The sequence below is a fragment of the Vidua chalybeata genome, chromosome 1, assembly GCF_026979565.1.
Source record: "Vidua chalybeata isolate OUT-0048 chromosome 1, bVidCha1 merged haplotype, whole genome shotgun sequence".
Taxonomy (NCBI): domain Eukaryota; kingdom Metazoa; phylum Chordata; class Aves; order Passeriformes; family Viduidae; genus Vidua; species Vidua chalybeata.
This window is the reverse complement of record NC_071530.1, coordinates 46,733,987-46,806,075: the sequence shown is the minus strand read 5'-3', so window position 1 is coordinate 46,806,075 and position 72,089 is coordinate 46,733,987. Positions and strand designations below refer to the sequence as shown.

Below are 72,089 nucleotides of genomic sequence, written 5' to 3'. Positions count from 1 at the left end.
CTTCTGTGGCAATAAGTCCCAGAATTTAACTATTTAAATCAAAAAGTACTGCCTTTCCTTTAGGATTGCTGCAGGGTAATTTCATCAGCTATACCTTCAAGTGCTTTGTGAGAGGCAAATATCATCACCTCTCTAGTTTTTGGTGTGACATCCACCATTTTTAGGAACAGTTACTCTTAAATATTGTTTAAAATTCCTACTTTACTAAAGAAAACATTTCTTGATGCCTCTCTGATGAGTTATTTTGTAGGACTTAGTTTTATCTATCTTGATATGTGCTGAAAGTCAAATTGTAGCTACACTCTTCTTCCATTACATTCTGTCTAGATTGTCCTCAGTAATGTTGCCTTTATTTTAGTCCTTTTTTCAGTTGATGTTGTGTTCTTCTTCCTAACACATCCTTTGAAATGTATCTTTGTATTAATGTTTCACACTTGTGAAAAATTGTGTCAGGGAGACGGTGTCATTTACCTTAGGACACTACTTTATAACCGTGAGAGGTCTGATTCAATTAGGATGGAGGCTAAACTTTTGTAGATCACAGGAGCAAATAAACAATCACCCAGAACTTCATTTTTGGGTGAGGAGGCGGGGGCAAGAACTAATGAAATTTAGTTTTTGTGCTTACAAAGGTGAAATATCTTAGCTACCTCAAAGTAAATTATTCTACTTTTCCCTTATTTGGGCCCCAACATGAACAACATTGAATGAATACCTCTTTTTCTGTGAGGCAGTGACACATTCAGGGGGTATGTAGTGAGTTGTAGCTGAAATGAAGTTTTTTCAATAGCTCATTTGGACCAGTTGTCATGTGGTACAGAGATTGAATAACCCAGTGGTGTTGGGTTTTAAGGTGAACAGTGACCTAAGCTCTGCCTGTCTGAACTCTCTCCAGCTGCTCCATCGCTATCTCCAAAACTGGGCATGGCCCAAGTTAACCCACAGCTGTTAGTTAGCACAGATCATGTTAAACCCCCTCCATCAGCTCTTTCCAGCGTGTGTGCCCCAGGGTGGACGTGGGGATGTGAGGCATGGCTTAGTGGTGGCCTTGGTTGTGCTAGGCTAATAGTTGGACGTGAGCACTTCAGAGGTCTTTTCTAACCTAAATTGTTCTTGGATCCTATGGAATAAGTGGTTTTGTACTTCAATGAGCTACTTCATCTTTTCTTACATGGAGATGTTCAGGAGGTCTTAAGGGCCTTAAGCATATCATAACAGGACTGGGAGACTGGCTTTTCCAATGTCACGGTAGTTTGTGTTAGTGAAAGGTGGGGACCAAAAGAAACAAAGAGAAAACTAAATAAGACCCCTAAAGTACTCAAAAAATAAATTATTTTAATGGTACTCAGCACCATGTTCAGGATTAATTCATTGCTCCTTGATATGAAATTTTATCAATTTTTATTTTAAAAAAATGTCAAAAATGGTAAAGATTCATATGAAAAGAGTCTATTCACTGCTTTTACAACATTTTGAAAGGATTTAAACATAAGAGACTACTCACAACCCAGATTTCCGTTTGCAGTTATCAGGAGTGAGGGGTGTTTGTTGTGAACATCATGACTTTGGTTTTCTTGGAGTATTAGTTAAGGGGATGTTATTTGTTTTGGATTCTTTGGCAAACTGTTTGGCTACAACTGGAACAAATGCATCCTCTCACTAATGATGTGTTAGAATTTCTTGCCTATTGGAAAGAAGCTTTTTTAGAAGGCAGAGCACAACACAAAAGATATCCAAAACTCCTTAGAAAATTCTGACAGACCTACCCTATGGCCAAGAGAGGCTGGAAAGGCTAGGACACTTCCAGCTTGTTAGAAAGGGAGCATCCTGATAATCCAGTGCAAGAAAAAAAATTAGGTGGAGTTCTCTGTGTCCTAGACTCCTAATGAGTCTGCTTATCTCTAGCTAAAGATAATCCCATCTTCTTCTGATTTAGCATGAGAGGCTGGGTGATGGGAACATAATCTTCTACTTCTCAGTCCTCCTGTCCTAGAGTTCAAGTACCCCAGCGCTTCCAAGTTCTTTGACACTCTTCCAGCATATTGCTCCCATTCTTCAAGCTCCTTCCCCATTCCCAAACTGTTCCCACACAGAGTTTTCTGTTCTTTCTCCCACAGACTATGACATTTCACCACCATCTATCCCAAAGTCCCCCCCTTTCCTCACCTTATCCATTTCATATTGTGGCAACCTTTGAATAAAACTGTTGGTAGCACAGTGTTTGGTGAGCTCTCCTAGGCTCTCCCTCTGTCTCCTACAGCAATTATAGCAGATGAACTATGAGCAGGTTTTCAAATATTCACTCCCAGCTGTCTACAATGGGAGCTGTTAGATGTTGAAATATTCATATAAACCTAGTCCAAATAGGACCCTATTATAATGAACAAAGGAAAATGGTGTGAATTTCCTCCTAAGAGACAAGAGATTGTGAGTTTGGGTGTGCATACTTGTGAACATCTGGTAAAATGTTATTTGGTGATGAAAGCTTCCTTCATATGCTCAAGTCCTGACAATATCACATGCTGTTTAGTCTAAACTTTTATTTCAGCAAGTGCTACAGTTTTGCTGTCAGTGACCTTGTACATCAGTCAGAGGGCATGCCACACGCACTGTGATTTCCACTCTGAATGGGGAGGCTGACGTTGAAAACTGCAGGTTGGAAACTCTACCACCCCAATACTCGGTCCCCATTGTTGCTGCTAAGCTTGTTATTGTGGAATAATTATTGTTATGTCGACAAACCAAGTGCTGGGCTGATGACCTCTGCCATATCAAGGGTGCTGTTTTCATGAGACTCATTTCAATAGACATTTACTTGTGACCTTGAACTGCAGCAAAGATACCCCGCTGTTCTTTTGTGATTTGGATGGCCTACATGGTACAGGCATGATGCTGAAATAGATTCCTTCCACAACAATCTCTAAAAATCCTTGACTGTTGGTTGTGTTCTGATGTAGCCCTAATGATGGGACCTAAACTGTTATCAGAGCTGTGTTACCATTTTGCTTTATACCCCTTTGCCTTATTTCTATACGTGAAAGAGAAGAGAATGGCAGGGGGGAAATACTGTGCCATCCATACTCTGGTGTTCTTGTTATAACCGTTATCTGGAACTCCGGTATGTGGAGAGTTTTCCTTACAGATGTAGGAACTCTAGCATAAGAAGACAGCATCTCTGTCTTTTTGCATTTGTGTTTCTGATTACTTGATGCAACAGGAGATTTTAGAACTGTGGCTCTACCCAAGTTATCTTTATTACTCAATCCATCTTGTTGGAACATTATCAAAACATGCAGGAATAGGATGCAAGTAACCAGTTCTTTCAGAGATGGGAAGATTGCTGCTAACTTGTCTGACTGCATCAGAAGCCTAAGAGAAACCATTATTTTTTATCTGAAAGGAAAAGTTGAAGGGTCAAAACATAACACCTGATCCAATGCTTTGTAATGGCTCCCCATGACAGGATTTTGAATAAAGGCTTTGATCTGAATGCAAACTTAATGTAGGATAGTGCCTTCTAGCATTCTTCAGATCCCCTCTTTTCTTAGCAGTTAATGAGGACATGTAGGGACAGACATCATGGCTGAACAGGGGAGCCCATTACTTAGGTTTTCGAAGACTTTGTGCTCAGAGGGAATAGGTACACCAGGTATGACACTTTGTGACTTCTCTTTTGCATGCTTTCTTTTTTAAAAAAGCATGCAAGGGTGCAACAGAAACAACAGAAACAACAACAGAAAGCTGTTTTCTGACATGTATTGCTAATACACCTATAGATAAAGTTCTGCAGGAAAGTTTCCTGCAAGTCTGTGCTGATGTGAAGGTGGAGAAAGGTGTTGAGGAGATAATCTTCCCCTATATAGAATGAAATTAGGGCCTACTGCAGATGCACTCAGTGACAGGGAAGCTGTTTTGCTGCTGAAGGGCTAAAATAGAGAACCTGTGCTTTAAAAGTGTGAACCAAGGATGTTTTGTTATTTCCCATGTCATGAGTAAAAGATACCTGAGGTGAATTTTTGCCTGCTCCATCCCTTTTATTTCAGAAAATGTAGCAGGAGAAAGATTGTATAGTCTGTTATATGGCAGCTCTTGACACACATATGCTTGTAGAAAGCTTGAAAAAGTCTGCTTTCACCTTGAACCCCAGAAGTTGAAAGATTGAGGTGAATTTTTTCTCTTGAGGTATTATAAGAAAGCAGTACTGGAGTAGTCTTATTCAGACTGGTAGGCTACTAAAACAGCAGTGCAAAACTCTTTTCAACCGATCTAAATACATATTACAAAAGGTGTGTGTGTGGGGGGGTGTATTCATTGATTTTTGTGAGTTTTTTAAGTATACATTAGCTCCTACCTATGTCAGAGATTTAAGATTGTTTGGCTCTATGACAGTGCTTTGCTTCTCTGGACTCTCCTTTTGCTGGTTTCTCCCACGTGTTATGGAGTGCTGTCTCTCACTTGCTTGGACAATCTCACTGAAAAGGGAATCATATCCTAAGCAGAATTTTTTTTTAAATGTCAGGTCTTGAAAGAAAATTTGAAAATCACATTACAAGTGCTGGGTAAAGCCCTTGTAATTTAGTAGTGACTTTTAAGAGAAAGCTGGTGTTTTGCATTCTGTACTGATTAATACATGGTCTTAGCATATCTCAAAGACATTTCAAAGGCTGGAATTTCATAGATCTTCAATAATTGCATAGTTCTTGTCCAGCCAGTTGAACTTCTGAAAAATTAATTTATTGAGGTTGAAACATTCTATCTTTATCCCTCCCACTAGCTTATGCTTCCATGCACTAAGGTGGACAGGAATATATCTGCACTTTGTCTAAAAATAGGCTTTCTGGTTGTCCAAATTCTACTGAGCAGATGATTAAGAACTGGAAGGTATATAGGCATGTGCATATGTACCTGTGTAGAACTCATTTAGTTGAAGGATGTTGGATGAAAGGAGCAGAGCAGTTGATGATCATTACTTCATCCAATAGAGTTCAAACAGAGATTTCTGGTAGATGTCATTGCTTGGGCTTTCTTCTCTTCTTGCTGTTGATTGTCACCCTTGCTCCAAGTATGACACAAGAACAGACGAGAGACCAAATTGCAAGAGATAAAAAGAAGCTTTAATACAAAGGATTCTCCAGCTTATATAGACCGATACGAAACATTTTACTTGATTGGCTAGTTAATAAAAACATCTTTCTCACACACCATCCTTGAGAAGAACAGAAAAACAAGGTGGAACAACACTGCCTTCAGATTGTTTCTGCTAACAAGTTATCACATTCCCACAACTCCCTAAAAATTCTCACAAGGCACTGTGAGAAACGATTGCCGTTTCTCTCTCCCTGGCTCTCCCAGGCTGGCATCCACAGTTAATGTCACAGAATCGGGTCTTGTTCACTCTTTACCTCCAAGGTATGTTGAAGTCTTCCTGAGACCGTCATGTCTGAAATCAACCCAAGACAGTTCTCAATTGGCTGAAAACTTCTGTTTCCCTTGGATTTCTATGCTCAGTGGGGTAGAAAGTCTGTTAAAGATGCACAACGCATCTTTAAAGATGCACAAGTCAGGCTCTGAGGAGGCTCATAGACATACAGTGATTTCCAAGCACTCTTCCCTCAAAATCAGAAAGCTGTGCCTTTCCACTCCTGAACCATTTTACTAAAATTAAAAGCATCAAAAAGAATAGAGGAAAAACCCAACCAACAAGATTGAAATCTTTCTTCCCTCTTTTGCAGAATTGTCATGCCTTGGTTGTAAATTAGAATTTTAGGACTTTAATGGGGAGCAGAGCATTTGGCTGCCTCATTTCATCCTAAATCAGAAATAGCATAATAGACTAGTTATTTCACAAAGAAAAGGACAGGAATTACTGCCCAGAAAACTGCCAGTTTTCTCCTGTCTTTGCAGCCAAGCCCTTCGGCCCCTTTCATCTCAGCCCCTGCTATAATTGTAACACCTGCTCTGGAGTTACACGGAGAGCTGAGCCGATAAAGGTGGTTGTTTGCAGACCTGAGCGCACTAGAGTGCCTGAGCTTTTTGGAAGGCCCTGCTTTCCCTGGCCCAAATCCAATACACCACTTAGACATCTGCTTAACTTTAAGCATGTGAGTATCCCCTTTGAAGTCCTATGTATATTGTTTTGCTGGACTGAGGTCAATGAGCTCAGTACCTTGCAGGATTGAGCTCCTGAATGTCAGATTTGATTAAATGCTCCCCTTTTCTTCCCCCCTCCTCCTCTCCTTCCATGAAAGCCTGACCAGAGCTAAAACAGCCTCAGCAAAAATTAAAAAAGAAAAGAAAAGAAAAGAAAAGAAAAGAAAAGAAAAGAAAAGAAAAGAAAAGAAAAGAAAAGAAAAGAAAAGAAAAGAAAAGAAAAGAAAAGAAAAGAAAAGAAAAGAAAAGAAAAGAAAAGAAAAGAAAAGAAAAGAAAAGAAAAGAAAAGAAAAGAAAAGAAAAGAAAAGAAAAGGCAGCTGTTGGGAAGTGAGCCTGCCTCAGCTGTGGTAGCTTGGTTTTAAACTGTTGCAGATCTAACCAGAATAAAAGCGGAGCCAAAAATCCGATTTGAGATCTGGTTAAAAATTAAACCATCTACACTTTCCAAAGGGAGCTGGAGAATCCCAGCTAGAAGTGACAGTGATCATGATTGTGCTGCCTTTTTCTCCTTAAAATCTTGGTGCTCTTGCTTCACAGGTACGACTGTCTGTTTTATCTAAGTGCCCCCTGTTAATTGTCATCCTGTTTCTGTTTTTTTTCCATGTGGCTCCAAAATGCGCTCTCCACAAGTGGAAAGGACCGTGCTCTCTCTCTCCCAGTCTGTTCCTTGTCAATTCGCATCAGTTTAAGGTCAGGAAAGCTAACGGGGAACAAGGCACTGCAGCATTTGAACTCAACCTTGCCTTCCCAAGGAACAAACTGACAATTAGTACAGAGATCAGCATCAAAAAAGAGCAACCCAGCGTGAAGCCTGTCTAATTAGTCATATGAACGGAGGGCTTCCCCTCCACTTCCTCAGGAACACATGCCTGTCAGATCTGATACAAAGAGACTTCTCTCCCTAACATAATACTGAAATTAGGTTGAGAACAGGTAGCCCTGCTTGTTTAAGCAACAGGAGGCTTAGCCGCGGGATCGATTTGCACACCCGTATCCCCAGTTTCAACGTGCTTACAACCATGTGCTTTGCAAGTGATTGCAGGATGTTTCCTTCCTTGCAAAACTCAGGGAAATAAAGAAAGAGTTGATCATGTTGCTAATCTTCTCGATTTAATAACACTTCTTGTTTAGATGGAAAAATGAGCAAGGGGAAAAATTAGAGATGAAAGCTGAATGACAGTCTCCTAATCTCAGAGAATTGTGCTGGTTGAGAGACTCCATGTGTCTGATTTTTTTTTCTTTATGAACCAAGCATGCCTTGATCCCCTACAATATGAAATAAGTATAACTTAAAACTTTGATTACTGCTAATTTTGCTGTAGGATTTGGATAGTGGATAAAAGCTTGAAACTAAGATCCTGTTGCATTCAGTCTCTGATGAAGGTGGTAACCAAAGCTCAGGCAGACTAACAGCTTGTCTAGACAGAGACACAAAGAAAAGGAATAAGGCAAATTAACTAAAAGTGTATTTTCTATGATTAGTTGTTTAAATTCCCAAGTCAAACTCCTAACTCAGAGTCGAAAAGTCCTTCATCTTATTCTGTGATTCTGCTGAATTTACTTTGTAAATGAGGCAAATTAGATTAAATAAAACTGCTTTTACCATGTCCTGAAGCTTTTCTGATGTGGGCTGTAGAATGTATGTGGCATGCTAGCAATTCTGAATTTTCATTTTGTTCTTGAACATAAGGTATGTTTTATAGTGCTTTGGCTTATTTCTGAAAAGAAAAAGGAATAAGCTACTTCGACATCAACTTAAAGAAACTTCTGCATAGCTGCTACATGCACAGAATAAGGAAAGGAGAAACACACCTCCACCACTGCCACACTTTGTCAGTGCATCTGCTGTTTTTATGATGGTGACTTGTTGCAACAAGTCCCTCAGCAGTGGTTTCCATACAGACCATAGCCTAGACTGAGCTTGTTTCTCTCTCTCTCTTTCTCTATCTCTTTCCTTTCTCCAAAGTGCTTTATGCCTCAGTTTCACTGATACATCTGTCCTTTCAGACAAACTCTCTGCTCCTTCTATAGAGACTGCTAAACAGCCATCAGAGAAGCTTTGCTCCGACAGGGTACATAAGGCTGCCTGTTTCTGACAGGAGGCTGACAGCTGCATGTCCAGGTTTGGATTCCTGGCATGGCAGGAGAACACCAGTACCAGTTCAGGCATCTTTATTCAGGTTGCTCCTTTGTTTATATACCAAAAAAGGAACACAGATGTTTTCTATTTCATATAACACTGGGCTGAGTCTTGGGAGACATGCATACACTTCCTACCATGCCATTTACCTTCTGCTGCTTCAGGGGACAAAGCTGGAACAGTTTATGTAGTTCTTCCTGTCCTATCTATCATGATCATACACTTATTTGCAAAGAACTTCAGCTGTCCCACTGAAAAGTGTGAAAGAAGGTCTTTTGATCATTAGTTATTGCTATTCATGCAGAAGCATAGGTACCCCTAGCTTGAGCTAAGTGTGGGCTCATGAGGAGCACCACTGTGCCCAAGCAGAAATGCCCAGGATCTGACTCTGTAATTCAGTTGTTTCCCCATGCACCAGGGTGTGCATGCATGTGTGTCGATTCCTCTGATATACTGCTTCAGAAGCAATGCCACATGCCTGCCAGGGAAGCTGCATCTCTCCAGTATTCAAAAACTGCTCTCTGCTTTGTTCATGCAGATGTTCCATGTATTAATTAACTGAAATCAGATACTTGTTGCTTTTAGGAGCTTGTATTTGAATAGACACTTGGTGGCACACTTTCTCTGAACAGTGCTGTGGAAATACTTAGCTTTTTTGCTAGAGACCCTTTTTGTTATCTTTCCTTGTCCTTGGCATGGTGTATCTGTACAGGCTGCCAGCCTTGTCCTCTGACTTTTGCATCTTACTTGGAGAGGATGAGCAGGTGCTTTTACAGAACAAACAAATAATTTCCCCACAGATTCCTTTCCAGTTCCCCAGAAAGAGAAGGATATTGACAGAGTTTTCTGCAAGTTTTGATGACCACCTGTGTGACTCCAGCTCAGCTGAATTTCACTGTAGTCTGTGAGTGGTGGAAACACAAAGTCCTGCTCTCATGGATTTCCTGGGCATTCCTTCCTGCTCCTGCATTGCTGCTTTCTTGAGGGTACAGTACTCTTCAGTATTTGCATATACTCAACAAAACACCAGCATTTGCTTTAGCTAGTCTTAGTGACACGTATTTCCGTTGCACTCACACATAAGGAAGAATCTCACTGTATTAAAAAAAAAATAGTATTTGTATAGGTAATAAGAGGATAAGTGCTTTTTGATCTTTCCTCATAAAAACATTTGTGGCTCATAAATAGTATTTATCCCGCTGCCCATCTCATATGAATACTTGCCTAATGCTATTGCTCAGCCATAAAGCTGACTTTTGCTTCCAGCAGAGTTCAGTGCTGTGAGCTGGCTAATACAGGTGTCATCTCTGTGAATATGCATTACTGGATCACTAAAAGAGGAACTGTGTGTACATTGCCCTGAAATTTTAGTTTTACATGGTGCTCTGTTGCCTTCCTGTGTGTGGTGAAACATTGGCTGAAATGTGGGAAAAATATAGGCAGTACCCAATGTCTGTTGAACTTACAGCTCTGATCATCTTTCCTTTGGGCTGCTTCTAGCAGCTTCAGGGATGCAATGGACTGCACAGCACTGGGCGTGGGGGTCACTAATGAACCAGTTGTAAAGAACTCTGGCAAAAGCCACTGCCATTAGAGCACAAATGTAGAGAAATGGCCGTACTGTAAAGTATTTCTTATATTTAGCCATGGACAAGAACTGAAGGGGAAGGGAAAGAACAGAGGGACAGTAGTATGTTACATATCAAAGATGCCTGTCATATGATGAACAGGTAACTAGTTGTCTGGTGTTTTATCTGCAGTTCCCCCTGCCTTGCAAGTAGTATTTCAATTAACAGGATAGTTGTCCAAAGCAGTCTTTGCTTATCTGCTCACTCTCGTTACTTGGCATATTACAGCATTTACTGCTCTGCAAAGTTCTGAGGACTTCTGTGAGGAAGAAAAGAAACAGCAGATTTGCTTCCCAAATGCTCTAAAGCTCCATTTAAAACCATAGAGTGAGTAAAGACTTCCCATCACTCACATGGGAAGGTTTCAGATGATATAATAGTGTCTTTTTCATCCTTTACAGCTCTGGTTCAGGTCTGTTAGCCATTTCAGCAGTGTCCCTCCCAGGGAACGTTAGCGATTCTGCTCCTGCTGACTCACAAAAGGCTCCACTTCCTTGACACATCACAGTGCCTGCAAAGAAAGCCCTTCTCCATGTGAGCCATGCAGCAGCCCAGCCTGGTTCTTGTTATGTTCTTCTCCATACCACTATACTTCTGCATGGAAGCAGTACCCACCCAACTGGGGTCACGTCTGCTGCTAACAATCTGCTGACATATTAGATAATTTATACGGGTTTCTTCGCTGCTGCCAAGGGCAAAATATTCCCACATATACCGGTTTTTGTTATCTTTTTTTTTTTTTTTTTTTTTTTAAACCAGATGCAGGTCAAGCTGCAAAAGCAGGGAAAGTTCCTGAAGTATTGTGTGTTCAACACTGCTTGGTCTGCTCCCCAGAAGTGTAGGATATGAAACAACTGGGAAGGAGCAGTCAGAACTTTTCCTCTTGACATGTATGATGGGTCTTTCACTTCTTTGTTTCTTCCTATACTCACCTGATGTGGATACTGTGCAATTTACTATCGCTCTCTTTTAATTGAGGGAGGTCTAATCTAAGGATTCACCTACAGGATCTTCATCTTCAAGACTGAACACACAGTTTGCAAGACATCTTAATGTCTCTCACAGAGTTTTTGAGCCCAAAGCACTGTCTTTGTTTATGTAACACAAAACAGATATGGGTCGTTGTGATATTACCATAAAGGAGTTATGTTTCTTTCCTATTTCTCAAAACTGTTCTCCTTAAGGAAACAAGATTGAAACAATTCTGCCTATCCCACCTCTTCTCCAGCAAAACTTCTGAACTACTTGGGTAGTTTCAATTCATTTTGGAAACAAGGACAGGATGTCAACAAATTTCAATATCTACTTGTTTTGTGACTATAGACAGACTAATATATGAGGCCAGAATTCATAGAAGAATTACAGCATGGCCTGATTCTCCTATTAGAAAATTATTGACATAGCAAACTTTATCGCAAGACATAAATTCATGGGTGACCAGCCTTCATAGGTTCTATTACTTTCTACTACTAATCAAAAATATTTCTTTATGTCCTCTTCAATACATGCAATGGAGAAACTGTACCTAAATTTGCACATACTGCTGCTCCACTGCATCACAGAGGAATAGCCTGGTTCCCAGCAAACTGAGTGTGGGGTAGATGTACCAGCAATCTTGCTTCTTGAGCCTCAGCAACTGGTCTGGTTTCCCAACACATTAAGTTTTGTGAGCTCTGACATGTTCTTCCTTGCTTTGATTACACAGGTTTCACTTGTTATAAACTCCTGTTAATAAAAACAAACCAACCAACAAAAAACCAAACCAGCCAAGCAAAAAAAAAGGTAAATTCAAATTATACCACAGAAGGCAAAATTAATCTTAGTTGTTTGGCATGCGCTACTATCTCTTATATAATAGAGATAGTCCCTAGCATGTGGATGACTAAACAAGCTTGTTAGGAACTTCACTGTAAGCCTTCAAAAAGGACCTCACCTCAACATGTCTTAAGCTATTTGGTATCAGTGGGGCACATGAATACCAAATCTGCTGAACAGATAGTAAATCTGTTTTCTGTCTTTTGTCTTAAGAAGGGAACCCAGCTTTTGTAAAATCTGGGTTCCATATGCAGAGCCAGCAGTGAAGTCTTTCCTTTCACAGGAAAAGCCTGCACCCGTGTCCTCAAAGTCTCATCAGCTCTGTTATGCCTCTCATGTCCCTTCCTTCCCCCCAGGAGATTCAAAGTGCCAGTGGTTTGGTCAGGCATGCCTTTTCTTTACTAGAGACAGATGGTAATAAGTACGTTTCATGTCCCCACTACCTGTTAATAAAGAGGCACATTGAAGGACCAAGGTGAAGAGCCTAGCAAGGCTCACTGCAGTTTCCAGTGGCAGTTGCATGAGTCAACAAAGATGATGTGAACAGGTTATAAACAGCCTACTAATAAATTCATGCTGAGTTTGGCTGCAAAAGTTTGTTACAATACTTCTCCCCTGATTTACGACTTTGAGAGGAGGTTATTTTAAGATATCAAGAGCCAAGTTCAGGAATATGGATAACTGATGAAATTACCCCATCTTTGCTAGATGGTATATGGCATGTTTCCTGTGGATAGCTGGGCCAAGTTCACCAGCAACTGTGTGTTAGCAAAGATCCATCTCTAAATAATGGCTTAAGAATGTATAACAGTGACACGCCACAGGAGGAACACTGCAGTATGATCACTGTTTATTAACTCCTCTGGGTCTGTGGCTGGATGTGATGATGTTTCAGCTTTATGTCAACATTTATGTGCTCTGAAAGAGCTAGCATTTCACAGCAGAAACTGCTTTTCTTTAAAATAAAATTTTAAAAATCTAAAGTAAAATGAGAACCAAAGTGAGTTACAGATGTCAAGGACTGTAGGCTGCCAGTGATGACATGAGATAGCATTCAGATGACTTAGGTAATGCATGAATAAACTGAAAATTCTTTTATTGAGAAAAAGGAAAAAAAAACGGTTTTCACTTCCTCTCTTTCTCTAATGTATCCTTCTCTTCCTCTGTAGCCCAAGCATCTCTCCCTTACATGTTTCAGATGTATTTGAAAGTTGGTTCTTTTTCGTTCTCAATTTTCTGTGAAAGCCCTGTCATTTCGTAACATTTAGTTCTCTGGATTTCAACATGGTGCATCTTGAAGAATGCATATTTGTGCTAACAGAACAAAACCAGGATAAGTGACATGGATACATGGATACATTTGAGATCCCACTCAGTGTTAAGTGGCTGCATCTCCAGTCCCACTATCGCTACCATCTACAACACCATTGGTGAGACAAGTAAGTGCATGCTCCTCCTTCCACTGCCACCACCATGGAAAGCACAACAGACACAAATTTTAAGGCAAAAGAGCAAGGTGCAGAAATAGATAATAAATAATAAGGTTATAATGTTATTCAAAAGTGTACATACTCAGTTTTTAGTGGAGAAGACCAGCAAAGTGACGGTGACCATTGTGTTGTGCTTGTCACTGGTCTGCACCCATTCAGTTCTCCAGTGCTCAGATCACACATTAGAGAAGGATCAGTCACTGTAGATTAGCAGATGTCATCCATTTTATTGACAGCAGAACTAAGTAATACTCCTTTTTCTGCAGCAGTCGGTAGTTTCTCTAAAGACATTTCCAAATTCAATTGCTGTTGGGTTAATTCCTCTTCTCTTATATCATACTGCAGACTGGACAGCTGCCTCAGCTGGTGTCTGAATCCTCAACAAAGAAGAGGTCAGCAAAACTATTTTTCAACATTTAGCAGAAATCTACTGAAACTGTCAATTTTAGAAAGCTGATGGCAAGTTGTTTGACAGATGCCAAGTGGTAAGAGCCCAAATATACTATTGGGAATGTTTATTTGTGGGCATAATCTCCCCTGTCAAACTGAAGAAAAGGAAACCATGCAGGTTTCAGATATTAAGTGACAGATTTCATGCAGTCTGTCTTTCGCTGGAAACATGAGTGCGTGTTAAACATAGAAGTGCTCTTCCCAGTCCGTAGGAACACATCAGTGCAAAAGGTACACAACCCTTTGAAACTGAACTGAGAAAGTATAGGGTTCAAGTATTGGTTGTTTTGCTAATAAAAATATTTAAAAACCTCTCTAAAAACTGACCTAATTGAATATGATTGTGTCATTAGCTGTTGGTGGGTAGGAAGGTCAGGTTTAAAAATAGACTCTCTTTTCTTTGTGAAAGCTCAGAGAGAGACAACAAATCAAGGTGCCTTCCCAAGTGCCCTGTTTTATACACAGCACTTTATAGGCAGTACTACTATCTAGGTGGTACTTTTAATCAGCGAGTCTGATGCCTTTTTTGCAGCAGTTTGGTATCACTCCACTTGGGTTTGGGCAAGGCAAAGCAGGAACGCGGAGAGTTGCAGTTCTGGGCTAGAGTCTAAGACTAGTTAATTCTGACCTTGTGTTCTAGTTACCACATGGTACTGATCAAGATCAACTGTGGCATTGCCAAGGAAGGGTGGAGGCATCACCTGAGGTACAAAGCTGTCACTACAGCTGTAAAAGTTTAGCTGTGCTTAAGTCACTCTTTCTTCTTAGCGTTTCCATCCCTGGAATTTAGCACTACATTTTTTCTCTGTCACTCTTAAACCTTTGGTCTTAGGTTTTTTCCCAGTACCAAATATCTGATATGTCTATACATCTGTTTATTTTGCCAGAATTAACCTTGGGTTTTCCTTTTTGACATAAAACACCTGTTATAAAGTACTCACTAAATTATGTCCTAACTTTCCCCCTCTTATCCCTCCTATAGCCTTACCGTACACCATTATCTTTCTTTTATGGTGCCAGCCTCGGTTTTACTATCTGCTTAGTAAATCCATATAATTTATTCTAGTAGGATAAAGGGAATTTTCTCTTCAATTCTCATTTATTCTAGGCCTTGTTAGGGGATCCATGCTAATCACAGTTAACAGTTTTAGTATTTTTTATACTCTATAAAGGTGAATATCACTTTCCACATGATCACTTACATCCAAGTGTTTCAAACCTGAGAGACAAGGTTTGTCTTGGCACTGGCACCCAAAGCATTCCTGGTGTTAGAAAGAAAAAAACATTAAAATTCTTGTACTGTACATTGGTTGCTGTCTTTGAAGTTGAAAGATGCAGAGTTCTGTATTCCATACTTGCTCAAGAGTTTCTGTAACAGAAAGAGGGATGTGAACTCAGTTATATGAAAAGGGGTGATGCCATAGAATTTTAAAGAGAACCCACTTATTTCAGCTTGTGCAAGACCTAAGCTCTTGATCAAATCCTTAATTTGCCAAAAAGTGACAATGTAAAATATATTCCTTAATTTGAAATATACTATTTTAACCTGTTTAAAATAATATTTTCCATTATTGGAAAAATATTTGAATTAATGAAAATTTTTTTTTTTTATTTTTTTTCCTTTGAAATCCATGTACAGATGGATTTAAAGCCTATGACTTCAGGCTGATTTTCATCACAAAAATATCTCTTAAAGAGAAACAGACAAAATGTTTAGCCTTAAATTTAAGAGACAACCATGGGGACAAAATAGGTTGCCCTCAGTCCTCAACAGTGGTTATGGGGGAACACAAGGAGGCTAATCAACCTCTAGTGTAACACAGGGCTACCTTGGCTACTAATCATCAACTATGTTGTGGCAGGATTTGGGTATACTGGGTAACTATGGATAGAGAGAAAGGCCAAATCCTGGTCCAAAGTCCTTGCAGTATCCTAGCAGGCAGACTCGGGGCAGTGGTGAATGGAGGAGTGAGCTGTCTTTTTCCACTGATGGTCACCTTGCACAAGAGGAATCTCTCCTGCCCAGCAGTCACTGGTGCATTCCCTAGGGCCCAGTATTGGGGCCAGTCATGTTTGATATCTCTATTGATGATCTGGACAAGGGCTTGAGTACACCCTTAGTAAGTTGGCAGATAACAAGAAGTCGGGCAGGAGAGTTCATCTGCTGGAGGGTAGAAAGGTTCTGCAGGGGATCTAAACAGACTGGATCAGTGGGCTGAGGCTCAATAATGCAAAGTGCTGGGTCCTGCGCTTGGTTCCCAAGAAAAGCCCCTGCAACACTACTAACCTGGGGAGGAGTGGCTGGAAAGCTGCCCAGCAGAAAAGGATCTGGGGGTGCTGGTCAACAGCCAGCTGAACATGAGCCAGCAGAGCACCCAGTTATCCTGGCTTGTATAAAAAACTGTGTGACCATCAGGACCAGAGAAGTGATTTTCCCTCTGTACTCACCACTGGTGAGGCCACACACCTTGAGTATTGTGGCCAGTTCTGGGCCCCTCACTACAACAAAAACATTGGGGTGCTGGAGCCTCTCCAGAGAAAGTGCAGATTCTACAAAGTAAATCATATGAGACAAGTGGAAGCTCAGGGGTGACTTTACCACTCTCTCCAACTGTCTGACAGGAGGTTGTAGCAAGGTGCCTCTTCTCCCAGGCAGCCAGTGACAGGACAAGGGGACATAGTGTCAAGCTGCACCAGAGGAGGTCCAATTTGGGCATTGGGAGGAATTTTTTTCATGGAATGGGTTGTCAAGCATTGGAATGGACTGAGAGGTAGTGGAGTCATCATCCCTGAAAGTGTTTGAGAAATGACTGGAAATGGGACATAGTGCTAGGGTTTAGGCGAGGTGGTGATCAACCAAAGGTTGGACTTGATGATTTTGGAGGTCTTTTCCAACCTAAATGATTCTATATTTTTTTTTAAAGCTCCCCATTTATGTCCCTAATGCTGGGACAAAAGAGCACACTGGAATGCAAATGTAGTTCAATCCTGGTGTAACCAAAGATCTTCTAACTAAAAGCCCAGGAAACCTGATTTTTCTGCTATGAAAAAAATAAGATGCATGATAGATAGTAAGTGTTGTCTCTCTTTTGTTAGAAAGGAGATATTCTCACACTTTTTAAATTCCCCTTGTTCTTATCCCTAAGATATCCAATGTACATGTCTTATACCCATTTATGAACTATATCTATGATTGCATTTCTTCAGCACAAGTAGTAAAGTATTATCCGATTAGTTAAATTTCATTTGTTTTATAGTAGCAGCAGAAACAATTCTGTCAAATCTTGTTAACCTTTCCTGTATCTTGAAAAACCCAGCCCAACCTGGTACCCTGCAAGAATGCTTGAGGTTAACACATCTTACTCTTGTCTGACTATATTTTAAACTGCCAGATTTGAGCACTACAAGATCATAAAGGTTCTTCATTAGCAAAAACTACACACTTACTTATATTAAATAGAAGCTGTTATAATCTCATGTCTGTCATAGGGCAATGTTTGTTTCTATGTCCCCCAGAAGCCTAATTAATTTGTATTTTCATTACTGCACTCATTATTGGTGAAGGTTTTAAGATCAACCATAAATACTGTACTATGGTCAACAATAAGTTAAGCTCTAAAACCAGCCAAAAATTCCTGGTAAGGTTGAACTGAAATATTGGTTCAAGCTCTTCTCTGATCCATGCTAAATGAACTGTTAACTTTAAAGGGGCCATAATTTCACCTCTGATCACCTGAAAGCTGATGGCAACCTACTTGGCTTGTAGCCACTTTTCATGGTGCAAATTCCAGGTTGATTGGTTTCCTCACTTGGATATAACTAATGGAAGCAAGCTGGCTTCTCCTGCAAACCCGTGCAGGCAAGGCAGGAAGCGCTTACCTCGTAGGGTTGTCTTCACGCTGTTGAAATGAAAACCCTCTCGGTGTCAGTCTTCCAGCAGAGTGTATGCTGGGAGTTACACAAACTTGTGAACTGTTTTCCTCCAGTGTTATTTACGACCACATTATTTCAAATAAGCTTAGTTTTGCTCTGCAAGCTTAGCTGTTGCCAGATAAATCAGTGGTATGTTATGGGTACTGAAATATGTTATTCAAGCCCTAATCCCGAATGCTTTCAAAACTGCAGGCTTAAAAAAAAAAAATCCTTTTTATGCCAGAACACCCCCTGTCCTGTTCCCCATACTGTTAAAATAACCAAAAGCAATTTTTTTACTTTCACCATGCCATGGTGTGGGAATGCTTCTCCCTCCATCCTTACCATATAGAAATAAGCCAGAAATATTTGGCATTTGTGGTGCCTGGTGGGTCCAGCAGCAAGACTCTCTCTTCACCCGCTGGATTTCTGTGATCATGGCTGTGAGACTTCAGGCAGCAGAAGGCTGCTGGAGCAGCTTTTCAGTGACAGCAGTGCTGCTCCCAGACCATATCACACACTATATTACAAGCTCTGCATGAGCTGGGAGACTTGTAAAGCACAGCACTTCTTCTCACTTTCCAAGCTCACTAGGCCAGAAATTAAACCTTCTTTGTTCTATGTTCACCTTATTCCTCCTTGTTTTCTTTTAATTTTCTTTTTCTTTATTTTTTTTATAACTACCATTTTTCTTTACACCTACCAGGAGAGGTGGACACAAATTACATACACATCACTGAGTAAAAATGGAAAAAGCACCACTACTGAAGTTTTTGGGAAGTGGCTGATAGCCTTCTTTTAATGCTTTCTACCACTGACCTTCAAAGCAGAAGTCGTTTTCTTTACTCATTGTCTTAGGGCGTATTCTACTGCTGTATGTTCACAGAGGGAAAATATGCAGAGATCAGCAGTTTCAAAGGCAGTCTCTAATTTTAGGTCCTTAGCTTTGGATATTCTGAGACAGAACTTTGGACACAACAAAAAAAAAAAAAAAAAAAAAAAAAAAAAGCAAGGAACTCTAAATCTAGATGAAGTAAGTAACACCCAAGACATCTCAAACTGGAGACCCCAAACTGGACTCTTCTATTTTTATAAAAAAGTTTTAACATTTGCCAGAGTTTTTTTTCTTAGTTGTTGAGCTTTCTATTCTTCCCAGCACTTTCCACTACTCCTATTTTCATAGTGCCATTACAGGCGACTCTGGAACTCTCCTATCAATCCAAGGGCTGCAAAAGTCAAGAGAAAAATTTGCTCTTTCTCATAAATGTGCACATGATCATCTTTGGGGCTGTGTAAAGTCTGATGACTTTTTTAACCAAAAAATGCTCCTTGAAACTCTTTTTACTTAGCTGAAATTGTTCTAAATACTTCTAAATTGCCAATTTATTGTTTATTAGTATTCCTTAAATGGGCAATTTCCAACAAACAGCAAATAAATTAGCTATTTAAATCTTGCTTGCTTAATAAAGCTCAAAAGTTCTGATTTATTACTTTTTAATGAAAAATAAAAATAAAATGAGGAAAAAGACAAAAAGGCCTGAAAGAAAATGAAAAAAAAAAAAAAGAGGTTCACTTAAAATATTTTTCACAGATACAAGAAAAAAAGAAGAAATAAATATTGTTTCATGAGCTTGAGGAACATTTTCCAAAGCTCTTCAACTGAACAATCAAGTTGCACACTAGCTAGAGATTTACTTTAACCAACAAACAAAGTGAGTGGCCGCTTTCCTGAAGACTGTAAGCCCAAAATTTCGGGTGGACTGTTATACCTGACCAAAGGAGAGTGAGCCATCACGTCCTTGCAGCCTGCCAGGAATTGCATCTTGACTTCCATCATCAGGGTAAAACTCAAGAAGAAGCTCCATCCTATCTCAAGGACAAACAGACAGACATACATATGCCTGTCAGGATATCTCAACTCCAGTGAGACTTCAAAAGTCAGGAACTAGAAGAGATTTTTCCAGCGCTCCAGCAAACTGCTTCCATATCATTGGCATGAATTTTCATGTCTTTAAAGTGAGCACTGAAATAAAGAAGTCTTGTTTTCCACTAAAGTTTTGGTCCAAAGCAGTGGTTTCAGCTTACAGTAAATTCTGTGCTGTGGCAGACCATGGGTTTCTTGTATTGTTTCATGGAAGGCAACTAAGAAAAGCACCACTGGGCAAGTTTAAGTGTATGGTACTGCAGATGTATGTATGTGTATAGAAAAGTGTACACACAAGCACATTTTGTTCATCTTGAATAACATTCCCATCTGCTAAGTAAACAAGTCATATTTTATGATTTATAAAATTTTGAAGTGTTCTGAAATGCTTTGTGAGTAAAGAAATTAATAATAGTTTTTGTGCAAAGAAACCAGACAAACAGATTCTGTTCCAAGCCATTGAAATGTAGTTCTCTCCAATGAAGAAGTTGGACAGACAATTATGTGTTCTCTGTTGTCTTTCTTAAGACCTGTGAAGGAGCTTTTCTAAACTTATCTTTCCTCTCTAACAAGTCAGCCTTTCTGCTTAATTCTGCCAGTTAATTAATATTTCCTCTAACTCTGCAAAACAGGTGGAAGGGATCCTAAGGACTTTAATTTGGAATTGAGCATAAAATGGTTGTATAAAAATACAGTGTTAAAGAAGTGGCTTTTCATCACACTTCTGACTATTGATTTAAGCCCCAAAGTCCAAAGCTGATGCTTGGTCCCTTCAAGCTTGGTGTGCATTGCATAGGTCCTGGCCGTTCTCGGTGTTTGGGAGGATGATTCGTTTTGCTTTAGTTTTCAGTTAAGTGATGTTGGGAAAGACTAACAATACAAACTTTTGTGTTAATTATTTATATGTGTATACCTTTATAAAACCACAAAGGCTCATGATTTTTGGTAGGTGTGACATGAAAGGAGGCAGAGGTTCCCTCAATGAATAGAGTCAGGAAGGCCCTGCTGCCTCTGCCTAGCCTATCCTGCCATGGGGAGCCCAACCTTGCCCTCCACCACCCTCCGGTCCAGGACAGACTCTTCTGGAGCAGGATGTGGTGCTGCCCGGCCGCCGTGGAGCATTGTCTCCCGGGGGTGCAAGAGCCTATCCCCGCCGCGGGAAGGGAGGCTTACAGTCCCCACGCCTCCCGGTGCAGGCACGGCACCAGCAGCTGCGAACCCACTCACCCCATGACAAAGATTTTGTAATATTGGAATTAAATGATCACATACAAAGTCGTGTATTGCTTGATTGTGCTTCAAATTATAGCTGCAGAACGTTAGGAGTTTAAGCCCTTAGTGAAAATTTCGTCAGCTTTCAGTGACAGTTTTAAACCGAAAAAAATAATCTGTGGAGTACCCAAACTCGGCTATTTATTTTTAGTAAAAATGTCATTGCTGTCATTAAATATAAACTTTAGGTTTATACGGAAAATAATGCATTTTCTGCACGTGAAAGGACATTAAAATCTAATTGTGTCCAGCTGATGCGGCGATATGTGAGAGCTAGATGATCTTCCAAGCTATGCTGTACACAAGCCACGCTATACACACACAGATGGCACGTTGGAATAGGTGCCTCTGGATGCGCTTATCCTTGCGCTTTTGCAGCGGCTGTGCGTGCGCTCGTCAGCTTGTACCACAAACAGATTTACCACACGGCTCTGGGTCGGGAAGGATGTGTTTAACGATCCTCCTGGCTGCGAGACCTCCTGCGTGTGCATCTGTCCGTGCGTCCGTGTGTCTGTGTGTGTCTGCGGCTGTTCGCGCTCTCCGCGGACAAAGACGTCTCTCGTTCAGGAGCGCGGCAGCCTGCAAAGTGTGAATAATTTTCAGCGAGGAGTTACACTAAATGGGAAAGCTTTTAGCACATTATCCACTGGCAATTGGACTATAATCTAATTGTCAGCCCTCGGGTCTTAATAGAGCCTTTCTCTTTCCACCATTGGATTTGCATCTGGGAGATGCCTAATAGGTTTAAAACGCCTCGCATTTTGCTCCAATAAGCCACCTTCTCGCTGTAGGTGACATTGAGCTGTTTTTGTTGTGAAATTGGATCTCAGGTACCTGGGCTTCTGCCTTGCTGGCGCGGCTCTTTCCGTGAAGGGGAGAGCATGGAGCGGCGGCAGGGGAGCGACGTCCCCGCCGCAGCAAGGGCACTGGGAGCGGGGGCTACTCCGAAATCGGGGAGCGCAAAGAGAGGGGGAATCCGGCGGTCAGAGCAATAGAATTACGTGCAGCGAAGGACAAAAAAGCTCTTGAAAGCAGGGCTGATAATCTCATGATGTTGCAGGGGAGCAGAGCCAGAGCCAGAGCCGGGTAGCGCTGTAGCCATGGCTTTATAAAGTAGCGGTGCTCCCACAAGGCACGAACGGGCGAGCCGGAGACCCTGCCTGAACGAATAAACCCCATTCTTTATGCTGGAGAAACTGGTTTTTATCTACAAGGGTGAAAAATAAGAAAGAGCAAAAGATTTTAACTCTTCCCGCCTGAGGCAGGAGTAAACTCAATCCCAAAGCAGCGCTGTAGGTTACCTTGGAGAGGGGTTGCGGGTTGGAGGGTCAGACACACGCCCCGGGCAGCACCGGGCCAGCAGCGGTCAGGGTGGGACGGCGGCAGGGAGGGTCTCGGCAGCGGCACTCCGCACCCGTAGGCTCCTAATTAAACATGGTCCTTGCCCTCCGCTCAGGCTACGGATCCGAAGGGGAGACGGAGAAGTGACGGAGGAAGAGGGATGGAGGCAAATGCCAGGTTATCCCAAGGGACACCGTGAGAAGAGCGGGTGTCAGCTCGGCTCGGTGCCGGGCCCATTTAGGGGCGCAGCCCCGCGGGTGCCGCAGCCCAGGTTTGCCTCTGTGGCGTGAAGTATGCGGCGTGGGGGCTTTTGCGGGAACAAAAAAAAAAAAACCTAAAAGGGCAACGGTCCCTCATCACTACGCGAAAGAGTTGCTTAAAACCTGAGCGTGGTTCCTCGCCCGGTGTGCGCCCCTCTCCGCACACTCCGCCCGCGGGCCTGCGCGGCCGCGCGGAAACGCGCAGCGTCGGAGCTCTTTGTCACACAAGCGAAGGGTCACCCGAAATCATCTCTCTGGACCCTAGGTTGCTCGGCGGATTTCTGCGGGTTTTCTGTCCATCGTGTGTCGTTCCTGTCATGATTTTGTCTAGGTGAGGAAAGGGCCGGGAAGAAATGGTGCTCATGGCTTTTATGGGATCGAGCTTTCTCCTTGGCTCTTCAGGGATCAGAGAGGGGATTTAGAGGCGGGCTGCAAGCTCCCTGTTTGAAACCTGACGGCGAAACTGAGACCTAGTCCTGATTAAAGCTGGGAACCAAACGAGCGCGATGAGGTGTGCAGCGATTACTGCGCTCTGTTTTTTTGCTGTTGCACAAGAGAGTAAGGAGCTTTTTAGGCAAAGGAAAGTGGGGGGGGGGGGGGGAAGTATTTTGAAAGAATAATGAAGCCTAATGAAATGTCTCTGCCACATCAGGCTGACACCAGCGACAAACACATGGATTTGCTAGATTAAAAACAAACTGCAGTGTAGATTGCGTGCTCTTATAAGGATAAACAATAACGAAGGATTTAATTGAAACGGGTTCAAGCCAGGCAACCGCCCTGTTGGGGAGCAGCAGGCTTGGTAACTCTGCTCTCGGGAGGGGGTCGGTACAGTGGTGACAGCCGCTCTGTGCCTGGACGCGGCGGGGACTGGCAGCTCCGGTTCGCATCTCCTGGGAAGAGTGCGCCGACGTTTCTAAATACATCCACTTGGTTGGGAAAGCAGAGAGGCATCAAGAGCTTTAGGGTAGTAGTGTGTTCCCCTGCCACCCCCTGGTCTCGGGAAGCCGGCCCGTCGACGGAGAGGGCCGTGGGCAGGGACGGCAAAGCAGCCCAGGGAAGCCGGGCTCTCACCCTTCCCGCACTCGGGTTGCCTGATCTCTGTGTCTCCCCAGATCGGCCCCGGCGGGGGAGGGAGTCGTAGCGAGGATTAGACGGCCGGAGCTGAGACCCATTCCCTGCCCACGGGGAAGGAGGGGGTGCTCTGGGCGTCTAGACAACGCTCATTTCCTTATCGGAGGCGGAGCGAGGGGAAAAAACCTAAAAAATATACAGATTCTCGTCAGAGAGAGCGAAAAATTGTATGGCTTAACTAAACAAAAGAAAAGCCATCCCGTGTGGACGGACCCGTTTAAAATAAAATAAAACGAAGCTCCTGGTTTCTTTCCACCCCGTTTTTTTTTTTATTTTTTTTTTTACCTCCAAGGTACGAACAGAGATCTGAAAGCCCCAAAGCTCGTTCCTCTCACCGGGGGAAACCTCCTACCCGGAGGTGAGCAGCAGCCCCGTCCCAGCTGCACGGCCGCGCCGCGGCCTCGGTTCCCCCTCGCCCGCCGCTCCGCTCCCCTCCGCGGCCGGGTGCGCCGTGCCCCGCTCACCGCGCAGCGCTTCCCCCCGCCGCGGCCGAGTCCTCCTCCCCCAGGCCAAGGCAATGACCGGTCGCCCCGCGGGACTGGAAATCCCGCGGCGAGGGAGAGCAGAAATCGGTCCGGAGCTGCCTCAGCTGCCGGGGCTGAGGCGGTGTTTCTCAGACGGACGCACAGAAATATCCACGGTCACCCACCGCCCCTCTCCCCTCAGCCCCAATGGACCGGGGGCAGCCCCTGCTAGGGACAGGTATGTTACGACCTCACTGCTGGGGGACGGAAATAAGCAAGGGAAAAAGAGAGGTTGTTTGGGGGGTTTTGGTTGTTTGGGTTTTTTTCGGCTTTGTTTTGGTTTTGGTTTGTTTGATTGTTTGGGTTTTATTTGTTTGTTTGTTTGTTTTGTATGATCTGCGCTGTTACTTTGACAGGAACCTGTGGGTTTTATTATCCTTACTTGCGCGGCGGGGACAGTAAGTAGGAAACCAAAGGAGACTTAGGCATCCCTGTTACCACCAGAGGAAAGGTGAAGAGGGTAACTTTCCTGGCTGTTTGTACCCTCCTTTGCCTTTCTTTTCAGGCAGGCCGGACCCTGCTTTTCAGGTAGGGCCAAATGAGCGCAGGGCCGAGAGCTCGGGACCAGTCCCGGAGGGGTCCCAGGAGCGGGGCTGTCGCGCAGCGAAACCGGACCCATAGTTGGCGGGATGTCCCTCGGGATAAAGTGGTAAAGTGTCGGGGGACTTTTTGTTTGCTTTTTTAAAGATTGGTGTCGGCAGAACCTCTCGTCTCTGCTTCCCTGTGTCAAGCAAGAGGCGATGCTTCGTGAGCTGATCCTCCCGGCTCGCCAGCCGCGGGGCTGGCTGTGCTCTCCCCTTTCGCCCCTCTCCTCCTGCTAATGCCTGAGGCGAGACTTGGCCCCCAGACCGCTGTGGGCCACGCCGATATTCTCTGCCAGGCGCTTTAGGCGCTTCTAAATATGCACGTCCCGCTTGCGATAGACATTCTATCTATTAGCAAATTCAGGTAACAAAAGGGCAAACTGCAGTTGATTCTCGCTGATCTCAAAGCGATAAAGCACTATTTCGTCTTCCCCACTCCACTGGCTGGGAAGGGTGACCCAAATGATTCTTTCTCCATAATAATTAATTAAGTGTATGTAGTAGGAACGGGATCGACACCGGGTATGTATGCTCCTGGCACGAGCCTGCATAATAAGAGTCCTTTGGCTCTGTTCTAGGTTTAAAAGGTGGAACTTCATTGATAAAGTTGCAAGTCCTCTTGTGAGTCGGTCTAGCGAGTAAATATCTTCAGTGATATTTTTATTTAAAGGAATTTAATGAAACGCACCGCTTTTCTTTATTTAATTTATTCATGAGAGTATGTTTACATTGTATGTGTGAAAGAGTACTGGTGAGAAACTTACTTAAATCACCGCCTTAGAATAAGCTATTCGTTGGTGCCATCAGCCCGTCCCGACTTTCTCTGTCTTATGTGCTTGATCAATGCCATCTATTTCGCCGCAGCCGATGAAACGGATTTGAAGAAAACTGTGCGATCAGCGGCCCACGCACTGGTTTGGCTGAGAAGGGAATGCTGCAAGGGTCTCACCTGGAGTCGGCGAAGACGAGTACATCTCACCGGGATGACAATATTTGGGATCCGGTGCAGCAAAACCAAGGGTACGATCAGTCTTAAGGAACATTCTGTCCCAACAGAAAGCACACAACGACGAAGACGGCTGCTTTGAAAGCTGCGGTCTTTTAATACTTGAATGTAAAAGAGAAAACTGACACTCACACACACGCACCAGAAAAATTCACAATTACATTTCATCCTTTCAAGCGCCTCTCCGCCGTTCCTTGCCTCGGCAAAGCGAATAGCCTAGGGACCTTCTCGGGAGCATCCCTGGCCGCGCGGCCTGCCCCCTCCTTCCTCCCTCGGGGCTCAGAGGAGCGGATGGCGCTCCCCGAACCGCAGCCGGGGCCCCGGCGGGGAGCGGGGCTGGGGTGCCCGAAAGGGGAGCGGCTGCAGGGAGCTGTCCCGAGGGCCGGCCGCCCCCTCCCCACCCTGCGGGCGGGCAGAGCCGAGCCCTCCCCTCCCCTCTCCTTCCCTCCCTCCGTCCGTCCGTCCCTCCCCCCTCCTCCTCCTCCTCCTGCTGCTGCTGCTGCCCGCCTCCGCCCCCTCCCCCGCGGCCGGGCCGGGCCGGGCCGGGGCCCTTGACGTGTCCCGGCGCCGATTGGCCGCCGGCCGATAGGATCTCCGCGGCCCCGCGTTAAGGCGGGGGAGCGCGCGGCGCCGGGAGCAGAGCGCTCCCGGTATCCCGGCTCCGCCACCCCCGGCCGGTCCTCCCCCCGCCCCGTCCGGGCAGCGCAGCACCGAGCCGCGCCGCGTCCCCGCACAGTGGCCATGGAGTACACGCCGCCCCCCAAGCCGCAGCTCTCCTCCCGGGCCAACGCCTTCTCCATCGCCGCCCTCATGTCGAGCGGCAGCTCCAAGGACAAGGAGTCCCCCGAGAGCACCATCAAGCCTCTGGGTGAGTGGGGACGGGGGTGACCGCCGGTGTCCGTGGGGTCCGTCCATCTGTCCTGTCCGCCCTGGCTCACCCTTCTCACCGCTCCGGCAGCCGGGTCGGGCAGCGGCGCGTCCCCCCCGCCCGAAGGTTTCCCCTGCAGAGCGGAAAGTAGCACCACCTAAGCTTGAAGGTTGAGCGCCTTCATCACCCACGGTTGTTTTTAGGCGAGGCTGTTTATAGCATGAAGAGTTTCCTAAATTCCTCTAGTTTCAGTTATGCCTTTTATTCATCCAGCTTCGCCATTTGCAGAATAATCCCACACTCTAAGGTAGTTCAATTTCTCTTCGCTGACATGAAATGAATCTCTTAAATATATATCGCAAATCCACTCTGGTTCTGAAGTCAAAATAGAGACTCTCCGTTGTCGTACCCACGCTTACAAGGGGTAATAAAACTTGTGTGTAGACCTGAAAATCCCTTCACTCCACAGTTCTTCGATATAAATTCATATAGGCTGTTTTGCTCTACGTAGACCGGGAGGAGTTTTTTGTAAGCATTTACTATTTTCGGGTAAGCGATTTCTCTCTATTCGGTTGCCTCGATTCAGAATCCTGAAAGCTTTTAAAAAACATTAACATCTTCCCCTCCTCCCCCCCTCCAAGTTTCTGCGGTTTGTCATCCTTTCGTGTATCCAGGAGTTCGCAGAAAACTACAAAATATGTGTTAAGCTTTCAGGGCGCCAATGAACAGGATTACACTCAATCTTAAAAGAATTCAGAAAAGGCAGCTCCTCAGTGTCTGCTGCACCTAATCAACTGTCTCAAAAGATTTCACGTAGTCTAGGGATTCATTGTGAACTTCAGTTTTAAGTCTGGGCGCTAATGTAGGCCGGGAACATTGTAGTATTCCCTGTCGGCATATTTACATGGGTTTGTGTTAAACTTAGTGTTAGTGCAATTGCTTTTTTTTTTTTTTTTGGTTGGTTTGGTTTTTTGTTTGTTTGTTTTTGTTTTCTTTTTTTTCCCCTGAAAATGCTTATTTAATTTAACTTTTCAAAAATTTTAACCCCTTCCCTCATATCGTTCAACTAAAACTCGAAGGGAAACGACTGTCTGTGACTCGGTTTTTATTAACTGGAACTTTAGGCAAAACCTTTCCCTGGAGGGGCAGGGTGCGTTCGTGCTCCTCCCGTTCTTTGGCGCCGGATCCGTCGCCGCATCCCGGTGCCGCATCTCGGTGCCGGGCAGAGCCTTCGCAGCCCTGCTCCCTTCTGGCCTCGCCTCCGGCGGAAACTCCCAGCGGAGCTGCTGAAGCGCCCGAAGCCTCCCGGGTCTTGCGGGGGTGGGCGGCAGCGCCGGCGGGAGCCAGACGTGGCGGGCGGCCCGCGTCGGCAGCAGCTACTGCACCCGCGTAGGTTGCGCGAATGCACGCAGCTCCTCCGGAGCCTGTTTCTCCAAAGGAGCGGGTTCAGTGTCAGCAAACCGGCTGGCAGACCCAGCTTTCCTGAGAGAGTGAGCCCGTGCCCGCTGTTTAATTAGCATTTGGGGTTCGCTTCCCCGCGAAGGAAGAGTGGAGCCTGCGCGGCCGCGCTCGAGCACTTTCTGCGTTGCGCTCTCTGCCAGCGGCGCAATCCAGGAGCAGCGTCCCGTGCTCCCCCAGCGTGACCCTGGCCCTCAGCAGCCCCTCGGCGCCCAACGCTCCCGTTTTAATGAGAATTAGTGACCTTCCCGTGGAACCCCTCGGTTAGCGGGGGGGCAGCGCGCAGGGCTGGCTCTGCCCTGCCGTGCCCCGCGGAGCGGATCACAGCCGGGCGGCGGCGAGGCCGGGGCTGTACTGCTCCCGCCGCCCCCCGGGCGTCTCTCCCGGTGCGTCTCTGGGGAGTGGCGCCGCTGCGGGCTCTTCCCGGAGCTCATCTCATCGAAAATCACCACCGCTGCCCTCAAATTATGAGGGGACGCCTAAAGAATCGGCCCGGTCTGCGGGTGTGCTGGGGCAGAGCGCGGGCAGTTGAACGATAAATGCCATATAAATATATATATATATATATATATATATATATATATATAATATATATTATATATATATAAATATAAATATATATATATATATATAATATATATAATGCCATATAAATATATATATATATATATATATATATATATATATATATATATATATATCGGTAGTCGCATTGTCCTGGCTGAATCCCCTCTCTCTCTCTCTCTCTCTCTTTCTCTTTCCCCATCTCTCTCTCTTTTTCTTCAAACCCTGCAGAACAATTCGTTGAGAAATCCTCCTGCGCCCAGCCTTTGAGTGATTTATCCAGCTTGGACCCTCACGGGGATTTTAGCAGCAGCCCTTCTTCCCTGTGCACCGAGCCCCTCATTCCCACCACCCCCATCATCCCCAGCGAGGAGATGGCCAAAATCTCCTGCAGCCTGGAGACCAAAGAGCTCTGGGACAAGTTTCATGAACTGGGTACCGAGATGATCATCACCAAATCCGGGAGGTAAGGCTGGGCAGCCCCTGAGTTTCCCTCTGGGCATCATTCGAAAAGCGGCTTTGGACAGGGGGAAAAAAAGGCGAAGTTACCTAAAGCCCGCAGTTTTTTTGTATCGGGAAAACAGCACGGCTGGGGGGAGGAGGAGGATGAAGTCCCACGTTTGCCGCAGCCCTTGGTGGCCCCAGCCCGGCGCTGCGCGGTGTGGTGCGCGGAGCCCCGCTGGGGCAGAGGGAGACGCAGCCGGGGCCGGCAGCGAGGTGCGGGGCCGGCTGAAATCCATCCGAGGCGTCCTGGCGGCAGGGAAGAAGTGTTGATTCCCTAATAATAAGATTTGTCACTGAAAGCCTGCAGTGATTTTGAGTCGCTGGGTTGGTACAGACCGAGGGAAACGCGGGGTCGTGGGGAAGTGATTCTGCTAGAGCTTGGTTTGGTTTGTTCTTTTCTCTCGGTTGCAAAAATGCGCAAAAGAATTTCAGGCTTTCTTCTTACCTCAAGCTATGCCGTTTCTTCAATAAAGTTTGTGGGGTTTGGGTCAGTCAAACGCAGTTCGGAGGAGCCAAATGTCTTTTCTCCCCAAAGTTACTTTTTATTAATGTAGTTGCCTGAAGATTTTTTTTTTCTAACTGGGGAGCTCTATCGATATATGTTGTTGGTTTTTTTTTAATAGGTATAAAACATACAATTTACAGTTCAGTATTTTAAACTGTAAAAAATTATTTAACTTTATTTCTAGTCTACAGGATAACCTTACATTTTAGAATTGTGTTTTGTCAAAAGTTTAGTACGGAAAATAAATGTTTTAGTTTTGAAAATTCCGTACAAAAATATTGTGAGCAGGCTTAAGAAAACACTATTGTAAAATACGTGAGAATAAAAACGGAAATAATTTCTGGAATATTTCCCTTACAGTAGCACGGATCCTGTAAAATATAAATAAATATAAAAAAATCCAAGTTCCTAAGTATCTATGTACCTTAGCTACAACTATTTTCTGAAATCGTTGTGTACTTCTAACTAACAGGCAAATAGTATATTTCTCCTTTCCTTATTCACTTTTTACCATGTTTTTCTTTTTGCTTCCCAAATATAATTTCGATTTCAAGCTGATTTTTGTCTCCTTATTAGAGAGACACAAGATTTAACTCCCATCATGTGGAAGCAAAATCAATACATGCTTTAAGTTTTTTCAGGGGATTTAAATACAATTCTTACTTTTAACAGCTTTTCAGATGCTATCTTATTTCTGTTGTCTGCCTAAATATTTATTTTCTGATTTGCCTTTTCTTAGGAGAATGTTTCCTACGATCAGGGTTTCCTTCTCGGGAGTGGATCCTGAGGCCAAGTATATTGTGTTAATGGATATAGTTCCTGTGGACAATAAAAGATATAGATATGCCTACCACAGGTCTTCCTGGTTAGTGGCTGGAAAAGCTGACCCTCCTCTCCCTGCAAGGTTTGTAGATTTTATTGCTGGTCTTTCATTTCTCTTTACTTTTTTTTTTTTCTTTTTTTTCCCCCTTCATGAAATATCTTGTATTAATCTTTGAATTCTGTTTGCAAACAGTTCTCTGAGATTTTGAGTCCATGTTCAACAAAGCTGGTTACAAAACTCTGATTACAATTTTTGTGTTGCAAAATCTGGCCTCAAATCTCTGCTTGAGATTTGATTTATACTGAGTATTCCAAGACATGCAGAATTTGGTTAAGAGTTCTTCTACGCATACTGGGGTTTTAAAAAAAATATATTTGTTTGTCATGATTCAGATAAGAAAGCTGAAAAAAAATTGATGTGTCTCTTGGATTTTCCCCCCCAATATTTGACCTCATAATTTAAAGCCGTCCAGGCGCCACCAGCCAAGCCAAAGTAGAAATAAATTGCAGTTCATTGCTGTTTATACTTGAAATTATATTATTTCTGTAACATACCCAGTGTTTGCTAACCAACAATTTTATTCTTGATTTTAATCATCTCTTAGGCAGCAGGCAAAGTACAGAACAGTTCCTCAACACAGTTACTTTCCTTTTCGTTAAAAGATCATGACATATTCTGAGACATCAGGAAAAACCCCTCTGTAAAATAAACTCTCTAAAATAAATTCCCTTTTCTCTACAGAAACAAATGCTTTAGAAATTTAATTTCTAAAGTCATTCCATTAATGTAATTAATGACTGATTCCTTTAAGCACTGGGCAACTGAGGCTGCAGCGCTGGGCTGTACAGTGGGAGGGCACTTCAGAGGAGACCCACACTTCATCGTATTCAGCCCAGCACTTCTGTACCTACCTCAGTCCCCAGGTCCAGTGAGACTGCAGCACATGTCGAAAGGCTTTGCTGAGTCAGAGCCTGAGATATGGAAATAACGCGGATGCCTCTCTGGCTTCAAAGAAACTTTTTGCAGAGGACTCTGCAGAGGAGCACAGATCTGCTCCAGGTGGCTTAGCCTGGGGTTAAGAACTTGCTTATTACAGAGGCAGAAATTATAAGTGAAACACGAGAAATGGAAACAATTTTTTTTTTTTGGTCTGTGAGTATAGGCACCAAATTCTGCGTGATTTCCTTATATAAATAGTTGAACTGAAATCTTGGTGACTGGTGATCTCTGGACGGCTGTTCAGGGAAGTAAACAAACAAAAAGCGCAAGCAGAGAAGCTGTGATTAAAGACAGCAACCTAGGAGTTATGTCTGCTTTGTTTTCATGGCCAAAAACTCCTTCTTGCAATGTGGTTAATGTCTGAGGGCTTCATTTGACGTATTGTAATGGGCACTGATCAAAACCCAAAGAAAAAACACAGATCCTGCTCCAAAGGAATCAGCATCAAAAGAAGAAATAACAGAAAAACAGAAATAATTTTAAGGCAGGATTTCCCCCTTCCTATTTTTTCTGTTCACACCCCTTTTGGGATACCTTTAAATAGATTTCTAATTCACACTCTCTCTGGCATGGACTTACTCAACAAGGAAGTACTAGAACGTAAGAGAAGAGACTGGAATAATTAGCAGTTGCCCTACTGAGTATTGGATAAATACTCCTTGAAATTTAACAGTTATTTTTATTGTACTGTGGTGACTTTCGGTAGTCCTCAGCAGATCAGTGCCCCTATGTGCAAATCTGTGCTGTTCCATTTTCAGGATGCTTTGCCCCCACGTGTGAACGTACACCTTTCCTGCTTCATTTTCAGGATGCTTAGTTAAACAGACTATTGACCAGAGCACAGGCAGAGATAGCTTTTTCTTTGTGCAGATGGTACTTACATATACATATTTATGCACTTTGTCCTCCTTATACGTCCCTTAGGTGAAAAAAGGATGTCAAGAGGTTCAGTTCCAGTGTTTGCATTACCAGTGCTTCTTCTAGAGAGTTAACGCATCTTTTCAGTCTTGCTTGAAAAGATTAAAAGTAATTCTCCTCCCATCTTGAAACGAGTTTGGTCCTGCTCCAGTAACAAAACCCTTAAGGAAGTTATGATTTCTTGTCCTCCAAACACAGGGTTTTAGCTCTCCCTGCTTGAGGAGTGTCAGTGAGAGGTGTGTGTGTTTAGTGTCTGGGAACTGGTAACAAGGTACTTACTCCCCACACACACATCATTGCTTGCATCTGCCTGGGCATAGTGACATCAGGGGAATAATTCAGTAGTTGCATTGTGCCTGGGTGTAAGACTTTGCAGGATTGAACCAGTTTGATGGTTTTACTCTTTCCATTATAAAAATAACTTTCAACGCTATGGCAGTTTTGTAGGGTTTTTTTGGGTTTTTGGTTTCTTTTCAAATTAGTGAGTATTCTGTGATTCTGTTTGAAAGATTAGCCCTTCAGGGAACTTTCTATTAAAACCAGTTTTATCCTTGTCTTCCTGCTGTCAATGTTGAAGACAAGTTTATGTTGCAATGAACAAGTTTATGTTGCAATGAGCACTTAAATAAAAATACTTTTCAGAAAGTCTTTTGTAAATCTTCTAAAGTGGTATCTGGGGATAGAGTTCCTATGTGATATTTTGTGTTTGTCTTCCACATTGTTAAAACTGTGTGAAACATCAGTTCAGTAAGTTTTAGCATGTACCTTTATTTAATCTTCTTCCTTTTTTGCCTCATTTCTTTCACTCAAAAGTTTGTCCCTATATTTTTTTAAACTGTGTTTGTCTACAATAATTTGTTCAATGAACTTAGTGTTTACAGACTTCTGGAGAACTCTAGGCAGGAAAAACGGTATTATATTTGAAAATTATTTGAGACATTATAGTAAATAAAAGTAGCATGCAGAGGGCTTGGGGGACCAGACCATCTGTTAAAATAAATAGAGGGAGTGCAGTGTTGCATTCCAAAATACACAAGAAAGAAGCAGTACCCAAACCTTGTGTATATCATAAAACATTATATACCGTGGAGCAAATTCACACCCAAATATGGCTCCTAAATCCTTTGTGAATTGAAGTGAGGAGCCCCTCACATCTGGCTGGCCTTGGGCAGCAGATCCTAGGCAAACTTCAGGGAGAGCCTCGTGTGCTGTGCTGGAATGTGCACATTTATCTCACTGACCTGCTTGCTCGTGCACACACGTGGTCTTGCCAACAACTTCTGCTTTAGAAATTGCTCTGTCAAGTGTTCAACACTCTTCCCTGAGGGGTGCAAGCTCAGGTTGTGGGACAAGTGTGGGAAATAGGTGTAGGTCACCAGGTGGAATCCTGTGTTGCAGTGGGATTGTTGAGGTGTAGCAAATGGGCAAAGAAAAGTAAGGTCTGTTATTGTATTGTATACCAGTAATTGATATTCTGGTGCCCACCCTTCAGTGACTTTCCTGTTAGCACTCTGCTTACAAGCACTTAGTAACTTTAAAGCAGTGCCAAGCATTAACCATGATGGTGTAAAACAGTTGTGCTCAGCTTTTCAGCACAGGGAGGTTTTTACTCATTCCCTGCACATATTTGAAATACTTTGGCTTCTTGGTCCCAATTAGCCAAACCTTGATGTGTCTGACACTCTGTGAGCACAGTAAACATTATTAGCTATCCAGACACTCAAAATTAGGAAGCAGGCTCAAAAAAAAATCACAACTCTAGCTGAAAATTTGCAGGGCATGTTTGACACTCCTTTTGTTTTGCCTTCCCTAATTCAGGGCTCTAAATATTGAAATTTTCACAGTTTTTTAGAGGAAGGTAAAGTTAGTTTTCATGAGAGCTAAGATTCTTTTGACATAACATGATCCCAGGTCTTGGTATTTCACAATACATCATTATTTTTTATGAGCTTTGCAGGGCAATCAGCAGAGTCAATAGCAGTAAGGACGCCTGCATGCTAGGAATATTTTATTGTGACAGGAATCCTGGCTCAGCATCCCTCCCATGGACAGAGCTAGAGCAGCCAAGCTGTGCTTTGGATCAATGTAAGGAAAACATCCTGCACATCTGAGGCGAGCTGTGCTGGTAAAACTTTAGTTTCACTGTGTCTTGGGGATTCTGCTGGCAAAAACAGAATACAGGATCAAATCTCCTTCCTCTTTGAGCAACAGGGCTGCTCTCCCCAGTGTCTTTAGTATGGGCATTCCTTGATTAGGGATCAGCTTGCTCTATTGGAGAGTTACGCCCCACCGTTTAGTGGTTTTTCCATTCTAAAATCGTAGCTCAACAACAAGGACAAATGTTTATCTTCCTAACCTGGCAGCTCAGTCCTGCCCCACCCACCTAATGGAAGAAAGTCATTTGTGAGGCCAAAGACATCACCCAAAATGAGAGTCAGGCCCTCAGTGAGTGATGACCAATGCAGGCAATAGCAAAACAGGGCTGGTTTGCACTAGCTGAAGATCTAGTCCAGTTGTTAATTTTCCAGCACGAAAGAACAGTTGAGTTAATAATTTTCAGCAATACATTTTTCCTATAAAATCATTGCTCTTAAATAGCATGGCACTTGTAATTAGTGCAGTCATAATGTATATATCATTGTATCTCCATGTCTTCTTGCTTCCTTTTCTTCTGCTTAATTTCCCAAGTGTAGGATTGTTAATAGCAGAGCTGCAACTAATTTTTCATGTCAGACCACTGTGCTGGACTGCAGCCTTCAACCTCTTATAAACAAACGTCACCACAGCAAATGTGTGATCGTGTGCAGGTTAAAATCATTATCACGGCTTAATGTTACATATAAAGAAAAATGCATTTTTATCTGCATTCCCCCACTATCTCTGTAATGACACCATGTTTTTTCTCTTGGAGTTGTAGTCATTGTTATTTTAAGTGCTTGTTAGTACAGCTGTGGGGAGAGACATGATCAATTTTTCATTTGGGAAAAGACACAACAGGGAATGTTAATGTCTCCATTTTAGATAGTGGGATAAAATAATAGTTATGGTTAAGGAGCAGTCTAGCACTCACACACAGGATTCTCAATTATGTTCCAGTGAATTAAATAAGTCATCTGCTTTACTGTCCTTCATGAATTGCTTTATTTCAGGAATTGATTTATATGGGGGAGATGGTATCATATTCTAGCAGCAGATTTGTATTACCCTAAGTTCTTAGGAACTTTGTATTACCCTAAGGCCTCAGGATATGCCCGTGAAACCACTGCATATCCCAAAAGCAAAATGACATGTGCATTTTGACTTCATACCGAGGTGGTGCCCACACACAAACCCAGAGGTGAGATTTTATTTTGAGCAGGCATTTCCCCTGTGTTTTTTAGGTTGTATGTGCACCCGGACTCCCCGTTCACAGGAGAGCAACTACTGAAGCAGATGGTGTCCTTCGAAAAAGTCAAACTCACCAACAACGAGCTGGATCAGCATGGCCATGTGAGTACCTCTAGGGGTGGGAAAGGGAAAAGAAATCACCAAGGAATTGCTTGCTTGTGCCACAGGGCTAAATGGGAGAGAGACTGCCATGGGGAAAGGCTGCCATGGTCCCCATGTTACACCTCTTTTAGCCAGCCCTTCATACCACAGGGGTGGAAGATGTTGTGTGAAGCTAAAATGTGTTTGGTTTAACATGTTTAAGGGTCCTTTTGGGTTCCTTTGCTCTTGAGGAACAGGCAACTTTCAAAGTCAGGATTTTCTGTAATATTTCATAAGGTGGAGCCTGGATCAATGGTTCAAATCATGCTCCTACTTCCATTAGAGGCAAAACATCCATCAGGGACAAGTTCAGGGTGGAGCTGAACATCAGAGGAAGGGATAGAAGGAAGGCAGATGAGCCTTTTGTTGTGCTTCTGCTTGCATTTTGCTGTGACTTGGCAGTATGCTCTGCCACGTGCCATGGCCAGCAAGCCCACATGCTTTTATATGTGTGCTTGGAAGCTCCCTGCAGGTCACTTCAGGCCACCTGTTAGGGTTGGGTCTGTCAATAAGAGTTCTTTTACTTCCAGACTCATAGCAGCATGGGCTCAGAGTCAGAAGAAAATAATGACCTGACATCAAAGCAGGGTCTGTAGAATTATAAAACGTAAGTGTGCCTCAATTGCCCTTGAAATAACTGTAGGCTAACTGCAAGTCAAGGTGCCAGAAGGTGGGCTTTGGCCTCTGAAGGAGACAAGTCCCAGCTCTGATTGGTGCCAGTTTGTTGTCCCAAGTCCTGAGGCTGGAAAATGGTGAATAGGATTCAGAGCTGCTTGCCACGGGTTCCTGCTATGCTCCATCAGTGGGGACAACTACTGTAGTTATCTGAGTGCCTAGTGGTAGGTGGTAAGAATAGGTATTGTCTGTCCTGTTCTCTCCTCTAGAGTGCCTGTAAAATGCAGGAACGACTAGGTAGTGCTTCCAAATTGCAAAGAAAGAGCTAAATTTCCTCTGGTTTGGTGATTCTCTTGGGGAAGGCAGAAGGAGCAAGGGGACAGATTTGAAAGAATCGTTGGCTGGGAACAGGGCAGTTCAGTTCAGAAGAATGGGCATAAAGGCAGGATTAGTAAATGAGGTGTTGGGAAGACAGGAATGATTTTGAATTCTAAAGCATGTGTAGGGGTAACTAATTCGTTCAGCTGAATAATTGCAGAATACAATGTTTCAGAAATCCCTTCTCTAGTGTGGTATTTATTGCCTGGACTGTGCGAACCCTGGCCATTTGTCTCAGCTGTGCTCTGTGCAAATGTTTCTCATCCAAAAGAGAATTTTCACTCACTTCAAGAACTGAGAATTGAACCACAGCCGTGATCATTTAAAATACATCCTGGAAATAACAGCATCAAAAATAGCTGAAAATCCCAAACAAATAAACAAAAAGAAAGCCCAGATAGATGCCTCTGTGTCATTCTTTTGTAGAGATCCATCTGTGTGTGTATTGTTCTTGAACCCAGTTCCCACCGTTGTTCCCTTCAGGAACAACGTGGAGAATGGTTTTGCTTTTTTCCTCTCTTTTATTTCATGATCTGTAGAAGGGCGAAGCTGAAGATTTGTTGGCTCTATCACCGAGTGATGATAGAGCAGTATACGTGAGCACTTAAAAAGAAGCATTTTTCATCATAAAGGGGCCATGTGTGCCTCTAATAAAGGGCTCGCAGCAGTATATTGCAAGCTAGTTAGGAGAGCTGCAGTTCCCAGAAGCCCAGAGGAGTAGGAAGAAGAAGTAGGTCTGAGGAGCTGTCGGGAACAGAGACATGTGGCAGAGCAAGAAGATGTAATTGTCTCAAATACAGGCAGCACAAGAAAATGATCCATAGTGTTTGAGACGCAGCCTTCCCATTAATTTCCGGAGAAGCAGAGGTTGATCCCATTCTTTGCACAAAGGCTCTGGACAGCCAACAACAATGGAAAGTTTTGTGTGCTCAGTTAAGGATAAGCCCTGAAGGCTTGATCCTGTGTTGAGATTTGAGTGACAGGTGTTATCCCTTCACAGAGCACTCTCTTTTATATTTTGTGGGGGTTTATGTTCCAGATTAGGATGTCAGGTTTTATGTACTGCCTTACTGAAGCTACGCAAATGCCATCATTGGATGATCAGTAGAATTAAGGAAGAAATCAGTTCTCTGGAGCCTTTAAGGAGGGTGCACTGTGCTATGGCCCATGGCACCTGTGTATGAAGAGAAGAGGAGAATTGAAACCCCTCCTGAAATCTCTCCCTTCAGTTTGAAAGAGCCAGTCTTCACTTTTTAATTATGTTTGATAAGGCATGTTGGCTCCTGAAGAAGTTTGGATGACCCAAAAGACGCCTTTAAATACTAGTCAAAGGTAGGGAAAATGGACCCAGCCTGATTCCAGTTTGTTCTAGTTGCTTGCTTTCTTCACCATCCAGAAGACAGTTTTGGGTGTTAAGGTAATTGTGGTTTGCTTGTAGGGTGGTTCCCTTCCTGAAAAGGAAGAAGTGGCATTTGGAAGTGGAAGAAGAGAGGCATTTGTTTGTTCTAGCATATGTTTGTTTTCTCTTATTCTGAGACTTTTGGGATTGGCAAGCATTTCTGATTGTGTACCTTCAGCAGCATGTGTAACCCCAGAGTTATGCACATATTCTCCCCAAGCCTCAGGCAGAAGTCTTAAAAGTCTTAACTCTGTGTGCATGGCATACAGCTCACTGCATGGAAACACTTTCAGATATCCTTACCAGAGGGAGGAAATGGCTCCTATCTCTAGATTTTTACAGCCAAGCAAGAAATTGCCATTTTTCTGTCTGTGAAATATTTATGAATGTGACATTTCCCCCCATTTTTTTAGTGATACTATTCACACACAGTACTTCCTTTAGGACTTTTCATTGCCCTTCATTGGAGAGCCATCATTTCTGGATTATGGTGAGGTGAGCCATGAGTTGCATACATTATTCTAATAATGTACTTGGCATTATTTTTGGCATTTATTCAAACACATGAATCTATGCAAAAGCAAACTCAAAGCTGTGAGCATGTTTAATAAATAACTGTGAAAACTGAAAAGGGGTCATGGAATAGCCACAAGTAGTTATGCCCAAGTTTTTTTAGTCACAAGTTAGGAACCTTTGTGCTTTCAGAAAGAAAACTTTACATGGTAATGCTATTATTTGGTGAATATGGAAGTGGCACTCACAGCACAGTTCCTGAATTCAAACCCATCTTGGAATTTTGCAGCTGGTATCCAGATTGCCTCTGGTGACTGGTCTGCAGCCAGTGGGAGCCAGATGCCTACAAACCTGCCTGACCTTACAGCAATCAGGAACCTGTAAGGAGGTATCCTGGTCATCTCCCCTGACTCAGGCTGTCAGCACAAAGGTAGATGGGGTGGCTGAGGGCCTGTGGCTGCCAGCAAGTATGTGCAGGGGGGCTGCCATGAATATATGGGCACCTGATGTACCTCTTGGGGCATGCCAGCAGGATTGTTACTGAGCTGGCATAAGAGATTTTCTGATAGCTACACCATGCAGGAGGGGACTGCTTGGACTTTGAGGCCACTCTTGCAGTCTGCTCTGTGAGGAACACCCTGTGAATCTAACTCCTTTGGGCTGTTTTTATATGGTCCTAATGCAAGAAGTTGCACAGATATTAAGGAGTGTCTTTGTGTGTCATCAGCAGCTTGTGTCAGGGTGCAGGTGGAGAACTACACATACAGACCCTCACATGAAGGAAATGGTGACATTTACCTTGGTCATGGGTGTTTTGTGACCTGGCTGCATTCAGTACTTGTTTTGTACGTGAATGACCAGACTTGCCTCTGGTGGGAATGAGAAATGTAGAGTACCACGTCAAGGGAAGTTATCCATGTGCATTCTATTTTATGGAAAACTTTCATAATGGATTACGTGGTCTTGTTTGAGAAATGTAGTTCCTTTATCACAGTTTGCATTCAGAGAGGAGTGAAAGGAAAGGGCATGTGTGGGAGCTGCTCTCAACTTTTTCCTCCTTCCACCTGACTGCTGCTCAGATGTAATGCTTTGGTGTGGATATCATGGCCATGAAAGGCAATGGAAAGCACCAAGGTCTGTGGGCTAACCCCTCAGTAAGCTCATCACCATCCACATGCCCTGCTTTAAAATGTCTTTTCCATCTGCTTAGAGCACTCCAACTAACTAGGATGGCAAGACAAAATTTTCCAAAGAGGGGGAAAAGTGCTAAGGATATTAAAGGCAAGGTCCATGGCCACTGAGTATATTCCTATATAAAATGGTGAAGTGCTTTGACAAAGGACCTGAGCTGGTTAAAGCAAACATGCAACACTTTCAGGATGATGGTTCACTGTCATTGCAATGTCTTTCTTGCTGCTCTGTGCCTCCTCACAAAGTCTCAGTGTGAGTCTTGGCAATATTGGCCCCAAAGGAGCAGCAAAGAAAAACACTGATGGAAATTGTAGCCATGATAGAGCTGTCTCTAAGCTCTCCACTCCAATGCAATGTGCAACCTTTCTCATTGACTTAGCATGAAATACTGCACTGCTCCTGCTATGTTTCAGCTGAAGTTAACGCTTCCTGAGGAATGCACATTAGCTATTCCAGATGTACGGAGCTGACTGTAATGTCGTTATGGCCCCTGCAAAATAGAACCACCCACACCATTGCCAATTTTGTCTTGTGACTGTGATTATATCCAAAACAAGGGCTGGTGTGAGCTGAGCTCTGTATTTAATTCTTATATTGTAGTACTGTGGTTAGAGACCGCCGAACAGGCCTCCAGCCAGTGGTAACTAAAGCAGGGGGGACTCTTGGTTTGACTCCAGTGAACGTTGAAATTGGTTGGTTGGTACCTTAGATTTAGAATTGTTTTGGGAGCTCGTAAACAATTATTAATGAGGATAGAATAGCAAAACCCAGTCATCTGGGGGTTCTGTACTGGTTTCCCTCCTTGCTCTCATTTTTGGTAGTCTGCGGTGAAGAGCACCCCTGAAGGAGTTTGTTTTAAAGGTTTGCCACAGTGAAAGGCTACGTGGAGTTTTACTTTTGGTCAGATGGTTTGTGCTGCTGTTGGTAGGTTTTTGGATGGGTCTAATTTTTTTTTCTGAGGGATTTGTGACTGTTTTCATTCTGCACATATGCGTTTTTGCAAGTGGGGGCTCTTGGCCATTAGCTTTCAGGAGTTACATATTCACACCTGCCAACCAGGGCACACTCTGGCAGTGACTAATTCTGTATGTAAAACACCTCACCTGTAGGAACAGGTATTTATGCCTCAAGAAATGCATGCTCATCAGTGGCGTAGGAGTGAGAGGAGACTAGCTCCTGGGATGCCTGCTTTTCCACCTTCATTTCCTGGAACTGCCCAAAGGAACTGGAGAATTTGCTCTGAAAACCAGCCCCTGGCTGGGTAGATTTCAGATGCTTCCCCTGTAGATCTTCCCCCCATCCCCCTCTCCCCCACCCCCTCCATGGTTTTATAGCCTTTAAGGGCTCTGTCAACCTTCCTCTCAGGACAGTACTCCACCATTCTTCCTTGCAGATCATTTTGAACTCCATGCACAAGTACCAGCCAAGGGTGCACATCATTAAGAAGAAGGATCACACAGCTTCTTTACTAAATCTGAAATCAGAAGAGTTCAGAACATTCATCTTTCCAGAGACAGTTTTTACTGCTGTTACTGCCTACCAGAATCAATTGGTGAGTAGAGTTGCTAATTTCCACAGATGTAACTAGATACCACCCTGCTGAAAACTCCTTCTGCCCAATCTAAACTAGGAAAATTTCTGCTATAACCTACCTTTCCATGCCAATCTTATTCACATTCATGAGTAATTCCTGAAGATACAGCAGCAGTACAGACTTCAAAGAGCAGTAAGGATTATTCATGAGAGTGAAACTGGCAAGTAAGAGGCTTTCTTTTGTCTTCTCCTCTGTCTATACAAAGCTGCTTGCATATTAACATTTAGTCATTTTCTAATTATAGCTCATTAAAGAACTGTTCTTATTTGCAGTGATCTTTCATGCCACAAGCTATGAGCTGAGAGAGATTCTGGTTTGCACATGATGATTTCATGGGCTTAGAAAGTTGACTAAGTAAGCTGTAAAGCTCAAACGTAGGGAAAATCACTAAGAGATATGCTTTTCAGAGGCTGCCCAGATTACATCCAGATGTTTGAATTTCAATTTGCATGCCAGTGAATAATATATACAAAATGGAGGAGATCATAACAATGGATTGCTAATGAGTAATTTTAGGAAGTCTATAAACAATCAGAGAACAGAGGCTCTGCTTGATGGTGGATTGGCCTTTAATATTTAAGTCAAAAATATGCTGTTGCCTTCAGTGTGATTCAGAGAGTGCTTTAAGGACTTACTGACTATGGTACTTCAAAAAAACCCACCTATTTTGCTCCTTAGTTCCCTCAAGTTAAGAAAAATATAGGCATTGCCCAAATATGTGGGCAGGCAGCATCAGAGAGTTCATGTACCTGCCGGATTATTTAAAGAAGTAGGCATTTCCTAATATGAAGCAAAAGCAATTTTGAAACTAAGGCATAGGGTGCCATGGAAGCTCTGAAGATAATATTAGTAATATTAAGTCAGTCCTTATGACAGACCCCCACATCCTGCTTTAAGGCTTTAATGTATTGATTTAGACTTAGATTTGTATCTGAATGCTGTAGAAAACATACTCAGCACCTGGTAATCCCAAGAAAATAATGTTTGGACAGGCAGATAGATTTTTCCATGTAACTTTCTTTAGAAACCAGCAAAATAGTAACAGGCACAAAAACAGCTAAACCCAGAATTTATTTCTGTAGGATGGATTTTTGTCTACCAACGATATTTACACTAGAGATGTTTCTAAACTAAAAGCACATACATTGAGTCCTGGAAAATTTCTCAATGGAACATCTCCGGAACCCCTAGAGGTTGATCTTGTCATTTTATTTATGACTAATGAAAATGGAGCCTTTTTTCATTTTTGCCATTTCTTTCAGAACTGTTTTAAGAAGGGATTGATTACATTTCTGGAGGTTATTAGATAAAAGCTAAATACATTACACTTTCAACAAACTATCTCATAATTTAAGATTTAAAGGGCATGCATTTATTTAAACAGTCAAACCACTGCCACAGAGTTGAATTGTAGGTCAGATTTCATTTTAAAATGCTTTCTAGCAGATGTTCTCTGATTGTTTGTGAGACAGTCTCTCAGGAAAAATATGGCCATAAATGATTGTGAGTCTCATCTGGCTTTGGTGGATACAAAAAGTTTCTTCTGTGATGTCATACCAAAACTTTAATATCAGGAAGATGGAAGTTTGATTGGTGAAAATATACTCAAGAGATGAATAGACATCCTTATTGTTCTGTAGTGCAGTTGGCTTGGTGTGTCGGTGATCTCAGTCAATGGAACTAGTTAGAGCTTGCCTTTTTTCAAGGTGATTTTCAAAATGCTGCCATAAAAATCTTCACTGGATGTGAGGCACTAACTTGCCACTCTGCAACATCACCATAAGCTAAGGGCTTATGGATGTCTGGAAGTAGAATGAGCCTATAACTAATTTTCTGAGCTGTTTCAAGTCCTTGTGACAAGGCTTCAAGGTTGTTTCCACCAGCTGTATATGAGTGATGAGACAGCCTCAAACCCTCCACCATGGACCCTCCACTCAGGTCCATGGCGTTCGACCACTGACAGACTGTTAATTAAAAACTCAGAATTTCCCGTTGTCAGCATGTCCCTTCCTCTCTGTGTTTTCCTCAGAATACCTCTTTCTCAGAATTAAAAGTTGGTTCCAGTTGTCCTCTTTATTTTTTACATTTTATATAAGTATGTATTTATCCTCTTTATTATTTTTTTTTATTTTGGGGGAGAAGCCACCACATTTTGAAATATATCTCTTTGATGAGAGTGTTTCATAGTTTGAGGATTTGGAAAAGATCCTATTTCTTTTTTCCTGAGTCTTGAGGCCCAATTATTAAAAATGAGGTTGTAGCCTCTTTGATACGGGGTTTTTTTGAGGGAAGTCAAGCTGACAAAGCCCCTTAATACGAAATGTTTAGAGTTGTTGATTTTCATAGGCTTAAGCTAGAGCTGGTGGCATTCACTGCCCTGCAGGATAGGTCCTGTGTTTTCTCTCATCAAGCTCTAATTCCCACTTACAATTTTATTTTTAGCTCTTGCAAGAAGTATGGCTGGAAAATCCAAATATTACAGTGATGTCTCAGGTTTTATGCACCAAATCTAAATTGGTTGGATAGACTGAGAATTTCACAAGAACAATGGTGCAATTTTTTTCCTGGTCCTCAAAAAAACATATTGAAAGCCATCACCATATGCTTGAAAAGTTTCACCACAAAGGGGAACTCATATGTTTTGGGGCAGGAGGGATTCCTGGTCAATGGGTCAGTCAGAATGGAAAGGGTGACTGAATGAGTGCACAGGTTTACAGCTACTTTTGAAGAAGTTTATGTTCATGATCTGTGGTTTTTCAAGACTCTGATACTTTCAGTGGGGTTACTCCTTCAATCCAAGTTCTGTCACTTTAAATCTGAGCTCTCCCCACATTTTTCCTACCCTTCCTCTGCCTCTTCTCAAACAAAGCCAGTTGAACTGCCCCTGTGTGGCTGCTGGAAAAAGTTGGTGGTGAAGTGAAGCCACGGCGTCAGGTCCTTGGGGCTTGTGTTGGTTGATGTGCAGCTCCACCAAGCAGGCTCAGCTGTTAGCAGGGTGATTTGTGCTGCTTGTGGAAAAGACGACCTGATTGATGCTGGTAAAGTGTTTGGATGCTGTAATGCTGTCTGTGGGTGGGTTCCTCCTGCTCTGGGCAACAGGAAGGCTGAGCCTGCTGTGCCCTTTGGTTTTTCCACTGCCACATGTGCAGTGCGCCCTGGTTTGCCTCCTCAGCTTTGCAATGTCTCAGGAGCAGCACGTGCACAGGGCAGGCGGATAAAATGAGCAGTGGAGTCACAGGGGATGGATTGGTTAACACTTTGTACGTTGCAGTACCCTGACACTGTAGTCGTGTAACGTTGCTCTTTTTTGTGTTCCCAGATAACCAAGTTGAAAATTGACAGCAACCCTTTTGCTAAAGGATTCCGTGACTCTTCCAGACTCACTGATATCGAGAGGTAATGGGGACTTTCTGTTTACTTTCCATGCAGATAAGATAAAGAGAAGAGAGAGTTTGTGGGAAAAGCATCCTTTCAACTCCTGAAAACCTGTGCATTTTAATGTTATCTTGCTGCATATAGTAAGACTCCTCCACATCCTTTAAAAATACTTATAAACTTTATGAAGAAAGAGCTGTTTTGAGTTTTGACATCTGTTCCAGTTGGGGCCTATATATTCATCTTCCTCAGGGGGCTTCTTGAAGGGGGAAGAGGGTCAGTTTTACAACTTCAGAATGAAAAGCTTTTTTCTTATCATGCCATTTAATCCTGTTGAGAGCTGTGAATTGGGTCAATGGGAAACAAGGGCAGTGGTCCTGTGAAAAACATCTTTACAGCTCCCCACTGCTCAACATAGTGGAAAAGAGAGAGGAGAGCTCCCAAAATTCACTTCAGCAATCCCAGACACCAAATTGGCAATTACTGCCATGAGGATGACTCCCATAACTCCCACTCTGACAACAAAGATGCCATTTTTGTTTCACCAAAATTGTATTACAAGCTGCATCAGGGGAAAGCTTTACCTGGAAACTGTTTTGTGTGTGTACAGCTCATTACAAGCAACTGCTGCCATAGGGACAGAAGCATTAACCCACAGCTGAGTTAGGAAATAAACTTCAATCTCTTGGTAGCTTTCCAACACGTCACATTTTTATGGTATTGTGTCAAATAACTTGGCAAATGAAGCAAATTAAGCTGCTTGTGTCCTTTAAGCTGGAAGAGAACTTGATGGAGATGGATATAGCACATCTAATTTTTCCTATGAGCACACAATCATGAAAGAAAGTTTGGAGAGGCCAAAACCCTCCAGGCTCCTATGTGGAGATATCCAGATGTATCTGTGAATCGTTTTTCACAGGTGCATGCAGGGGACAAACTGCTCAGTGAAGTCATAGCCACAGAGCTAGAGAAAGTCTTTACATCAGTTCAAAAGTACATCTATCTAAGCAGGACCAATGAATGGGAAATAGTGGTATCCTTCACACACTTACTAGTGACTGGATCATAAGTGATCTGTTGAGTAAATGGGTAAAAGAACAGTAATTTGGGGAAAGAAAGCTTGTAGGCTGCAGAGCACACTTGCAAAGTAGTTGAAAATTGTTTCTTAAGTGAAAGCCTTAATTGAAAACAAACAAAAAAAGAGGCAAATTTAATAAAATAGTATGGCCTGCTGTATTGAAAGAATACTGAGGTAAACAACAGCCAAAGCTCAGGTTAGTATGCAATAAATAGTCAAGGAAGGACCTGTCAGAAGAGGTTTCATTATTTTACAGACAAGAGACATCTAACGACACAGCTTTGCAAGGGCGGAAAGAGTCTGAACAGATAAGCTGGGAGAAAAACTTAGTTACCTCTGTGCAGATGAACTGACTATCATGGTGCTGGATATGAAGGGAATTTTTCCAGAGGACATCTTAATATAACAGCACATGGCATGGAGTCAGAAATGCTGAGCATAAGCTGCAGTGCCCTTTTGTTTATTGATAAGTGTAAGAATAGAGCCTGAGACAGGCAGCCGAGCCCAGGAACAAATGTTGCCATGAAAGATAAGGCAGACAAATGTGAAGCCTACAATAAATACAAGAAAAGAGAATGTGAAAAGTATTAAACTTACATTAAAACTCTGGATTTGAGAGCCCAAGTTTGGGTGAGGTCTGATTTTGACTTAAGTTACAAAGCTTAGCCCTGATTACTATTACAGTAGTATTTAAAAATTCAAAACCTGCTGCACAACACATCAAGTAATGAGATAATAAAAGTGTAACAGGCAAGTGGGCTGGTAAGAGATTGTTTGAGAATTGCCGAATTTATACAAATGGTACAGAAATATCAAGGGGTTTATTTGGTTCTTCCATTAAAATATTCAAGCACATGAAGACATCATTCTCTAAGTGCCCACTGGTTCTATAGATTTCATCTTAGCACCAGCAAAATCACTTAAAGAAATCCGAAACAAAGCAAAGGAAATAACAAAGTGAGATATGACAACAGGAAAAATTTCTTATTTGATGTCCATTGCAACATTAATTGCAAATAGGTGAATCTTGAACAGCACATCATGACTCTTGCTCAGTCTAATTGGAAACTATAAGATCGCTGCTGGAGAAAAATACTTATTTTCCAGGGAAAAGACTGTGAAGGCCAAAACACACTTGCACAGCTCTTGAAAATTGAATGGTTCTCTAGAAGCTGTGAAATTACTTTCCCTGCACTGCTCCCTCAGCAGGCGTGCACTCAGCATGTGCATGTGTAATCTACATTGTGGCGTGGTGATCCTAATGGCCTCCCGTAAAGCATCCCATGATGTTGGGGCCAAGACAGCACTCATTTATCCTGAGCTCTAGCTTTTCCAAATGACCTAAGTAGTGTGAAAGCACACAGAGCTTTGTATTTCATTTCCAAGTATTTAAGCCTGCTTTTTCCTAAACAGCCTTTGGGGAGGGAAACAAATCAGATCAATTGATCTTTAGAGACCTAAAGAAATTAAATTAGTCTGGAGTCAGTTACTGCACTAAACCATCCTGTAATTGGATTGCTTCTTGTAACTGATTGAAAACAGCCTCTATCTGTAACAATATAGGGAGCTTTTCTTTATAGTAGATCTGAGAGAAAAACACATCTTTTTATGACATGATGACAGAAATTGCACTTTTTTAACCTAATTGAATATGATTTTATAAATATGTGACTTTAACGATTTCAGGCTTCCCATTCTAGATTTATTATCCTTATGTAAGAAATTCAAGCTGCAAATGCCTTTAGAATTAAATCTGTTGGCATTGTATGTGTTGGAGTTGAAATAATATATATAAAGGTAGTGAAATTTGCAGCAGAGGAGGTAGGCAGCAGCAATGCTTTTGAAATGCCCTGTGTTTTATTTTGTTCCTGTCTAAAGACCATAGAATGGTTTCCTTGTACTCATAGATATATGCAAGTCTTTTAACTATCAGAAAAAATCTTTGGTGAGTTTGGTATAGACTGAACTTTTTGTAGGATGCAAGGTTCCCATCACAATCAACCCTCTCCCTACATTACTTGTGGTAATCTATTTATAGCAATGGGGCAGACTTTATCTGGGGCTACTGGGATTTAGATAAGTTCCTGACTCACCTTTTGATCTTTTTACGTGGTATTTACATCTCCTCTACTATAAAATGGCTCCCACTGTGGCTGTGAATGAAAAAATTGAACATTTAGCAGCAATTACCAGAATGTGGAGCTTAGCATACTGTGGTGTTGACTTTGGGATGCCAAATCAAGTAATGAGGCATTTCTGCTGAAGAAAAAACTGCCACAGGCATAAAGGATGCAGAGGCAGAACCCAACAGATGGATTTTTTTTCATCTTGAGTCTGAATTTTTCTTTTGAGTTGTTGTGAAGAATTAGCCTGTTAAAAATAAATAGATAAATAAAACCATCATAATTACAAACTATTCAAAAAATCCAGTGAAAAAGGTGATATTTTCAAGGACAGGAGACAAGTATGTGATAGGCAAGTTCAGGATGTGGATTTTTAATATTTAAGGAGAGAGTTAAATGAATATACCCATCTGCATAAGTCCAATAATGCTTCTGGGATACTTCAAGAGGAAATATGGAGAAGTATGGTTGCACACCTAAGTAATTTTTAGGCAGAGAAGGGAAGTATTGGGGGATGGGGAAGTTAGAGAGCAGCATCCCAACTGGATTTGCATGGTAATAAAATTCCAGATTTTCCCCTGAGGAGCTTCATCTCTGAGATGTGGAAATACATCACGCTGGCTTACAAGGCTGTAAGCAAAGTTCATGCTAATGCCTGGATATGGGCACTTCCCTCCTGAAGGATCAGTCAAAGCCACACGTTCAGGGATGGGCTGAGCGCAGCCTTCATCTCTCCCAGCCCTTCCCTGCTCACCCCACTGAGTTGCCTTCTTCCTCATTCCTGTTGCCTTCTGCTGGTCTAGAAGAACTTCTCAGACTCTTGAAAGCCCCCTGCCAGCAGCCAGAAATATATACAGCCTCTATGACCTACCCCCACATCCATGGTTAAGTGGGGCTTTGTCACAGTTCCCCAGTAAGTCAGACTGCTGGCTGATCCTTTATTCTCAGCCAGCTGTGAATGTCAGCAACCAGCCATGAGATATCATCTCTGATGTTTAGGTTCAGAGAAGAAAAGAAGTCCTGAATTTAGGGAGAAATACCAAGGACTCTGGCATCTAAATGCCTGGTATCTAGTGCCAGTGTTCCAGATGTTGATGAGGTTATTCCAGCCTTCAGCTGCTGCTCCAGATGGGTGGGTGGATTGTCTGTATTTTCTGCATCATCTCTTCCAGAACACTGCAGGTGGCTTGGATGCCTTAGCAAATCTTGAAAGCACTACCTGCCTATGTTTAAACACCTGAATTATTTCCTTCAAATCTGGTTCATCTGACTCTGCTTGTTGTTAGCCAGGCAACTCTTCCTTTTCACCCAGCAGCAAGCCCCCCTGTGCCACTTAAATCCTCTTTAGTTCCCAAGTTTTTAAGCACTCATACTCTGGCTCATTTTCCACTTAGGTTTTCTATCTTTTTACTTGGGCAAAATGGCATAAAAATATTATTCTAGTTGTTTCCACTCACCTCATGCAGATGTAGTGTGGGCATAACAGGTGGGGTTGATGTCAAATTAGATCTATGGTTTCCACCCCAGAGAAAGTTTTCCAGGGACTTCCCCCTACAACTTCACAGGACATCTTTGTATTCACCTCTCATAATTTGGTTACAGTCAGAAAGAAATGGTTGCTCCACTGGGTGAAGTGGAGCTCCACGGGTCTGGCTATGTAAGATGGTTTTCTCATTTTTATTTGCAATTGGGAGAAGTGGTGTGAGTGTGTTGATAACTTCATGCCCCTTCTTCATAAATGTCATTACTTTTCCCATGCCATGGCTTCAGCTAGGCTTTGTCACATCCATGCATATTACAGCTCATCTACAAGTGCTGGATTTTTACTGAGAGGGTGACAGTAAACATCATCATGGAGGTACACTTGTTCTTCTACAGTCATCAGTCCCTAGATTTTTCCTAATTTAAGACTCATTTCCCTTCTTTCTGGTAAAAATTCTTGCAGTAATGCATCCATCCAACACTTGCCCAGCAGTTTTGACTCTGTGTGAAAGTGTTTTGCAGCTCTGGATTAGTTTTTGGGCCAAGGTCACATGAGCTACTGTAGCCTGTAGGGTTTGTTTTGTCCCTGGTTGGTTCAGTTCTAACCTAAGCAGTGGAACAGAACTACTTTGTTCTGTTCAAGGATTTGGTCCATACCATGGACCATCCACAACCTGAACTATATTCCTGTGGTCAGCCTCTATCTACCAGTCGGAGCAAGTATATGTAGAAAATTAATATGTCTGTATGTTTGTGCATATGTAAAGTCATAAATAAAAGCCACAGGAACATAAAGGCTGAGTGATATCTGAACAGTGGCTCTGACAGCATAAGTTGTTCACTCGTAGCTGCTGTTACAGAAATCTATTTGCTCTTCCTGCTATGTTGTTTTGTTTTTTTGGGAGGTGAGTGGTTTCTGTTGGTTTTTGGGGGGTGTTTTATTTGTTGGTTGGGGTTTTTTTTTGTTGTTTTTTTTTCTTTTTAAGAGACTTGTTTTTAGCACTTGTGTCTTGGATAAATTAGTCATCTTTTCCTTTAAAAAAGTCCTACTACAGTGCAACTTCCGACAAGTTTATTTTTGTGCCTCCTCAGCCCATTTATTCCATCTGTCTTCACCTCACCTCACTTCTGACATCTTCTGTTATCTGGGCTTTCTTCCAAACATACTAACTGGCAGCTACAAAAAAAAGGAAACCTTTGAAATGCAGAACTAAAGAAGTCATTCAGGCTGAAAACTGATAATTCATACACTTTATATCCTGTTCTGTTCTGTATTTTTCTTTTTGTTGGAATGGTCAAGCAAAACACGATTGTCAGTTTTACTATTTTATTATTTTCCTTCTTATTTTTAATTTTTTTTTTTAATTGACATTGCCTTTCCTTGCAAAGAACAAGAAAAAAAAAAGTAGAAAAAAGCAAACCCCATAACACCAGGAACAGGGAGCAGATTCTGGGAATGTCCTTACCTTTCCACATACCTGGCCCTTGGATAGCAAGGGGAAAAAAAAGAGAAGTTAATAATAAGAGGCTTCTCAGTTCTGCTCTGAATTTTTTACCTCTTGTAGCCATTTCTGACACAGTAACTTGTGCAGAAGACATAAATTCAGAGTGCCTAGCTCAGTTGTAGTGATCACCAGGCTGCTATGCATGCACAGCTGAAGTAGAGAAATAGCAAAAGGAGCAGAAAAAATGACATCAGAGATGCCTGCTCCCACCTACAAAGAAGCCCTGTTCTTTTATCTTGATTAAAGATCCTGCTCAGGGTAATCTGGGACTTTATCATCTCCTGAGAGAATTTCTGTAATCTGGGTTGACAGCAAAAGAAAGTGAGCACCCTCGTACAGAGCCTCAGCTACTTACCAAGCCAACTCTGTTTTCTGCCCTCTCCTAGCTCAAATCCATGGCAAATCTTGGGTTTGGTCTGTAAAGTGTTAGTGAATCATTTGTCAGTAACATCAGGATTTTGGTCCTTCGAGGCTACTCTGTACATACAGGGCATTGTTAGCTACACAAGGCCAAAGACTCAGCTTGGAACTCTACGACATAAAGCATCCCTAGCCAGAGGTTTCATTTTGGAATCGGTTGCCAGCAGGGGCAAGAGTGAAATGTTTAATCAGGAGGTTAGAACCTGCAGAATAGCAAGATGTTCCCTGTGCACCCTAAACCCTTTCTTATTGATGAATTATTTCAGCCTTTCTCATGCTTTGATTTCAGGTTCAAATTTTGCTGTTTTATTTCTTGGACAAAGGAGACAAGTGCTTCATTCAAAATAAGGTTTATTAACAGGACTGGGCTCAAAGTGTGCTTCTGTTGGAATGCAGATTATTGGGATCAGCCTGAGCTCCTTTTCCTATTATCTCTCTTCACATTTGTCCTTCCTCAGCATCTTCTCTGTGGGTGTGCTTGCCAATACGAGTTTTGTTTTTTCCTTTCTATTTGGCACATGGATCCTTTTTCTCAAGCAGCATCAGTCTCTAACTTGATCTTCTCCAGCCTGTCATCTCCTCCTATTATCCAGTTGTACACATTGCACAACTTAATCATAGTAATATATTGTGTGTATGTGCATACTTTTCCCCTCCTCTGGGTATTTCCAAGATATCTGTGAGTTGAAGAACAGCATGGAAGACTGCATTTGTTGGTAGACCACACAAAAACATTTGACAGAAAGATGACATCTTTCCTTTATTCAATTGGCAGCTTGTGATCTCTGTCAGAACAAAGTTTAATGCTAATTTCTTGCTAATAGAAGAAACTGTAGAGTTCTTAGACTCATTAAAAGGTAAAAATTGTCAGGTCCCAGTATTAGATAACAAGTCTCTGATCTCAAACAAATAAATAGGACAGAAGTTGAGTATTTGAGTTACTGGAAGTCTCTTTGTTCTTCAGACAACATGTTTACTATGGAACACTGCTGAAAAATAAGCAAAGACAGCTTTAAAAAAACTTCCACCATATTCTTCACTTGCTATTTTTTTAAATTAAGCATAGAATCATAAAGTGGCAAGTATTAATTTATGATTCAGTAATTTATAAAATTATTTCCATAAGTCCTTGGAGGCACATTGAAATATCTGATGTTGCATACAGAACTATAAAGCCAGAGGTAATAATGTACTTATCTTTCAGTAGTGTTAGTGTAATATTTTGGGACTTGAAAAAAATGTATTTTATTAATCCACTCTCCAGAGAACCATATTTGGGATAACCTAAAGGGTTCATACTTCCATATGGAGAATTTTCAGAAGGATTTTGAGATTTAAGTCCTTTTGTACCCAGTGGAACAAGGATATAAGAAGGAATCTGTATTGCAGATTGCCAGCTTTGTTCCTGCATTTTGAACTAGATTTCACAGTCACTTAAGTCTTGTTGTTAAAGTTTTGCCTCCTCCTACCTATCTGTGTTGAGTAAGTCCTAAAGCACCTCTGTCTTTAGAGGGTGGAGTAAGTTAGTCTCCTCTTTCCAACCTATGTGGGAAAATCCAGATGTTTTTATAGTTAAATGAATTGCAACTGCTATCTTCTCTATCCAGACTCCAAGTGGTGTTCTCTGAGGATGGAATATTGCAGCGTGGTGCACAGGCCACCACGCCCTTTCCTTTGAAACACAAGGGGAAGGAAAGAATTCTGCTCTTGTTTTTCTAAGTAGAAGAAACAGTGCTTGGAGGATAACAGAGATATGCCTTTTGAGTGGAGAAAATACACTGATTCTTTTCTTTTCTCCTGTTTCCTCTTGCACATTTAGGTGCGCTCAGCCTCTTGCATTTTGTAGGTCTGTTTGGAGATTTATATGCAGTATGTGTTGTATGTGGAAAGAAGAGGAGCCACCTGGAGACTGTGGGGGCAGGTGCCTAAACTCTGGCGTGAATCTCAATGCTTTGCACTCATGATGAGAGTCACAGCCTCAACCTGTAAAATGAAAATTCAGTAGGTGTTTTGTGATTCTAGCATAAACAACCAACATGGTTAGTCAAGATAAGCTCATACAGTTTTGAATATTAAATCTCAGCTGCACAAAAGGAACTGTTTCTGTGAGATTAGTTGCTTTCCATGATCCAAATTTCCACATTCCCTCTGCCATAAAAACCTTTGCCTCTTGTGCCGATGAATGAGATTAGTCTTCCAAAACCTTTTGCATACTATCTGCAACACTACATCATAAAATAAATAAATAAACCTACCACATAGTTCCCTGGTTTCAAACTTTGCAGATTCAGGGTTCACTAAGAAGTCATCTCTCTTTTTCCTTTAAAAGAAGACAACCATATAGAATAATAGAGTTCTCTGTCTAGCATACAAACCCATCTGGAAAGAATTTAGTCTGCAATAATTGTGGGCATTTGATTTAGCTTTAAATCCCTGTAGGTAATTCAAATGTAAATTTATTAGGGTGAGTTTATCCCCAAGCCGCCATTGGATCCAATGTTTTAGAGGTGAAATTGGCCCACTGAAACTACAGCCTGCATTGTTTCTGGCTATTATTATGTGCTGTAATATCTGCAGTAATAAGCAGACCCTTACTATAAATAAAGTCAGTAGAGACAATACTGACAATCACCTGTATTAAATTTATTTTTCAGACCTTTATAGGCTAGTAATTCTTGGATTATGAATATGTTTATATACCAGTATCTAAATCTCTCAGACAACACTGGCTGTCTTGTTATTCTGTTATGTTGTACTCATATGAAATAGTCCTTTTGGTCAAGTAAAATTCTGTGCATTTCACATTCTGCTTCAGAAAAAAGTCTAACGTTTCAAGAGGCATTCAGCACATAATGTAAACAATGCCATCTGTCTTTTTCTTTGGAAAATCTTCTTCAAGATAGCCCTGATATGCCTACTGTTTTCAATCACTTAAAAGGCAGTAATCCAATTATATCATCCTCTATGTAGGAACTGCCATTGCTTTCAGTCCACTTCCAATCCTGACACAAGTAAATCACTTTGATAAGATCCTCTTTTTATTTATTTTTTTCTGAGAAGACTAGCATAAGTAATGATGCCAGTGATAGACCAAGGACAAAATGACCATAATGGACTTTCTGTAGGAAAGGAAATCATGTGCCACTGTGATTTATCATGTTACTTGAAAAATATTTTTCCTTGGAATTTCTGGAACAGGCGCACTCTCTAAGCAAAGGGCGTTAGCAAGTATGAATGGACAAATGGCAAATTCAGACAAAACATTCATCAAGTAGCAGATTTAAACAACTATTGCTACTTAGATTTCTTAAACAGGAACAGAAGGTCAAAGCCATTTTGGAAATGTGCCTAGGTCATTTTCATCTTTGGTATAATGCCACCTACTTACATGGAAATGCACTTGGAATGTGTAAGGTTGGATCTTCCTTACAAACTACTAAGGCTTATCATGCAGATATGCCTTCCGTCTATTTAAAAATGGTTTGGGTGACTTCAGTGATTTGTGCTACCAGCGAGGCCGGGGCCTGGCAGACACATCCAACCTCCCAGAATAGATGTGGCACGAGATCAGTAGTATCTGCAGACTTCCTGCTAAGAACTGCCCTCCACTCTGATGCTGAGAGAGTATAGTCAGAGCTGAGTTGTCTCTGGATACACCTATCTTTGCCCCTGCTTTCAGAAAAAGGGGAAAGCAGCAAATGAGGTGGTCATGTGCGATGCAAAAGCTTGTTTGAAAGGAACTGGACCACAGGTGTCTCTTTGAACCCAGACTCGTCACTCAGCACAAATAACTTGCAGAGTTTGCATTTTCAAATTTATGAAGAGTGCTGGTCTGATATTCACTGTCTGAGACCACATCCAGGAAGCACAGTAGGAAGTTCACTCTGCTGAAGAAGCTGGTAAGCGGTGATTTGCAATATTAAAAAAATGCAGGCCAAATCTGGCATTTCCAATGTCATGCTATGAGGTGAGTCTTTTGTTAAGTAACTTTTGGAGAGCCTGTGTGAGAAAACTGTGATCTGGACAGGAAAAAGCATTGTATTTACCTTAACAAATTAGAATGCTGCTTAGGATGGTATTGACATATTAGGTTGTTTCCTTTTACAGAGAAAGTGTGGAGAGCCTTATCCAAAAGCATTCCTATGCTCGATCCCCCATTCGGACCTATGGAGGAGAAGATGATCTCGGAGATGACAGCCAGGCAACACAAAGCAGAGGTAGGAAAACATGCTCATGATGTAAACTGTGATGACTCAATTATGCTTGAGAAAAGCAGGACCACAGGCAGTACTGTGGTACTCTAAAGCATTTCTCTGGTGTGTCTCTTTGACACAAAGTCATATAATGAAGAAGAATACTTGTTATCTTTTGGTTCTTTGGGATATCTGATATGCCCACAGCACTGGTGTGGGTGGTTCAATTCAGGAGGCAGTTCCAGAGACAACCATATAATCTTTGCCATCAGGAGAGAATTAATTCTGCTTCCTCTTCAAGATGTTTGCAAACCAGAAAACTTCATTACTGTGGTGCTGAGAACAAGCTAATACTCCCCATCTCTTGGCAGGACTTACTAGCTGGGCTCCACACCACTTGTGAAGTACCATGTAGATGTGCCACTTGCTGCCCCCCCAACCCTCTGTTAACAGAGGACTTAGACCTAACCATCTTCAACCAGCCTATGGTTAACCTGGTTTGCCTCCTCAGGAAGAAAATTTGGTAGCTCCCTGAAAAACTGATGTTTAATTGTTATCTGTTACTCTCTTAAAGGTGCTGTTCCTGCTGAAGCAATTAGCCCCAACTTGCTTTATCAAACAATTTGTCTGTGTTAGCAGAGTAGCAAAAGAAGCAGCAAGACAGACTTGTTCTTTGTGGGGATACTTACTGGAGAAATTGCATCTGTCATAATTTACCACTGGAAATAGAATTCAAACCCTTCCTGTAGGATTGCTGACTAGCATAAACTTGTGTTACATTATACTGTGCATGTTGACTTTGTGACCTGTCTGATATGCCACAGCCACTTGAGGTAGAGCAGTTCTATCTGTCTTCCGACTGGCAGTGCCCTTGTCTTGTCCTCTAACTTCATACAGTGTTGCTAAGATAACAGCATTCTTTCTGGTCATGAGCTCTTTGGACTTGTGCAGGAAAAACACACTTATTTTTAACCATGACTTGCTCTTCAGCAAAATGTGAGTAGGTGGGCTTGTTTTTACACATCTATTCTAAGAGCAGGTCCTTAGATTATGAAGTTTCTGAAGCAACTTCACCTGCTATGATGCCATCCTTTCACATAGTTCTGGGGAATTACCTTGCTTAATGTCAACTTAGATCCTAGGCCAGCTATTGTTGAAGACAGTATTAAATTTTCCATTGCTGGAAGTCCTCAGAGCAAAGCACCTTCTCTTCAAGAATTAAATTTCTCCCTAGTATGATGTCCTCCCTTGGGAGTGATAAAATGAACCAGGTGAACCTCAGTGTGACAGCTGGCCATTAAATCTTTTCAGAAGAGAGTCCTTAGAAAGGTGTTATGGGGGATATACTACTTTATTGCAATTAATTTTATGTGTAATAAAAGGGTACTGTTCTGCATTTGCTTGCAATATGGCAAATGAGTAAGTGAGGAAAATTGTGAATCATGGCAAAGAAGTTTTTTCTAATCTGGGAGCCATATGCTACATGGGACGTGAGTGATCTGGGCAACCAGAGACATACACAGAAGGTAAATCAAACTGCTCTTACACATGGGTAACTGGTACTGCCTTTGCTCTTTCTTTAGGTCTAGTGTCCTTAAATAAGGAAAACTCCTTCAATATACAAGGAGAGAAAACAATGTTCTTATTGAAATTACATAGATATTTTCATTTTTGCCGATGAATTTTAAAATTACCTTGCATGCAAAACTGATGGGTGTTCCCGTACAAAAATAAGAATTGAGAGCCAAATACATATGCATTGCTGGGTGGTGTGTGTTATAAGCTCTTTGGGACCTTGATTGTCTCAGAAGTACTAATTCCTTTGGTGGTGGCAAAAGTGGTATGTGGAGTACTAAGCTGCAATTAGAGACCAAATCAGCTGGAGCAGGAAAGGATGCCTGAGGAAGGCCTCGTGAAAATAATTGGATAGTTAGTGTTGGAAGGGACTGTTAAAGGTCATGTAGTGCAAACCCCCTTCAGTGAGCAGGGTCATCAACTAGATCAGGATGCTTAGAGCCCCATCCAGCTTGACCTCACATATTTCCTGGGATGGGGCATCTGGCCCCTCTCTAAACAATCTGTGTTTCACCAACTGGTGTTTCACTACCCTCACAGTAAAAAATTTCTTTCCTATATCTAGTCTAAATCTATCCACTTTTAGTTTAAAGCCACTTGTGACAGATCATGGTAAAAAAATTTTTCCCAGCTTTCTCATAGGCCTGCTTTAAGCACTGACAGGCTGCAATTAGGTGTCCCAAAAGTCTGCTCTTCTCAAGACTCCAGCCTAATTCTCTAAGCCTTTTCTTATAGGAGAAGTGTTCCAGCCCTACAATCATTTCACAGTCATTCATGAGAAAGAATCACATACCTTATTCTGCATAAAACAAAGAAATAAATAGCAGTGATAGACTTGGTAATTACCTCAGCAGCCTCCCAGAGCATTCTCTGCTCAGCAAATTTCAGCCATCTAAAGATGGAAGCAGCTAACCTACAGTACAAGATGTCTAATTCCAAAGGAAATAACAAATAGGAAATATATAAATTCAATGGAAACTCTTTAATGCTTAATTTCTCTGTTCCTACATCCACACACATCCATAGGATTCATAGTAGCCACCTGCAGAGCCAAATGAAAACCTTCTGGGCAAATACAGATTTGTACCCTGCTTTCCTTGTAGTGCAGTAATGCTCAGATACCCTCTGATTTGTCAAGGGTTTTGCTGTGGTCTCTGAGTAATATATCATCCTTAGACTTTGGCTCTGGATCTTAATTTCCCAGCAGTTAGGATTTGGTTCAGCGGTAGGACCAGGATTTGGTTCAAGTTTATCCGCACTGCTAAATTGGCACAATTTATTTTTCCTGTTACTGGGCTGTTTTACTTGTTTCATTAAGCAGAAGAAAAATAATTCATGGTTTGAGAATATATCCCATAAGAGATTTATGATTTAAAAAAAACCTACCCCAACAATATACACTTTTTTTCTGTTGTTTTTTGCTTATAGTTTTAGGTTGAGCATGTGGCCATGATTGGTTACTTTACTTAATTCCAGTAAGTTTTCCTTGATGGATAGAAATCTTCATATGTTTTCATTCTACAGTTTGGATGAACCTCCCTTCTTGAATTAGATTTATGAAACTAGCACCTATTACAAAATTTGTTGTCTCAGAATGTTTTGCAATACTGAATTGAAATTATATTTTGTCAAATAGTCTTTCAAAAAATTTATTTTCTAAAGTAAGAAAGTTGGTCAAGTAAGAAAATACATAAGAGACAAGAGTTAAATTATTGTTTAAAGAGGAATACAATGAGTTTATTTATAGCATTTTGTTGTTTTCCTAAAAATCAGACATATGATGATGATCAGATGCATATAGGAGCTACAGAGATGAAGGACAACACAGTCATCAGATTATTTGAAAATGACCATGTGTAATTATCCAAATGAATTATTGTTTCCCCAAAATTTTACTGTCAACATAAGTAATTAGTTCTAATTTTAAGAAACCATTTTTCTTTTTTTTTTTTTTTTATGATTCTTCAATCTTCAGGAAAAAAAAGTATTTTAAAGAGTTGCAAGATTTGTGGAAATAGGTTTTGAAACTTTTTAAATTAAACAAACCCAAAACAAAATGACAAACAGAACACTTCCATTTGATCAAAAGTAGATAATTACCTTCAGAGCAAGTTCTGCAAGTCTTACTATGAATTAGCACTGGTATTGTTTATTAGAGTACTGTACACAATTGGAAAAACAACAAATACTTTGACATTTATGTTTTTAGGATTTTTTGCTCTAAATTATGAAAAGAATCAGGTTGACTAGAAAGATGTAGTGTTGACAGTTTTTACTGTGATTTTTACCTGTGATTAAAAAAAAAAGCAAGATTTGTAGAGCAAATTACATTTTTCTCCATTTTTGCCACACTGAACTTTTGGGAAAAAAACCCAGAACAACAGTTCTACTAAGGATCTGATGTAATAATCTACAAGTATGTCTTTAAAACAGGGATGTAATACAGTGAGCTTCCATGTGAGAGTAGATATTTCAGTGTTTAGCAGCAGCATTACAAGGTGCTTCAGTGTTTAATATCTAAAATGTTCAATGTGCAAAGCTGATTTTACTGTTGAAACCACTGCAACCAGCTTCTGAAAATAGAAGTTTGTCCAAGATGTAGCGATAAAGGACAACAACCAGCAAATAACATTTTAAAGACAGAAGTATTTGGGAAGTATTTCCAATGACAACTGGTCATTGAAACCAGGCTTGCTGTGAAGGACTCATTTTCTCCCTCTCTCTCCTTTACCAGCTTTGTGTGCCAATGTTAAATATTCTTTCTCTTTGCTTGCAGGGTCAGCCTTTACAACATCTGATAACCTGTCCCTCAGTTCCTGGGTTTCCTCTTCAACCAGTTTCCCAGGATTTCAGCATCCACAGTCTTTGAGTGCCCTGGGTACCAGCACTGCATCCATAGCTACACCCATTCCTCATCCGATCCAGGGATCTCTGCCTCCATACAGCCGCCTGGGAATGCCTCTTACACCCTCTGCTATAGCCAGCTCCATGCAAGGTAGTGGCCCCACTTTCCCATCCTTCCACATGCCAAGGTACCACCATTATTTTCAGCAGGGTCCTTATGCAGCTATCCAAGGACTGCGTCACTCTTCTGCAGTGATGACACCATTTGTATGAGTGACGTAAGACAAGAGGAACACAAGATTTAAAATGTGCAAGTTCGCTATGAAAAATACAAGGGACCTTCCTGAAAAACCCGTGGCAGTAGTGATGAACTCATGATAAACCAGCTAAGAAAATGCATTGTGGATATAGATTCCTCTTTTGAGGGATCACAAGAAGAGAGCATGCAGCTTGGAGCTGCTCACAGATCTATGTGTAACACAGCTAAAATGGATCCCAAAGTCCCCAGGATCTTTGGTCGTGTGCAGCTTGTTCCAAAGGTGCATTATACCTAGTGGAAAGAGATTACCTTTAAGCAGCAGTGTACAAACTAATTGTCTATAGGTCTTTTTTCATATGCTAGATGAATCCTAAAAAAGGCAATACTCTTACTCATCTTCATCTCTTCTTGTGACTGATGAGCATCTAAACAGAAAAATGTATTGCTATAACTTTGAGCATGTTTTAGGCTATCTCAGCATACATTTGCTGAAAACAGGACAAAGTGAAGAAGACCACTGTCCTTTTTAAGACTGGCATATATTCACCAAAACCAGTATTTCTTAGTTGCTACTATAATCACAAAGAGAACGTTATTAACAAGTCTTTCTTTCTTTCTTTCTTTCTTTCTTTCTTTCTTTCTTTCTTAAAACACTTATTGGTTCCAGAAAAAGAACTGTGTTACAGGACTGTAGTAGTAATAATGTATTCTGTCCTTCAGTCTAAAAGGAAGCTTGTTCTATATCTGAGGAGGAACAATTTAACTGTTGGCTAAGGTATAATGAAGAAAAATTTTGATTTGGAAAAATCTGTTACTTAAATTTAGAAACCCAAGATTTCCAATTTTAAAGCAGTGCTTGTTTGCTGCTGTGCGTGCCACTGAAGACCTGTTTCCAGCTGCACAGGTGTACTAAGTTAACTGAATTTCAGGCTAGATCAGTCTAGACTCTCTGGATCAAACGATAAGTTATGGACTGGTATGAGTGGCATTGGAGTATCTTTCCACTTGTTCTGATTTTGTTGGATTTGGTTATGGCTGTTATTATAAAAGGCATCAACTTGGCCAGGAAAACCAGTTTTTTCATGTCCCACTATAATGGTGGAGTTTCCTTGGAAAAATATCAGTACAGAACTTCACACAAAAGTTTTTTTAAATTCATGTCTGACTTTTTTTCAGTTGGTATTTGGGGCTCTCATTCAAAGTACTGTCCCCTTTTTCTAGTATGTTGTGTCTGATGCCATGGAGGAGCTACAGAGGCATAAGAAAATAATGACCTTGTCTGCAGAGAGCTAGCATGAATCCTTTGCACTACTGGAAACAGTACCAGTGTGATGTTGGTTTTCTGTGTGGCAAGAGCTGGGATTCCACTGTAAATAATAAGTTGACACAGAGTTTCTGTGTCAAGTTGCATCCAAGCTATAGATGATAATACATCTACTGACAAAAAAGAACTAGTATATATAATCTCATATATTACAGGTCTGTGTAGAGCTGGAACACAAGACAGACTTATTGTCCTCTGCTTTTTACCATTCTGTATTGGTGTCATATGGTAAAAAGCGGAGTCGGTACAATGAGTACCATTTCTGCAAAGTGCAAGGCAAAGCATATGCATCCCACAGAAAAAAAAACACCATTATGTATTTTCTAGTAGCTGAATTCAAAATCTTCTCAAGTTGGCCATTTCAGTCTGAGAACACTAGTATTTGGCATGCAGAAATGCCCCTTATTCTGTTTCAGAGAAAATTCTCCAGGCTCTTTCTGGAGAATGAAACTGGATTTTGACAACTTCCTTTACAAAAAAAAAAAAAAAAAAAAAAAAAAAGGGCTTTCCACTACAAATGAAGTGTGATTCATAACTGAAATAACATGGCAGTAGGCTGTCTCAATATAAAAACATGATAAAGCCAAATCCTCTTCCAAATTGACTCTGATGAATTTTGTGTTACAGACAATGCAGAATGGTCTTTCAAAATCCACAGCTTGATTTTTCCAGTCAGACCAAGTCTCTCTCAGTGGGCTCATCCCTCCTTGTGTTTCTCTGTGATGGTTTAGTTCCTTTGCAGCAGAAACCCATTAGGTTGCCCACTAATGCAGAATCATAGGCAGGTCCCAAGCAAGGGAGTGAAGGCAGCTTGTGACAGATTTCCCCAGGAATGAGATCAATAGGTATGTCCATTCCTCACTTCCTCTTCTTTGCCCTCACAGTCCTACCTACAAAACCTGTTGCAGAGATTTGATGTTAAAGGGATTAAGTTCACGGAGGCCACAGGACATCCAGTGAAGAGGGCTTGCCACCTCACAATGTTTCTGCTCCATGTCCCTCTCACCTTCCTGTAGGCCTGGGGAAGCTTGGGAGTGATTCCAGGAATAAAATTTCTACCCAAATGAAGTCAAATGGAAATTTATTGACTGCAATGGGAGAAGGATTTCATTCCACATTGTCATCTAAAAATAAAGTCTGGCAGTAGGAACAGTGACTTAAATGACAGCAACAATATAAGAATAGTATAGGAAAGATTAAAACCCAAGTACAAATCAGCTTTAGCACTGAAGTCACAACTGGAAGAAAATAAATGTGAATTTGTAATTAATTGGTTAACGAGTGAAATAATTTTTACTAAAAAAAAAAAAAAAATTATGTATCTCCACCACTTTGACAATAGCCCAGTAATTTATTTAAGGACTTGCTGTACTGCTGTCAAAATTGTATCACATCCAGGACAGAACATCTGTTGTTGGTAGATGGGCTAGGAATGCCAAATATAATCTAAAATTTATTTTCCAAATACAATTCACATTTTATATCCCATGAGAAGTGCTCTTCACCTTTATGAGCTTTTCTCTTGGCTCAGAAAAATGGAGCTGGTTTATGTTGTTTGATTTTGTTTGGGTTTTTTTTTTGGGGTGGGGGAGAGCTGTTTGCCTTTTTTTAAGAAGAGTGGAGGGTACATGCCTAAATATGCTTTTCAAAGAGAATGATAAGATTTTACTTGGAAGTGTTCCAAGTATTTTTGTGTTTTTCCTGAATTACCATTTTATCCATAGATTGTCAACACCCTCCAGTCTTTAATCCAACAAAAGCGTCCGATATATTAACAAAACTAATTTGGATGCATTTGTCTGAGTATTTTTTCTTCTACTTTTGGAACCCTGATAATCTAAACATAAACCCTCCCATTTTTAATTTATCTCTTTGTTTTGCAGCATTGCTTTATGTGGCCAGAGGCACTGTCAAAGATAGCAAATCAATGCCACTGGCTTTCAGTCGTACTCTTCTGGGTGCAAACAGAATAACAAACATAGACCAAGTAGATAAAGGTAGAGTTACTAATGGAAATGCTTCTTTATGAGTCCAAGGATGGTAAGCTGTATGGTAGCTGACATGCTTGGTACCACAACCTTCAGAATGCAATTGCAGAATTTCTCACAGACAGTTTTACCCATGGAGGCCAGGACACTGCATCAGCATATACACATGTAAGATGTTGCCATTTCCAATATCCAGCAAACACTAACTGGCACATGAAAAGGAACCTTTTTTAACTGAAAAGCATTTGGGCTGGCAACTTGATTATGTAGTAACATCCTCTTTATATGTGTGTACTATACAGAAAGAGATTTATCAATGAAAATTTTTGCAAAAACTTGGGAGAATTTCTAAAAGTGTAAGTCAATATAAATTGTGGTAATTTACTCCTAGATAAGGGGAAAAGCAACAGCGAGATCAGTGTCACACTTATGGCTTCTTGTCTTGAGGAAGTTGTGGCCACAGTGCATATATGTATCATCTGCAGGGGGATGACACTCACTACAAAATTAATTTTGGTTTTAGTGAGATTTTATTTTCACTGTTCTTTACAGAGCATTTCTGCTGCAGGAGATGTGGTTTCTTTACTAACTGCCTACTTACTGGCCAGAGGATTTATGTATTACTCTGTAATCAAATGTCCTTGCATATAATCTCTAGATTATCAGATGACAACTTCTTTTTCTTTTTTTTTATCTTTTTAAGAGAAAACTAAGCAGTGAATTAAATAAGCTCTGAAGTAACTTTTTATGATAGTTTAAGGACAAAAAATACAGTTTGCTGTATTTTACCTTTAGCACATTTAAACAATATTTTTCTTCTTAATTATACCTTCAGAAACATGAGGAAAGATTTGGTTTAAAAATAAGGAAGGTAAAAAACTGGATGTAGCCTCTTTAACAGAATGTACCACAGTTCTTCTGTTTGCTGTGTTGACTTTGTTGTTTATATTGCATTACGTGAGCACATTCACCATGTACCGAAGTGTGTGTTTGTGTGTATAGGGTGGGGGTAGAGGGAAATCTTTTTATGGAAAAAAAAAAGTTGTGAACATAAACTATGAAGCAACATCTAATGAAAAGTTTCTTTTTAAGTGCAATATATTTATTTCTGCTAGAAATATAATATCAACATTATGTAATATTTGAAGCATTAAATGTTATTTGTAAACAGCTTAAAATTATATATATATCACAAAAACTGTACAGAAGTGCAAATGTGTGGATATTCAGTTTCTTTCATTAAAATATTGGGTGTTTTGATATATCATTCTTATTTAGCCAAATCTTTCTGCTTCTGTTTTTTTTCCCTCTAACCAAGTCGCTGAGGGCAGTGGAACCAGTCACAGATGTTTCTGAGAGTACACAAAATTTGTTAGGGCTGCTCATCTACAAAGGTGATCTAAGTCTTGGATTCATGTGGAGTGATAGTTGTACTGTAGTTAAATACAATTGTAGCTTGCATGGAATTACACAAATTATTTATTTTTCAAAATGCTTTGCAATCATATTCATAAAAACTCCTAGGTTTGCCAGCAGAACTCAAATAAATGGCTGAAATATGGCGTTCTCAGGATGCCCAAGATAGTAAATACAGACCTAAGAAACACAGTATAAGAAGAGAGTGGAACTAGGTCTGTTAAGTCAGGGGAAATGAAGAATGTAAAGAAGTGAGGAGTAAATTCCTCTCCATAAATGCTGCAGGCTTTTTATTTAAAAGGATTTTTTTCAATTATAATAGCATATATTAAAGCAAGGCTTACCTGAGACTAACTAAGGTATTCAAAGAGGAAAGATAGTGATACACAGTGTAGGATTACCTAGAGAGTATAAGGAGCAATACCTATCCTTCAAAGTCTTTTAGAACAGGTTGAACATGCACTTCTCAAGAATGATGTGATTAAAGCTAATCTTGTCTTAGGACAATCAAATGATCTCTTGAGGTGCTTCCAAGCTTCCTACAAGAGCCATCCCTTACAGCAACTTCTGACAAAATTCTTATGTTGCTCCAAAAGTTTTTGTTATGCACCCATGGTTTATCTTGTCCCTAAATTGAGATCAGCAGCTGGGTCTTTTGCAACTAGGTCACAAGATACCTGGTTTGCAAAGAAGCTCAGTGGGATGGAAGAGCTGTGAGGTACCAAGGAGCAGTAGCAGCAGCATCCTCTTGGTTTGCAAATGTAAGCAAGGAGATAACAGCCTCAGGTAATTCAAATCTACCTTGAACTATGCTAAACTGCAACCATGCATTAATGTATCTCATTAACATTTTGAATGAATGAAAATAAGGACAGATCGCTGAGTTGGTAACTCCATATGATGCCTTTTGTCTCTGTATTATATTTTTATGGCATCTTGGTAGCAAAACACCTGCATTCTCTCATGGATATTCAATGTTGTGAAAGTCTTTTGCTTAACCTCAGGCTAAGGGGGCTTTCTTGATTACAAGTAACACCAAGCACGTGCACTGGCACTTTCCTGAATCAGAACTATTGGCTGTACGCTGGTTCAAGACATGGTTATGCCAATGGTCCCATTGAAATCAGCAGGCTTGCTTGCATAAAGTTAAATCAGTGCTCAAGCGTTGCTCAAGTGCTGGCTCTGCAACATCAAAACTCCTTGTGCTTTGCAGAATCAAGACCTTTGGGAACAAGCTGTCTGTGCAACAAACACCTCTATAATTGGAGCCTTTATTTGCTATTTTTCAAAGAGAAACCAGGGGATTAAACAAAAATGATGATTCTGAACTGTCTCCTGGTAGGGCTACTTTGAAGACACTGATGAGTAGTCATGATGACTGTAGGCTGCTTTGTGTATCACATTTAGAAAATAGATTTATGTCCAAATTATCTATCTTGGAGATAAGCAGTGCAGAAAACAAATTACTTGGAGAATGCTATTTTCTAACTTCCTGTGCAGGAGCACAATGAATGCACATTTTAATGGTATTCTTGAAATACAGAGCAATAAACAATATTTTGAATCACAACCATTTCAAATATACATAAAATATTTAGATTATACTGGTGTATACAGTTCAATATATAAAAACTAACAATAATCACTAATAATAACTCTAAAAATTAAACTGACAATGGTATATGTTCAAGATCTTTCTTAAAGTTAGTCATTGATATCAGGGTTGGTCAGAGAGGCTCTAGGGACTTTTACAGGCAGTACAGAAGCTGGTCCTTGTTCTCCAAAGTAATAACCAGAGGAACCAAGAAAAATGGGGATGCCTATGAGAAAAGCTGGACTGAGAGTTTTTTTTGAGGAGTAGGATAATAATTTCTCCCAATGCAGAGAGTATTACATATATCACCACTGTAGCATTTTTAGCTCTTTTAATATAAAATATAATTTGGCAGGCAGACACATCAAAATCCAGTATTTTTAAGGCTTTTTAGGATGGAAAATAGGTCTATTGCAGGAACTGCATTGACTAACTAATTTGATAAATTAAAATCAAGCAACCATTCTCAAGCAACAATTTTTGCCTCTTGCTTGACTTTGAATTGTTTTTATTTCCATTGTGAAGCCTGTCAGGAATATATGCAGTAATTTTGAGTGGTTTTAGGGTGCTGTGTCCGAGAGAATCTCCTGGGTTTGAGTCACGTTTTCACAAACTCCATGAGCACCCCTTTCAAAGGTCTGTGCTCTCCTGTGTTTGGGCAAGGGTAGTTGCAGAAATGGTTGTGAGCTGAATGGCTGCCCTTCAGATATGCAAGGGGCACTCAGCTAACTCTTTGTCTGTTTAAATTATCAACAATTGCAGAATAGCTCAAAGAGTAAGATGAATTAAAAAAGGGAAAATGCTTGCAGCTGAATCTGTAATTGATGATATTTAGAACAAATAATGCCCCAAAAGGTGGAGGTGATAATAGTTCCTTGAACAGCTGTGGCTCTTCTCTATTTAGATGCTTAACTTTGGTCAGCTGTTCTGAGAGAGTCAGAGAACAAAGTATATACCGAAAAACCTGTGTCTGTCACCTGTGTCAGAAGTCACCAATTCCTTATAATTCCTTTCACATCATTTAAGATGCCTTAAGACAGAGACACGGGTAAAAAGCACAGAAATCATTCTAGTTTGAGGTGACAAAGTCTGGAATTATTTTTGTGTGTCTTTTTACCTGTGTCTCTGTCTTAAGGCATCTTAAATGATGTGAAAGGAATTATATGGAATTGGTGAAGTTCATGCTGTTGTTCCTTCTAGTCTGCGCTGTCTTCCAGTCAGCTTCTAGGGACAATGCCTACATAATTTTAAGTATAAATAGTAAATGATTTAGGTGTTTGGTGTCATCAGAAACCATCCTCTCTTTGAGTTCTCACAGAGGTGGAGTAAACTGTGATGCTTAAACTGGCAGTCTGTGCTTCATAGGGGTCACTGAAATTGGACTATTTTCAATCAAGGTTTTTTCTATTGAAAATCCCACCTGATTTTCTGAAACAAGAACTCTGTGGTCTTCACTGGTCTTCACTCTGGTGTAAAAGTTGAGTGTGGGAGAGCAGTTTCTGTTTATCTTAAAGACATGGTTGATACATCATCACAAATCAATTATTATTTCTCCCTGTGCTCTCTCATGGATTGAACCTAAGGCAGTCAAAGGAGGAATTACTTTTTATCTTGATGCAAATTGTTGGCTGTAAGATTTGCATTGATATTATCTGAACATGTACCGAGGGCTTTGCAGTGGCAGGCTTCAATTACCTTCCCTCTGAATGTCATAGCTTTCCGACTTGAGACACCAGTCATACTACTCATCTCCAATGATATTACAAATAAGTTAGTAGTACTCAGGGGATTTATCAGCCTGACTTTATTTAATCTCTCCATTTTCAGTTAACATAGTCACCTCAAACAGTGAATTTCCAGAGGATGATTAGATTGTTTCAGATGGTTAAAGACTTTGGCCTTCCTTGCTCCTTCATTTTACAATGCACTAGGAATCCTGTACATTTTTGACTGAACATATAAAAGCCTAACACTTGTGCCCCCATCATTTCCTTTACAAGGCTTTAAATACCTCTGACTTGTTCTTAAATGAATTTGTGTTGCAGAGCCTATCTAGCACTTAAGACAACTTGGCATGTTTCCAGTAGTTCTGGACAGACAACTACTTGTGTTTTTGTCACAGAAAATGTTTTCTTTCCTATATAGCTGATGAGGGCAAAGACTAACAAGGAATAATATAGGCTGAGATTTCAAAGCCATTACAAAGGTAGATGCACAGCTCACACTAATTTCAGCAAGACTCATGTCTCTGAGTCCTGTACAGAAAGTCTTTGCTATAGTGTTATTTTAAAAGGTTTATGGGTTTTTTCAGAGACCAGCCTAAACATTTTAACATTTGTTCCTGAATTATTTTAAAGCCTCTTTTGCTCCATGCCATAATATCATGCCTTTGTTCTTCTGTTCTTTCAACCTTGGCCAAACTGTTAGAGAACACATGGATACTTCCTTTCCATTTGCTAATTCAATAATAAGAGAACTCATGTGAGCTGAAGAGGTTAATTTACTTTTTTCTTTGTGGAGATTTGGATTTTTTTTTTTGTGAGTCCTATTCTTCAGAGCTTAGTTCTTTTTTGCTTTGCTTATAGAACAGTCCATATATTTATCTCAAAGGCAGAGTTGCCATCATGATAATATACCCAAAATTGAATTTTGCTGTCCAAAATTTGAGGGATGGGCTCGAGCTGTCTTGACATAAAAGAAATCAGAACATAAAATGACACAGAGAAGCATCAGATCAGCACACTTTTACCACTGCCAGCAACTCCCACCCTGCTCCTGAGCAGCTGCTGCCATTCTGCATGCAAAATTTCCCCAAGAGCAAAAACAAAATGTTTTCCTCTTCAGGGCTTTGGTATAGGCAGCAAAGCAGGCATCAGGTTTGGGACTGGTTTGTCCCCACCTTGCCCACAAACACATAAACATGCAGAGTATTTGATGCTGAGGAAGCGCCTCATCAGCTTGTGCCTAGAGCTGCTCAAGTCTGTGGATTCCCCAAGAGATCTAAGAGCCCAGAACCTAAGATCTGCAATGTACAAGTCTCTCCTTCACACACGCAAAAACTTATGGCTTAGAATATTTTTAACACTCGTATTATTCTGGAAATGTGAATCCGCAGTGCAGCTGCAATGAGATGGACATTTTCACCAGAATGAACACACTGGAAAATCCAGAAAGATGTAAATAGCAACTGTCCGGATGCAACAGCAGAAATAAATTGGAAGCTGATCATAAGATCCAAGTGGATATTTAAAGTTAGTGTAAATAGAAATACCAAATTAAGCAAATAACATGTAATTTTGAGATGAATTGCCCTATGTGCCAAGCACAAAACTTTGCACTGACTATACACAGCATGATAACATGAGAATAGGGCAGACATTTTAAAACCTAAAATCACATGAGAAATTGCAAACCACAAAAAAGAATACTAAAAGTCACACGTGCAATGTGACCATAAACAAAACTGCAGAATGGTTAAAGACAACTCTAGCTTAGAAAGAAGGTTTCCATAACACATAACCTGAAGAAAAACCAGATCATACATCCAAATTTCAGCTATACAAGATTCTAACTGAAAAAAATTTTAAAAGCACCAGTGTAAGCATGCCTAAACACAGGAAATATGAATGCTTATTCTAATTTTTGTGTTAGAATACACTGCTAATTCCCTGTTTACTGCTTTGATTCTGGAGTATGTCCACATAAAATAAGTTGCTCAACTGTGGCTTAAATCAGTTATCCAAACACACAAAGACAACAAATGGGATGGCAATAATGGATTTCTGCTTTATCTGGGATTCATGGCAAGTGCTGAACATGCATCCAGATGGAGAAATTATTTAGAGAAGACGAAAAAGACCCCAGAAAAGGAAACAGAGAACTGTGTATCATCTTCATTTAACTAATGAAAGCCATAAGAATTAATAAGTGCACCAATCGGTTGGAATAAAATTGAGAAAAGAAAGAGAGGTCTGCAAAATTTCCCCCACCAATGAATATGACATATATAATTTCACAATGAACAATGACTTCATTTTTGTTTCTCTCCACACTTCACTGATGTTGAATTAACCAATGCCTTAAAATAGATTTCTCCATGTGAAGTCACTTTGAAAATTAGCTTTTGAATAAAATGTTTCAAGCTAGTGAGGAAATCACAAGTTAAAAAAAAAAAAAAAAAGCAAGCCTTTGAAAAAATGTTACATAATGATCTGTACTTTTGCTATTAAAGAGAACCATAATTCCTAAACATGAAAAAGTTCAGGCATAAACCTGATTCTGTAGGTACTGTGCATCTCTGTGATGGAAAGGACCACAGCAGGGAGCTTGTTTATTTAACACAAGTGTGGTTTCAGCTGTTTTAACTGGATTTCCTTATTTGTATACACAAGACATTAAAAACTAATTGTTCTTCTTGCTCCACCCAAACCCACATGTATTGGATATCCACACATAGAGCTATAAGGTATAAAAGTACTTTTAAATTTTAATATGGGATGGCTATTCCCCATAATCTAATTTTAAGACTAAAACATTTCAATTCAGCATTAGGGAAACCAACCTTTTCCACTTCAAGGCATCCTCTGATTTTTCTTTGGTAATTTTACTGTGAATTTTGTGTTGTTTCACCTTGTGTTGCTATTAAAAGTGTGGACATGAGAAACAGAATTTCATGAGAACCCCACCATCCATTAAAAAGAAAAAAGGTGGGAGGAAACTAAGGTGGAATAAATGTTTCAAAATTCAGGATACTAATAAATAAACCATCTTATAATTCTTGTTTGGACACTTTTAATATTTGGGACTGGGAACAGAATAATTTTTGCTGTTGTTGCTATGTCAGAAAATACATTTATTTCTAATATAATTTATTCCAGGTACATAACCAAAATAAACAGTAATGGCAAAGTGACTTTTCACTGTAACTCTTTACACACCCTTTAGGACTCTAAAGGAAAAGGGCTTGTGGATGGTTTTTGGTTGGCTGATGAAAAATAGGGGAAAATGAATTCAGAATCAAATGAAAATGCAAAAATCAAATTTGGAGGAGTATGAAGGGCTGATTTAAATGAAGAACAAGAAGGCCCACACATTTTGGGTAAACACACAAGGTTGTATTCACAGAAAATATTTGACTGTGTCCTCAAGTTAATCGCAACTCCTTGTAAACTTACTAATTTACATCAGTTTCAACTGAAAACTAAAACATTTTATCACCTATCAAATAACTTTTTATTTCCAACTTCTGATATAGTTTCCTCTTTTTATTTCCAGCTGAAAATCATTTGGTCTGAATTAGAAACTCATTTCCGCTTCCAGGAACCAGACCTTTCTTTTGACAAACACACTTATCACTAAAATTCTTGGCCATGTGGGGTCCTAAGACACTCCTCCACGTGACTGTTTAATCTACTGTATTATTCAC

General features: G+C 41.2%; 1 protein-coding gene across 1 annotated transcript; it reads left to right on the top strand.

Moving 5' to 3' along the window:
* The first annotated feature begins 26,372 nt into the window (after positions 1 to 26,372).
* Positions 26,373 to 60,356, top strand: TBX20 (T-box transcription factor 20). Its single transcript, XM_053956288.1, has 8 exons — positions 26,373 to 26,499; positions 28,753 to 28,987; positions 30,270 to 30,434; positions 35,651 to 35,759; positions 41,288 to 41,446; positions 44,808 to 44,884; positions 55,579 to 55,688; positions 60,016 to 60,356. The coding sequence occupies exons 1-8, from the start codon at positions 26,373 to 26,375 to the stop codon at positions 60,354 to 60,356; spliced, it is 1,323 nt and encodes a 440-aa protein (XP_053812263.1).
* Positions 60,357 to 72,089: the final 11,733 nt, after the last annotated feature.

Bases quoted from the DNA above. Each gene is read 5' to 3' on its own strand.
- TBX20 (XM_053956288.1), top strand. From the start codon at position 26,373: ATGGAGTACACGCCGCCCCCCAAGCCGCAGCTCTCCTCCCGGGCCAAC. The intron at 30,435-35,650 runs GTTTGTAGATTT...TGTGTTTTTTAG, and splicing joins GACCCTCCTCTCCCTGCAAG to GTTGTATGTGCACCCGGACT. The intron at 41,447-44,807 runs GTGAGTAGAGTT...TTGTGTTCCCAG, and splicing joins CTGCCTACCAGAATCAATTG to ATAACCAAGTTGAAAATTGA.